The sequence below is a fragment of the Solanum dulcamara genome, chromosome 7 (assembly GCF_947179165.1).
Source record: "Solanum dulcamara chromosome 7, daSolDulc1.2, whole genome shotgun sequence".
NCBI classification, from domain to species: Eukaryota; Viridiplantae; Streptophyta; class Magnoliopsida; order Solanales; family Solanaceae; genus Solanum; species Solanum dulcamara.
In genome coordinates, this window is record NC_077243.1 from 16,380,691 (window position 1) to 16,438,141 (window position 57,451).

A 57,451-nucleotide genomic window follows, 5' to 3' on the forward strand; every position below is an offset into this window, starting at 1 on the left:
ACTTTATATTTTTTAGAGAATTAATTTGGAAATAATTAAATTGATAATAATGGATAGTAACATTTAATTTATGTTTTCAAATATTTTATTTAAGGGATATATCATACTTCAATAATTCACTTAATATTGGCTAAATGAAGTATTAAGTATAGTCTCATAAGTATGTACTATGTCCGTCCCAGAAAAGATTTATATATGCAAATTCTTAATTCTATTTTGTGGAATAAAAATATTTTCTGATAGTCCCTGCCTAAAAAATGTCATTTTTTCGAATAAATTTGAAAGGAAAAAAAACAGAAGCGAGAGATAAATTCTATAATTAAACTATTGAAGATTGTATGTGGATTTATGTACTACAAAATTTAAGATTGTATATTCTTTTAAGTAATTATAGTTAGTAACTTGGTGATTTATCTGACAAAGTATAGAAGTCTTTCTTATTTTATCTTAAAAATTAAAAAGAATCCACTAAATGCAGTTTGATAAAATTAATATTCTAAACAAATGCGCTACACGAGATCATGCAACTTTTCAATCACTTTACATTTCTTAGGCAAGATAAAAAGAAGAAAGAAAACGTGGCTTCACTGTGTCCTTGCCACTTGCCAGTCAGAATATTTAAATTTTATTTACGTACAATATAGAAACATTTCATAGCTTAAAATAATGAATTTCTTAAACTAATAGGTGCTGATGGTGTAGAATTATATTTTTATTTATTATAGCAAGTAATTTACATTAAATTTAAAATGATTTATAAAATTGAAGAGTTATCTGCAAATTAGGTGATAGGTATTTGGTAGTGTAATTTTTTAAAATACATTTTGTGTGTATAAATTAAACTCTAATGTAAGATTTCTTTTTCATCCTTATATAATGAGATTTACTTGAGCTTTCATTTGCTTTATGTCTATTTTTTTGGTTTCATCCTTATATAATGAGATTTACTTGAGCTTTCATTTGCTTTATGTCTATATTCTTTTACCAAAAAACTAAGGTGTTTGGTCAAGCTTTTAGGAATAATTAAATGTTTTTGAATAATAGCATAAGATAATTTTCCAGAAAATAAGTTGATATAACTATCAGGACAGAGATAATTAATCATGAAATTAATTTTATGATGAGTTTAACTCATATTTAATTGGAATAAATTTGCGTGATAACTTATTCCGAAATTAGTGTGTCATAGCACATTGAAGGTGAGATAATAATCATAAAAAAATAATCTTTTTAAAATAGTTAATTATGAGATAATTAATTTCGAGATAACTTATTCTCATCGAAATGATCTTATAATAGAATCAGAAAAGTATAAGTATCTCATTGTTGGTCAAATTTGAAAAGCATAACCCTTTAATAGATAATGAGATTTTGGTTATTCATAACCACAATTATCCCAATCAATGAACTTGAATAAGATTTCCTGTTTTGGTTAAACACGATGGAACTTTCTATCAAAATGTTTTGATAGAAAATGTCCACTAAATACTGTCTAATAACCTTTTACACGTCCCATCTTTTAATTATTTAATTTGTAATAGTGCAAATTCCTTCCTTTAATTTATCCTTGTTCTTTATCTCATATTCGAGATCCACACACTAGTCACTCTCTCAAAATCTTTTAAATACTTAATTGTCTGATCATCTCATCAAAAAAATTTAAATAGTTAAAGTAAATATATTTTTAATTATTTAAATATGTTGTATATCAATATGTGATCATACATGCGAACTTGGTACTTTTTTCATAAGTTAAATATGAGAACCTTTTATTTTTTAGCTTTTTGCATTTTGGGTGAGAGTGAAATTTGAATTAGTGGAATTGCTTAACGACTCAGAGATATTAATGTTCAATTATTGATGGTCTGATCTACAAAATCAAATAGTCAAAGAATATATAATTTAATTACTTAATTATATTATATATCAATAAATAATCGAAGGACATTCACAACAATCGGTGATCCGCAATAATATTATAATTTGGAGTCTTTGGATTGCTTATATTTTTCAGTTGATAAAGATTTCTCCTCTGATTTCCTGTTTGACCACTTTAAAATTACTTTCCGCATTATATTCTCACCATTAAGTGGAAATAATTACGTAAAATCCACGCTAGTTATTAGGTACTAATTCCCAAAGTAAATTTACAATAATATTCTTTAATCCAAAATTCACTATGTTTTATCCAACTGATCAAATTACCGTGAATCACGCCGTCAATTATTTGTAAAAAGTTTATTAACAATCCTGGGCCCCAAACACAAAGTTCATATATACACACACCAGTTATTTCATTAAATTATTTATTGAAAAAATTACTGGTAGAACATTTTTTAATAAATAATTACTGATTATAGAGATTTTTTTTATTTATTATCATCTATAGCAATACATAGCAATATTATGATATATATGTCATGTATTAAAAGTGGATTATACCTGCAATATAAATATATTATAAATGTTTTAAAATATATTATATTTGTTTGGTAAGAAATCGACATAATGTATTATAAGTGTATTAAAGTGTGTGATAAATATATTATCCATGAATAAAACTTGTATTATATGAGTTTTATAAATTATTCTCGCTAATATGTATTAAAGTTGTATTAACACTGTATTATAAGTGTCCAGTAAAAAAAATTTATTATTATAAATGATAAATAGTTTCTTAATATAGTATATTTATGTAAGTTTTCTTATTTATTTTCATGAAAATAAAACCTTGTATTTAAAATGATTTTTACGTTTTCTTCGCTTAAATTAAACAAGTAAAAAACATTTTATTCATTCGTATATTTCTATCTCTTGAAAAGATCTAGTAATATTGCAACGGAATAATGTTGAGATTTTTTTATCTTAATATCCACACTTTTTTTTAAACTATAACAAAAAATGAATCTTCATTTCAAAAGGTGGTCATCACAATTATTAATTAACAAAAAGAGTAGCTAGGTAGTTAAGATTGCATTAGGCGTCGGTCGGCAGTATAGATTAGCATTATTTTCTTGATTTTAGTAGAAATATGATAACTGCTGGAAAGTGAAAAGTAAGAGGCGTGCGGAAAATAATGTTATAATATATTTATGAATGATACTTTCTTCCATCAATCATCCCACCTCTTTCTCATAATTCTATTTTTAATGTAAGGTTAGATTTAATTATGTCAAGTTGATTTATAATAAAAATTGTATAAATTTTCACCATATATTTTTTTATTTTAATTTATTTGACGTAATTTTACTCGTGAAAATTGGAACAGGGGCTGCTCACATTCTCCACAAGGAATGGGACCTTTTATGTTATTTTCACTAAGATCAGAGTAAACTTGTAAATTGTAATATCTTCCAAAATTTTATGCTAAAATTCCAAAGTATTCATTGTATGTGTAGAGGCGAACTCGGAATTTAATTATAGAGGGAGCACCACAGTTTTTAATTATTTTTTTTAAAAAAAATCCTTGTATAAGCTCGAACTTGTAGTGAATAGTGATGCACTTAGATACACAGCTTCAACCAATGAACCCAAATGAGTTCTAATTATGAGAATTCACAATTAAATATGTCATTATTTTTTAGACTATCCAAACATATAAATTAAAAGTTATCGGGTGCACGTGCACCCTCACGCAATTAGGTGGGTCTGCTTCTGCGTAAGTGTATCAGCTTGGACCGGGAGATGTCTGACTTGCTCATGTGTGTCTACTCCCAAGTGTAGGAAATGTATCAGATGTAGTTCAGGATCATAAAGGACCTCTAGCACTAAGTCGACTTGATAATTTTCCTACCGCCTAAGTTTTCGCATGAGTTCATGTAAGGGTTAACTTCAAACGATCATATCTCTCAGAATATAAAGAGTTAGGTGGCCCATGACCTATCAAAATAAGGTCTATGAGTCTTCTTTCAAACACTACTAATCATTTTTTAATACAAGTAGGAGTAAAAAGTATGATTGTTTCATCAGAGACACTCCCAACAGAGATTTCATGATTTGAGTTTTACGGGTCCAATCTACATTCCGTGAATAAAACTACGGGTCGTAGTTTGAGCTCGTAAAATGAACTTCTACAGCTGTTTTTCAGCCTGCTTTTCATGGATTAAACCACGATCGTAAATTCGACTCGTATAATGAACTTCTGAGACTTAAAATTTCAGCCTAAATTCCACTAATGGGATCTACAGGCCATAGATCAAACCATGGTCCGTAGATGGACCCTTGGAATGTTCCAACAACTTTTCAGGTAAGATTGTTTTGATATTTTCCTACTTTTTTAACTCCTAAACCACGATGTTTTAGCCTATCCTAAGTGGGGTTAAGAAAAATTCAGTCGACTAAACATCCCCATTCACGCTTAACATTTAGAGACATCACAACAGTACGTTCTAAGTTCTCTCAAGCAAAAACTAAAGTTCCTCATTTTCAAGCTTCAAATTCAAGAATTTCATCAAGTATTTTCTTTTCAGATATGGGGGATTACATCAATGAGTATTATTTCACCCATTGAGTCTTAAAATAAACTTATTTCTTCATTTAATGACTTTTAAAGTTAGGGGTCTAATGATAGATATGATTTTCATCAAATTTTAGTTCTTTTTCATGGAGTCTTTGATTATACGTTATTATCAAACCTTCAGTATTTCTATATAATTATTTCAATGAACTCTTAGGATAAAGATATTTCATGTCTCAGAACAATATATGTTGTTTTAGATTGCTTGTCTCTTTCGGAATACAGAAATATTCATGTCTAACTTTAAACTCAATTTATTAGTTCCTTAGGTTTAAAGCTACTTTCAGATAAAGTATTTATCAGTTATCATCAAATTTTCAGTATTCATGATATTCAAAGTATCAGTATTATTATTATTATCATCAATTTTATCATTTTATTAGTATTATTTAGTTTATTACTATTCCCTTTGGGGTGTTACCTAGTACCGAAAGGACATAGGAATGAAGGCTCACCGTTAGCGTGGACTGAGATCTTTAGTAGCAATCCTTAAGTCCCAAAATTACGTGTCACCCATCAGTGTGGACTTGATTTCATAGTCTTTTTTGGACGATCAGCTTTGTGGATCCACACCATCAGTTAATCTTGACCTAGCTGGGTATATAACTCCCTCCCAACTGGGGTACAGGTTGGACTCCATTTAGCTCAACAGAGTATGCTCGTTATTAGTTGCTCCCACAGTTCACTCTCAGATATTGTATGACCTTGTATTTCAATTTACTCAATACAATGTTGATTAGTTACATGCTTATTTCTTTGTCATTATATTATTTCATGTTCAGTTCATCATCTCAGATTTATCTTATTTATTTTATTAAATTATGGCTCACATCTTTCATGCTGTATACATTTAAAGTACTGACTGCATACTCTTTGTGCTATATTATTTTTATAATATATATTTAGATGCTCATTATCCAGCCCGCGGTTAGCACAATTTTCGATCAGCTCAATAGCACTTTTAGTGAGTCCTCATCTTTCAATGACAACATTTATATTTATTTCAGGTATTAGTCTTCAGTTTCAGAGAGTTGGAGTTAGCTGGGGGCTTGTTCCAAAAACTTATCTTAGTAGTGAATTTCAGACAGTCAGATAGTAGCTTCAACTTTTGTTTTATTCACATGTTCCATTTAGTGTTTTGGATTTAATAAACTATTCAGATCCAGCTTCGGCATTAGTTACCTTCAATTGTTAATTATATAAATCTTAGTGTCATGCCAGACCATGGATTAGTTTGGTGGGTTACTTGTGACTCTAAGTATCGTGTTGCGACTAGAGGGTAATCTCATGTCGTGACAATACTTAAGGGTGTATTTGGTATGTACAAGAATATTTTCTATGAAAAATACAATTTTTTAGAAAACAAGTTGATTTCTTACTTTATTTTTAATGTTTGGTAAGTAATTAAAAAAATATAATAATCTCAAAAACTTTTATATGTAATTTAATAAAAATTGTAAGGGGTGGCTGGGGTGTGAGGCCTCGAAGGTGATATATAAACGTGCTATTTAACTTGATTTCAGCTGATATATTTGTCCTTTAACTTTGAGAGTAGGCACTTAAACTTGATTAAAGTTGAACAAGTAGATATACTCATCCTGCGTGACAATTCGTGTGAGATACACTCAAACTAATTTATAATATGCCATGTAAAACTCATATTATGTCGTGTAGAACACACATCCAAAGCTAAATCCATCGGTGACCCCCTAAAGTTGACACTAATTTTCATGTAGACACTTTAACTAAGTTTTATTCATTTTAGACACCTTATGTCATGCTCCGCTGTGTCATTTTGACACTTTTTGCTGAGTTGGCAGAGTGCATGTATTGCACTTATTTTGAGTGCGTGAAAAATATTTTTTTTGTGATTTTTTTTTCCTTTCTTCTACTTCCATCTTTCTCCTTTCTCCTTCCACCTTCCACCATTATTCATCAAATGACCACCACATTAATTTGAAAAAATCTTGTAAAAGCATAGCAATGCTCTAGTTTTGAACAAAATAATAATAAAAAATACTATACTGATTTTAAAATTTCTTACAAGAATATAAAAAAATAAAACACGAATAAACTTTACTGGAAAATTGTTATTGATAAGTACTACTCCAAATCAAATCTACAACTCGCCGGAAAAGATGGAAATCCACCATTGTTGTCACTCTCTTTATCTCTTCCTTTCTCTCTTCCACCAAAACACATTTTATCTAAAATTAAATTATTAACTCTAAAAATAAATATAAAAATTTATTGGAGAAAAATCAGATGTAATCTCATAATTTTATCCGGTGAAAGTTCATTTTTTTCGATAAGGAGGAATTCCTGTTGATTGAGATGAATTTTCTAGAAAATAATTTTTTTTATTACTGGAATATTTTTTAAAAATAAGTTTAAATAGTTTTTCTTTCTTCTTCCTGTAATTTTTTTTTGTGAACCAAACTGACGTGTCCTCCTTTTATTAGTCAGCATTTCATGTCACCTGCGAGTGGATTACACGTACTTTGTAATTTTAGCTGATTTGCAAAAATGTGTCAAAATAACACAACGGGCTATAACATGAGATGTCTAAAATGAACAAAATTTAGTTAAGATATCTACATAAAAATTGATGTCAACTTTAGGAGGCCACCGATTGATTTAACCCACGTCCAAATGAAAGGGCATAATCTATCGTGTCTAGTTTCTATTTTCTAGATAATATTGGGTTGTTGCCCCACATGGCGTTGAACTATGGTCCTAACGGGGAGTCTGTTTGGTATTAATATTTAAGGGATTTGCTATCAACATATAGAACACGCGAAAGTAAAAAATATAAAAATTCTTTAATTTGATAATTGATACAGCACAGGCCAAAAAAAACCGTATCATTTCTTTGATAATTTGACCTAAATCATATGTATTTATTTATTAAATATGTAACATTAAAATTTTGAACCCAATAATTTAAAGGTTTAATTTATTTGGACACTTAAACTATAATTTATTTCAATTAAGCATCTGAACACATGATAAAGTGTTTATATTGGATACTTCTGATTCAAATATTAAAAAACTTTTGTCCATAATCTCAAATGTCATTTGATAGATAGTCAATTACGTAAAATACGTTATCTCATTTAATTATACACAACATCCTCGATTGGAACATACATGAGATTTTATGATTTATTGAAACTAACTCGTATAATTAACAGATGTGACATATTTTAAGTGGTTAACTGATCTATGTAATGAACATTTGAGTGCACAAGCAAAACTATTTCCAAGAAGTTGAACCAAAAATATTTAATAAGAACACTATGTCATCGGCATGTGTTCATGTACTCGATTGGAACAAATCGTAATTGAAGTGTCTAAATCAAATTTACTGATAAATTTGAGAGATTTTCGATGTATTATGCCTAATTTAAATGACTACAAAATAGATTTAGTTGCATCCACAAACCCTTGACATTTAGATTCAATTTAAGTATTCAATTTGAGTGTTTGGCTGGCCAACTTAAATTTATTTTGTGCTTAAAATAAGTCCAAAAAAATAATTGAGTTTGTTTGACTTAGCTTATCTAAAACAGCTTATAAGCCAAAATAAATAAATTACCCCAACATTATTTTTTTGCTTATAAGTTATTTTCAGCTTATAAGCTGATTAAAATAAGTTAAGTGACACAATCGTTAACTCATTTTCAAAAGTTGAATCACAAAATATAATGTGGAAAAAAGGTTAGTATTTTTAATGCAAATAATTAATATATAATTCATCTGCAACAATGAATAACATGCGGAGGTCCATTTGAAAAGTTTGCTCTAAAATGACATGTTCTAAGGCTACCAACACATGCAATATCATTTTTCTTTATCCATTCCTTAGTTTCCTCATCAAAGAAAAAAGCAGCAACGGCTGGCCGCATCCGTATGGATCATAAGGGCCACAAAAATGTGGCAAAATCAGCGGCGCCAAGAAATATCATTTTTCTTGATTTTCATTCAATATTTATATTAAAATCTCGATCAATTTAAATTCGTATAGCCTCCCGCTGGAATATGTTCCATTGGGTGGAGGAATGGTGACCAAAAAGTGAAGGGAAATGTCACTATTCACTATAGCTAGCCCAACCTTCACATAAGACTACTATGTGACCAAAAAGTACACAATGTCATTGTTAAATACTTCAATTCTGTCCCTCTCTTCCCCAGCATCAATGCTGAAACGCAAGGATCAATAGTTATTGATTAGATACTTAATATCTTATGACCCTTTGCATTAGTGGTGTAATCCGAATTTTGAGGTGTCAAATTATAAAGAGGTAAATTGCATAGAAATCAAAAAGTGTTGAAATGTAATATATACTCATAAAAATGTATTTTTCCTAACTATACCGTGTAATATTCTGATGAAAGGGTGTCGATGGTCAACCCCCTCGAGTATATATATATGTGTGTGTGAACCGCCGCTGCTTTGCATCATTGTTTACCTACCAATTTGACTTCCTTTTTGAACAAAAAAAGAAAAGAAGGAACGTTACATGTATCTTCTAAGTGAATGTTTCATAATTGTCGTATTAGAAATATGTATCATTCTGAGTCTGGAGAAAAATGGCTTCTGTTGCCCAAAAATGACATTATGACATTTCTCTTTACACAGAATAGTAAATGATACATTAGTTTCCCTAAAGTATGAATTTAAACAATGATATAATCCGATCCTAGGTTGGTTTTCGGATCCATAAACTTATGCCAACGTATACAAATTTGGGAAAATTAAGTAACTACACAACTTAAAGATAATATAATATCTAAAAATTTCTATCATTTAAATTAATTACAAAAATCTCTATTTTCCTTCTCTCTTTCTTAACATCCGGATACATCACTTAATAGATCAAATTCATTAGGTCAGTCCATTTAATTGAGGAGCCCATTTATTAGCAATGGTTCATTAGATGGTAGCATTTTCTCCGTCACATTTTGTTTTGGTACTGTCATTTCATTTTTACACTTTTCCTTACGAGCTTTCATTTTTTTTTAAAATTTTTTGATAACTCAACCCACAATTCTAAAATAAAAAATGAAGTATACTTAGCAACTTCTCTCGTGTTAGACATAATTTCACATGATAATTACACTACAATTTGTTTGCAAATCAATTCTAGTGTTTATTTTCACCTAACCCAAGTTGGTTGGTGAGGCTGAGAGCTTAGATTCCCAAAACGACAAAATAAAAAGAGAAGCAAAGTGACAGGTCACTGACCAATTACTTAAAAAGTGGAAAGTAGTGTTAATAAAAGTAATTTCATTGTTTTGACGTTTGAAAATGCTATCACTTCAGGCAGTTAAACGTGGAAAACAAGGCCACTCTGTACTTCTCACTCTTTGCCTGATAATCATCTTCTCCTATATAAGGAGATATGCTTAACTGAAATAAGCCCTAATTTGTAAAACAATTCGTTCAATATTTATCAAATTATTTTGCTATTATACGAAAATTGTAAGAATAAAATAATAATAAAAGAGAACTTATAGTTAAGAGGTGTAATTTTTGATTTTTTAAATCTATTTTAATATCTAATGCAATCTATGTTAATTTTATCTATAATTATTTTATGTTTAATGCAGCTTTTGGTGTTGTAGTTTATTGAATTTGACGGGATCTTTGCTAAAGCATTTTGTTTTCTCAAGTGTTCCTATTTCCTTTTTAAAAAAAATAATTACTATAGGGTATCTGAAATACACTACTTGATTGATTAAAATTTGTATTATACATACTCCCGCTTTTCGAAATATTTGTCACACAAATTATTTTTGAGAGTCGAACTATATATGAGATTTGATCAATATTTTAAGATGTATTTGTTAATCATATTGATATGAGAAAAATGATAAATTGTAGCATTTTAGTATAATTTTTGAATATCTAAATTTAAATTATAAAATATCAAATTAATATAGTCTAATTTAATTTTAAAAATTAGTCAAATTGACTCTCGAGAATCAAAATGTAATTATTATTTTTGAACGGATGAAGTATTCATTTAAGAAGAATGCTCCACACCAGGGCTTTTTTCATAAATGGGTTTCAATTAGAGATATTTAATTAAATTAAAAGAGATTTCATCCATCTCACTATTTAATCAGTATTTCACTTTTATTTTATATCTAGTTTTGACAGATTTATTTTAATTTTTTTTCCTATTGAGCAGAATTCACTTTTATTTTCTGTCTATTTTTTTGGGGGCAGATTTCACCTGTTTTAGCATCATCATTTGAACCACATAATTTCACTAATTCCTTATTTGATAAATAAAACAAGCTAATCAATGTCTTCTGCGTCTTGATTAAGGTGTTTATTAGGACAGCAAACATGGACTTTTGATCCTGGTGAAGTTCTTCCAAAATGAGGAGTTTTGTCTATATAGAAGTATTTCTTGTAATATGAAACTAGCATATATATATATATATATATATATATATCCATGTGATAACGCCGAAAATATTAGAAGGAAAATTATAATTTTTTAAATCTTATTTTGCTTATTTCGTCTGTCTAAAATTTTCATAATTCTATGTGTGCACAATAAATTTTGAAGGTTTTTGATGACTTGTTATTATTTTTGAGAATTTCTTTGGGGATATTATTTGCTAAAAAGCCTTAAATAATTCTATATTGTATCATCTATCATTCTCTTTTTATTGAATAATTAATATATATCCTTCACTTAAAAAAATTACCCTTCCTTGTGAAGGCTTGAAATACAAATCATTTAAATCCTTTTTGTTCATAGTTTCCATTCCTTCATTTTCATGATTCAAATTTCTTTACGCATCATTAGCGGTGTCTAATTGACAAGTTGAATTAAATTTGAATATGTTAAAAGAAGCTGAGTTAAATGACCCGTTCAAAAGCTATTTGAGTTGAAATATATTAAGACTAAATGGACTAAAAACGGATCATAACCTAATTCAACCAATTTTTACTAAATTTTATTTTTCTTTATTTTCTTATATTTTTTTTTTGAGTTCCTTATGAAACTTTTTTTCTTATATTATGACTATATGTAATATCAAATAAAACAATATCCTTTTAAAATAAAGGATATTTAAACATATATAATATTTAAATACCATACAAGATGAATCACAAAATAAATTTATAATTAATGAATCGTCTATTACTTCCAGTATTTTCATGAACAGTCGTTATAAAGATATTCAATTTATTTGAATATAATAGCCTGTCTGACTAAGAACAAGGTTTTTGTGGATTTTTTTGAGTGTTTTTAAGTACTATTAAAAAAATAATAATCTCTCTGTTGTGATTAAATAGCTTTTCATTAGAAGCATAACCAATTTTTAAAATTTTATGATAAATTATTTTTTTATGAAAAATTTTTATATATATTTTTACCTAGTAATCCAGTCCTACGCATACAAAATGCATAAATAGAAGACAAATTGTTACCTTCAAAGTTCATACATACTACGTGCAGCCCACAATAAACAAACCACAGAATTAACATAATTCTTTCTTCTTCTTTTTTAAGTAAAAAAAATTTTATTTTAATTTTTTGCATAATATATTTAAAATAATAAAGTTAAAATATATTTTGATACATTTAACATATTATAAACAGTAAAAGGCACATCATCGTTTTCTTGACAAATTGTTTGCCGCATAAAACTACAGGCAATTCCTCTCTCGCGTAAACTATTGGCCGCATCTATTTTTATTTTTATTTTTGTACACTGAATTTATGTTTATTCATTTCGTCATTGAACTCGTCATCTTTTATAAATTATGTTAAGAAAAAAACTATATTCCATGTCACCATAATGTGACATATGAGTTGCGGATTAGGAGGGAAGTCAATGAGTATTTAATATTTTTCCGTTTATATTAGTTTTCAACTTTATAAAAAGTATATTTATTAATGTACAAAATTAAGATATAAATAATTAGATTCTTTTTCTTCATTTTATTCTTAAAATTAATTATTTTTGAAAGTAAATAATATTAATTACATTAGAAAGAGTTAATGTAAAAAATTAGTATGGAATGAGATTTAAACTTCACCCAATTAATAAAAAAGTATTTAAAATTATTTTAGCTTAAAACACTTAAAATAAATCAAACTAAACAAGATTTAAAGTTGTCCAAGCATAAAGTTGATTGACTATTAATTCCATGTTACAGAAACTCTAATTATTTAATCTTATATATATAAAAAAAAACATGTAAAGTAATCCTCTCCCTATTGCAGACATAAAAATTAAAAAAATAAAGAACACTTTCTTAATTTTGTGATTTCAAATTAAAAATATGTAAAATATATAATTTTTAAAAAACTTTTAATTACGGGATCTTAAACATGTATGTATAAAATTAAAATTAAAAATTTATCAAAAATTAAAATTAAAAATTAAAAAAAAATAAAATAAAAAAATGAAAATAAAAAAATAATTCAGATCACTACACTAGAGAACCCAAATTGGAGAAAATCACGTTGGACTGCCATCTTCAAACGATCTCTGAAATGTGCAATTCAAATTTAATTAAAATTTAAATGCGGATTTCGAACACTAAATAAGAAACAAAAAGGGACAATGTGTCGCTCCATATGAATAATGTTAGTTAAATATTATTAAACTAGATTTAATATTTTGGAAAGCATACAGCAAAACATGTGAACTTGCCAACATGAATTATGATGAAATGGTGAGACTGATTAATTATTAATAAAAAGTCTTAAATTCAAATTTTAAATATAATTTTTTTTTTGTTAAAAGCAACAGTCTCAATAGATTTCATAATACACAATTCAAATTTAATTAAAACTTGACGAATTCCGAATAATAAAAAACCTGCGAACTTGTTTTTGCTCCAAGTGTAACTTTTCTAATAAGTCGCGCACGTAGAAAGTTTTCAGTCATTTTCACCTGAGAAACAACAGTATGGTCCCACAGAGGAGGAAAAAAAAAAGCTGAAAACGTGTAAGAAATGTTTTTACCGTATCCGAGCCTTGAGACATGGAACCGAGCCTAGAGGCGGCTTTATCTATTTTAACACACCAGCGCAAACCTCTCCGGCCGACGGAGAGACCCCACCACGAGCGGTTGTCGCCTGCCGCATAGGAGTCTCATCTTCTACACGTGACAGAAACAAGTTTTAGTAGGCGTTTGGGCTGAAAATTAATATATTTTTTTAATAATATCTTTTTAAAAAAATCTGTAGTATTTTGTTTCTACACTTTTTCTCATTATTTAAAATATAAATTTGAAGTTAAAAGTCGGAATTAGGGTATTTGAAATAAATAAAACTGTAAAAACAAATACTATGATAAATAACGATTTTGTCTGACAAATTTCAGTTTTTGTTATAAATAGAAATAGTTTTATAATGAATTTCAAAAAGTCTACATATCTATACTTTAAATGAGTTTTAGATTGCACTTTTTTTATTAACAATATTAAAACTTAAAATTCTATATAAAATAAAATCAAACTTGCTTAATGCGATTATATTTTCTATCTAATTTAGACGAGCTGATTTATGGAATGTATATTTTATAGTGATTGTGAATTTTTCCGAACATAATACACAATATAATTTCATAAATAGGATAAAATTGTATAGATATGTACGTATTTTTTCCGCATAATATTAGTGGATAGAATTTTGTTTAAAACACAGATAAAAAAACACACTCAAGTAGGACCCACCTTCTCCTACGCATCTATAAACTTGTACTCTCTCTCTCATCTATAAAATGATAACACAAGCCACCTCGCCCTTGCCGAAATAACGAAGAAGAGTGCAGAGCCCTGCCACCTACTCTCCCCTCTCTCTGTGACGATTGTGGACTCTCTCTCTTTTCTCTGCTTTTCATTCTCCTCATTTTCATCTCCATTTATCTGAAAACAAAAGTACCCCTTTTTTCTGTTTTCTTGAAAAGATAAGGACAACGGACAACCCCCTTACCATCCTTCCGCCGCCTCTCCAACCCCCTTTTCGTTTATTCATCTTTTCACGTGATCTGCTGATAAATTGACCGATTTGGTCATCTCGAACAACGGATCTGAGATTTTCTTGACGCTTTTAAGAATCTTGGTTCCTCTATAACGCTAAAGATCTCAACTTTTTTATTTTTCGGTTATAATATAGTATTATATACACAAAAAAGTCTTGTCTTAAAAACTGGTAAAGATTTGAACTTGGGTGTTTTTGAATATGTCAATTGCTTCGAGTTCTCTACTTCAGACCAAGAACAATGGCGTGGTTATGCCATCGCCGGTTAGGAGTCTTGTGGGTCATCAATTGAATGCTATGCCTTTCGGCCGGGTAGGTGTTGGTTTGGGCAGAACAACTAGGGCTTCGAGAAGCTCGGTAGTGAAGAGGACTACCGGTTTGGAGAAGAAGTTTTATGGAACCAAACTTCGGGCTTCCGGGTCGGAAAGGTTGCACCTTTGGCAATCAGATGGGCCGGGTCGGTCTCCGAGGCTAAGGGTCGTGGTGCGTTCTGCATTGTCTCAGGTGCCGGAGAAGCCCCTTGGCCTCTACGATCCATCGTTTGATAAGGACTCTTGTGGTGTTGGGTTCGTTGCTGAACTTTCTGGTGAAAGCAGCCGGAAAACGGTAAATCAGAAAACTTTAAAAGAGTGTATTTGATGTTTTTAGGTCTAGGGGGAACGTTTCTGATATGTTTGTGTTTTTTTGTGTGATAATAGGTTACTGATGCTGTTGAGATGTTAGTGCGGATGTCTCATAGAGGCGCGTGTGGTTGTGAGACTAATACCGGAGATGGAGCCGGTATTCTTGTGGCTTTGCCTCATGATTTCTACAAGGAGGTGATTTAATTTAACTCCTCAGAATTACTGATTTTTTTCAGCTCGTGAATTATTTTCCTTTATGGCTTATCCAATTGATGATTTTGATGGGTGTTTTTTTTGATTTTGTACTATTTATGTTTGATCGTGTGTGGGTGGATTACCAGAGAATGTTAAGATAATTGTCATGGTAGTCTGCTAATCATAGAGAGATTTTATTTTAAAATTCAGTATAAGTTGAAATTAATACTACAAAGACAACAACAAGGATTTTTATTTGACAATCAGAAATGGACTATAAATGCAGAATTTTGTACTGTAGTCACCTCTCATTAGAAATACCAAATTGTGAGGCTTGAAATCTGAACTAACATTTTGTTGTGGTGTATATCTTCTGTACTTTCATCAGGTAGCTAGTGAGGCGGGTTTTGAGCTACCACCACCTGGGCAATATGCAGTTGGTATGTTCTTCCTGCCTACCTCCGACAGTAGAAGGGAGCAAAGCAAGATTGTATTTACTAAGGTGAAACTCTTACTTTATCTGATGCTTTACTAAAGGACAGATTTATTCAGGTCAATTATGTTATCATGTGTTCTGATCATCTTTTTTGATTCTTTCTTCTTCGGCAGGTGGCCGAGTCACTTGGGCATACAGTTCTTGGATGGCGTCCAGTCCCTACAGATAATTCAGGACTGGGAAAGTCTGCATTGCAGACGGAGCCTATCATTGAACAAGTGTTTCTAACACAAACTCCTCGGTCAAAAGTCGATTTTGAGCGTCAGGTAGTTGTCTGTTACTCAAGTACTTGGTATATTCATTGGGTACTTACTACTTGCTGTATCAACTACCATCCACTCATCCATTCTGAATCCGTTCCTCCCTGCAGATGTATATTTTGAGGAGGGTGGCAATGGTAGCTATACGAGCTGCTTTAAACCTCCAACATGGTGGCGTGAAAGATTTCTATATATGCTCCCTTTCTTCAAGGTTTGTTCCGGAGACTCAGAATACATTGCTCTTCGCTCCATTGTTGTGGCCTAATTTTTTGAAATTTATATGCTCAATGCAGGACTGTTGTTTACAAAGGTCAGTTGAAGCCTAATCAGTTGAAGGAATACTACTATGCAGATTTGGGCAATGAAAGGTTTACGAGCTACATGGCCCTGGTAAATATTTAATCCATTCTCTTTTAATTTGTACACTGACTCCATACTTCAACAACGAACAGCAATGGATCAACCAGTAAACTGAAGAGATGCAAGGTTGAGGAATGACTTCTGAGGCATTGAAGTATATGAATGATCTCTTAAGTACTTCCACTCCCTTGATCACAATTTGAATTTGGATGCCCGTTTGGACTCTTTGGTGAGTTGGTAAGGAAACTCATTATGACGTAAATAATGTTTACAGAAACTTGGTGCCCTGCACTCTGCCATCTGTTCTTAACAATAAAACCTCCACTTAAATCATGTGGAGGAATTTGTGTGTGCTCAAGGTTAGACTAGGGTTCAAGGTGATGTGTCCCTGTCACTGCCACAATCTTCAAAGTGCCTGAACTCAATTATAGCTTTGTTCAGAAGACCTATTTTAGCATCTCTTTTTTTTTCTTGAAGAAAATTGGATTTTCCAAATATAATTTTTTTGAGTGTTTCTGGTGTAGGTGCATTCTAGGTTCTCTACAAATACCTTCCCTAGTTGGGATCGTGCTCAGCCTATGCGTGTCTTGGGTCATAATGGTGAAATAAACACACTTCGAGGCAATGTGAACTGGTAAGTTCCCTGCAGAATTACATTTTGTAGTATAGTATATGCAGAGCTTATTGTAACTCATTTAAGATTGATCTCCTGAATGCAGAGGTAGTTTAGATAATCTGATTTCCATGTGGGAATTGAGAAGGAACTTCATTGACACATTGTAAAATACAAATTGTGAGGATAAGGAGTTGACAGTAGTTGTTGCTGATCAGTAAATTTTTTTCCATGTTACACGAGTGGGACTGAAGGATGCACAGGACTTCCTTTTGCATCAAATATCTTCTCTTGTTCCCTTTTGTGTTCTGGAGTAACATATTGACTGTAATTGGCTAGCATGCCTTCTCAGGAGCTGAGGAAGAATCTCACATAAAATTCCGTTATTTTACTGTGTCGAATTAAATTCTGTTGTTTCTTGTTAATTTGTCATCTGCATTGATTTTACACATTGTTCTGGGCTTTGACAGTTTTGTTTGACTCATTACTTTTGACTATTCAGGATGAGGGCTCGTGAGGGTCTTCTCAAATGTAAAGAGCTTGGCCTTTCAAAGACGGAAATGAAAAAACTCTTGCCCATTGTTGATGCCAGTTCATCAGACTCAGGTTCTTATACTACGTCTCTGCACCTTGAAACAGTCAACATCTGAACCTGCTATCGTTAATTTTCCTACTAGCTGTTATTTGTCTTGATTGTCCCATATTTGATTTTGATCTCCATTTATCAGGAGCTTTTGACGGCGTACTTGAGCTACTTCTTAGAGCTGGTAGAAGCCTCCCAGAAGCTGTAATGATGATGATTCCTGAAGCCTGGCAAAATGACAAGAACATGGATCCTAGTCGGAAGGCATTGTATGAATATTTTTCAGCCCTCATGGAGCCATGGGATGGACCTGCTCTTATATCATGTAATATACTTCAAGGAATTAGCTGATATCTTTGATGAGGTTTTCCAGTATGGTGTTTGCTTAATGGGGATATCTGCTTTGCAGTTACTGATGGGCGCTATCTCGGAGCTACTTTAGATCGGAATGGTCTGCGTCCAGGTCGCTTTTATGTTACATACAGTGGCAGGGTTATTATGGCAAGTGAAGTTGGAGTAGTTGATATTCCACCTGAAGATGTATGCCGAAAAGGTAGACTAAACCCTGGAATGATGCTTCTGGTGGACTTTGAGAACCATGTTGTTGTAGATGATGATGCTTTGAAGCAGCAGTACTCTCTTGCAAGACCTTATGGGCAGTGGCTGAAAAAGCAAAAGATAGAGCTGAAAGATGTTGTTGAGTCAGTAAATTATTCTTACAGGGTTCCTCCACCCATTGCAGGAGTTTTGCCTGTGAGTACTGTGTCTCATACTAATTCAGTTCCTCTGGATCTCTTGTTATTAGCCCTTTTTGTACTGTTAATTGTGCTTGTTGTTATTAGTTGTTCTTTATGTGCCTTTTTGATTATCTATCTGTTCTTCTAAAATTTTAGGCGGGAAGTGATGATGACAGTATGGAAAATATGGGGCTTCATGGTTTATTGGCTCCATTAAAGGCCTTTGGGTATGTATCTTTTGCCAAAGACGGAAACTTCCTTAGAATGTTTTGACAACATGAAGAAAGTAGTTTAATCACTGACCTATTATGCAGTTACACTATAGAGGCCTTAGAAATGCTGCTACTCCCAATGGCAAAAGATGGTGTTGAGGCTCTTGGTTCAATGGGGAATGATGCTCCATTAGCAGTGATGTCTAATAGAGAGAAACTTACATTTGAGTATTTCAAGCAGATGTTTGCTCAAGTCACAAACCCTCCTATTGACCCTATCAGGGAAAAAATTGTTACCTCTATGCAATGTATGGTTGGTCCTGAAGGAGATCTTACGGAGACCACTGAAGAACAGTGTCACCGCCTCTCACTCAAGGGACCTCTTTTGTCCATTGAAGAAATGGAAGCTGTGAAGAAGATGAACTACAGAGGGTGGCGCTGTAAGGTTCTTGATATTACCTACTCCAGAGACAGTGGTACGAAAGGTCTAGAGGAGACCTTAGACAGGATCTGCTCTGAAGCGCACGATGCAATTCAGGAGGGCTATACTGCTATTGTACTTTCTGACAGAGGTATCAATCTTTTCAGAAAGCTACTCCTACTCTTGTTTTTTTAAATCTGTCATTCTTCTGGACATAGGTTCTTGTCTCTTTTATCGACATAGCATTAATATTTACTTCTTAACCTTCTTAGCCTTCTCGCCGAAGCGTGTTGCTGTGAGCTCTTTATTGACTGTTGGTGCTGTCCATCATCATTTAGTTAAAAAGCTTGAGCGAACTCGAGTTGCATTGATTGTTGAATCTGCTGAGCCACGAGAAGTACACCATTTCTGTACATTGGTAGGATTTGGTGCTGATGCTATCTGCCCTTATTTAGCTGTAGAAGCTATATGGAGACTACAGGTTGATGGCAAAATCCCACCCAAGTCAACCGGTGAGTTTCATTCCAAGGATGAGCTTGTCAAGAAATACTACAAAGCAAGTCATTATGGCATGATGAAGGTTCTTGCAAAAATGGGCATATCAACGTTGGCATCGTACAAGGGCGCTCAGATTTTTGAGGCAGTTGGCCTTTCGTCAGAAGTTATGGAGCGATGTTTCAATGGAACTCCTAGCAGAGTGGAGGGAGCAACTTTTGACGCACTTGCCAAAGATGCACTCAATCTACATGGACTTGCATTTCCATCACGAGCTTTGGCTCCAGGAAGTGCAGAAGCTGTGGCACTCCCTAATCCTGGTGATTATCATTGGAGAAAGGGTGGTGAGGTTCACCTTAATGATCCATTTGCCATTGCAAAATTGCAGGAAGCTGCACGATCTAATAGTGTAGCTGCCTACAAAGAATATTCTAAGCGTGTACAGGAATTAAATAGACAATGCAATTTGAGGGGACTTTTGAAATTCAAAGAGGGAGAGGTGAAAGTTCCTCTAGAAGAAGTTGAACCGGCAAGTGAGATTGTAAAACGCTTTTGTACTGGAGCCATGAGTTATGGATCAATCTCCTTGGAGGCACACTCTACTCTTGCTATGGCAATGAACAAGATTGGAGGCAAATCTAACACAGGTATGTTTTTCTTAAATGGAATGTTGACAGTGGTCTTTCTTTTGTGAGGCTACCATTTCTTACCCTTGTGTAGTGGAATTTCTTTACTGTAACATGAAAGCTGTACCTTCTTTTTAACAGGCGAGGGTGGTGAGCAGCCTTCTCGGATGGAGCCTCTTCCTAATGGTTCAAAGAACCCAAAAAGAAGTGCAATTAAGCAGGTTGCAAGTGGTAGATTTGGAGTCTCAAGTTATTACCTTACAAATGCTGACGAGCTACAGATAAAAATGGCTCAGGTACACTTTTACATGCATGCACACTACAATATATTTCATTTACTGTTATTTTCCTTCATCGTCATGTTTGTATTAAGTGTTGGTCCATTCCTATCAGATCCTGTATTCCAGTTGGAATAGAGGTTTCTCTTGTTTATGAATTTATGTTCATGGACAGATGATGCTGCATCTGCAAAGCACCTATAGGTGTCTTTGCCTCTTTAACTGAAACCTGCATTTGGCATTTGGTGAGATAAATGTTAAAAGTGAAGTTTTCCGTGCATGTGTCAAACACACCTATTCACTTCTCATTGTATTTTGCAGGGAGCGAAGCCTGGAGAAGGGGGTGAACTTCCTGGACACAAGGTCATTGGTGACATAGCTGTCACTAGGAACTCCACAGCTGGAGTTGGACTAATTAGTCCTCCTCCTCATCATGATATCTACTCGATTGAGGATCTTGCACAGTTGATTCATGATCTTAAGGTATTAAAATCTCTTGTATTTGTATTATGAATAGTTCCTACTATTTTGTTCATTGATCCTGAGGTATTGCCCTATTGTGCCTATAGAATGCAAACCCGGGGGCACGTGTTAGTGTCAAGTTGGTTTCTGAAGCTGGTGTTGGGGTCATTGCCAGCGGCGTTGTCAAGGGACATGCCGATCATGTCTTGATCTCCGGTCATGATGGAGGGACTGGTGCCTCAAGATGGACTGGTATCAAGAGTGCTGGGCTTCCATGGGAACTTGGTCTTGCAGAGACACATCAAACTTTAGTGGCTAATGACCTCCGTGGCCGAACAGTGCTGCAAACGGATGGCCAATTGAAAACTGGAAGAGATGTAGCTATTGCTGCTCTTCTTGGTGCAGAGGAGTTTGGTTTCAGCACTGCTCCCCTCATAACACTCGGCTGCATAATGATGAGAAAATGCCACAAAAACACTTGCCCTGTGGGGATTGCCACTCAAGATCCAATTCTTCGAGAGAAGTTTGCTGGAGAACCAGAACATGTCATAAATTTCTTCTTCATGCTGGCAGAGGAAGTGAGAGAAATCATGTCTCAACTTGGTTTTAGAACACTTATTGAAATGGTTGGCCGTTCAGACATGCTTGAAATGGATAATGATTTAGTCAAGAACAATGACAAATTGAAGAATATTGATCTGTCCCTACTGCTTCGACCTGCTGCTGATATCCGGCCTGAAGCTGCCCAATATTGTATACAGAAACAGGATCATGGTTTGGACATGGCTTTAGATAACAATTTGATAGCCCTTTCCAAAGCTGCTTTAGAGAAAAGTCTTCCTGTATATATTGAAACTCCAATCTGCAATGTAAACCGGGCTGTTGGAACTATGCTAAGCCATGAAGTGACCAAGCGTTATCACCTCGCAGGACTTCCTGCAGACACAATTCATATCAAGCTTAGTGGAAGTGCAGGACAGAGTCTGGGAGCTTTTCTTTGCCCTGGCATCACATTAGAGCTTGAAGGAGACAGCAATGATTATGTTGGTAAAGGTTTATCGGGTGGCAAAATCATTGTTTATCCCCCAAAAGGAAGCAAGTTTGACCCCAAGGAAAATATTGTGATTGGAAATGTAGCTCTTTATGGGGCAACAAGTGGGGAGGCATATTTTAATGGGATGGCAGCAGAAAGATTTTGTGTCCGTAACTCGGGGGCCAAAGCTGTTGTAGAAGGTGTTGGTGATCATGGCTGTGAGTACATGACTGGTGGTACGGTTGTTGTGCTTGGAAAAACTGGAAGAAACTTTGCTGCTGGTATGAGTGGTGGTGTTGCCTATGTTCTTGACTTGCATTCCAAGTTCCACTCTCATTGCAATTCAGAGCTGGTTGATCTCGATAAAGTTGAAGAAGAAGAAGATATCATGACTTTGAAGATGATGATACAGCAACACCAGCGTAACACAAACAGCCAACTGGCAAAAGAAGTTCTTGCTGACTTTGATAGTCTTTTGCCTAGATTTATTAAGGTCTTCCCTAGAGATTATAAACGGGTTCTTGCAAGCATGAAAAAGGAGGAAGCTTCTGAAGCAGCAAAAGAACGTGCCATCAAGGAAGCGGAGGAGCAAGACGAGGAAGAGTTGAAGGAGAAAGATGCCTTTGAAGAGCTGAAGAAGTTGGCAGCTGCATCTAAGGATGAATCCAGTCAGGTTAGTTCATCTGTAGAGTTTCTAATTGAGCTGCCTTGGAATTCCTTTTGTATTATTTCATCATATTCCAGAAAGATCCTATATTTTCTATAGATAGCTAGGAATGCAGATATGTATTATATGTATGAAGATCATTAAAGCATCTTTGCACTTTTGATTTTGGGAATGAAGATTTGTCTAATTCAGAGTGCCTGCATTTCTGTGTATTAGAACCTGACTTGTCCATTAATTTACTTTATTAGTCTTTGGAGTCGCATGTGGGTATTTAGATGCTGTGAGATGCTTTACAATATTGCAACTTTATATATATAGTTTTGGTCTTTGCAGGTTGAAGAGGAGAAGACATTGAAGAGGCCCACCAAAGTTGCTGATGCAGTCAAGCATCGAGGTTTTGTCGCTTATGAGCGGGAGGGCGTGTCCTACAGGGATCCAAATGTTCGGATGAGGGACTGGAAAGAGGTTATGGAAGAGTCAAAACCCGGTCCACTCCTTACGACACAATCTGCGCGCTGCATGGACTGTGGAACTCCTTTTTGTCATCAGGTAATTTTAATGCTGAAATAGTATGTGGTAATTGATACACATAATGAAATACAAATGGCCAAAATCTGAGTCGACTATGTTATATAAAAACTGTTTTGTAGGAGAACTCTGGATGTCCTCTTGGAAATAAAATACCAGAATTCAATGAGTTAGTGTATCAGAATAGATGGCGAGAAGCACTGGATAGGCTTCTTGAGACTAACAACTTCCCTGAGTTCACTGGCCGAGTGTGCCCTGCACCTTGTGAAGGGTCTTGTGTGCTTGGTATCATTGAGAATCCTGTTTCTATCAAAAGCATTGAATGTGCCATTATTGACAAAGCTTTTGAGGAAGGGTGGATGGTGCCACGACCTCCTTCTGAGAGAACCGGGTATGAACTCATCACTTGCTTGTACTGTACTGTTCCCAACCCCCCCTCCTCTCTCACACACCACATCCAACCTTATGCCTGATTTCGTTTTTCTTTGAAGGTGCTCCTCTTTCCCATTTATTATCTTTCAATGTGTTTGCTGCCAGCACCATAGTTTGTACTGATTGATCCTTGTAGTAGTTAGCTTTGATGGTTAGACATTTAGCCTCTACCATACGTAACTTTGATTGATCACATTTTTCCTCTTAACAGGAGAAGAGTCGCAATTGTTGGGAGTGGACCCTCAGGCCTGGCTGCTGCTGATCAGTTAAACAGATTGGGTCATACTGTCACCGTGTTTGAACGTGCTGATAGGATTGGTGGTCTGATGATGTATGGAGTGCCCAACATGAAGACCGACAAAATTGATGTCGTTCAGAGGCGGGTTGACCTTATGGAGAAGGAAGGAGTGAAATTTGTGGTCGATGCAAATATCGGAAATGATCCTGCGTACTCCTTGGATCATCTTCGTGAAGATCATGATGCAATTATTTTGGCTGTTGGAGCCACAAAGCCAAGGTGAGTACAATGGATTGGGTCATTTCACTTTTGGTTCAGCCATCAGTGTCTTCTCTAAATTAGCAATTGCTCACTGTACTTGTTGACTTATTGGTAGGGACCTTCCTGTTCCTGGACGAGACTTATCCGGAGTCCATTTCGCCATGGAGTTCCTTCACGCAAACACAAAAAGTTTGCTTGATAGCAATCTGCAGGATGAAAAATACATTTCAGCTAAAGGCAAGAAGGTGGTCGTTATTGGTGGAGGTGACACTGGGACAGATTGCATAGGAACATCTATTCGCCATGGCTGCAGCAGTGTAGTTAATCTAGAGCTTCTCCCTCAGCCACCAAACACTAGGGCTCCTGGAAATCCTTGGCCACAGGTTTGATCATGTTTTAGTTAATCTAGAGCTTTTTACTCAATTAGACGCTTGCTTTATGTTTATCATCTGCATAATGATTTCAGTGGTAACACGGATGTTTTTGACTGTTTAAATCCTGAGGGAACCACTTTTTTATACTTCCTGAGGAAGTTACTAGAATTGGCTGTCATAAAGTGATCAATGGAACTTCCATTGACAAGTTTTTCATCAAAACCCTGAATGCCATTGTGACCCGTCCTTTGGTTTTTCTTTGTTGGCAGTGGCCTCGTATCTTCCGTGTAGATTATGGGCATCAGGAAGCCGCTGCAAAGTTTGGTAAGGATCCGAGATCCTACGAGGTTTTGACCAAGCGGTTCATTGGAGATGAAAACGGAAATGTGAAAGGATTGGAGGTGATACGTGTACAGTGGGAGAAAGATGCCAGTGGAAGATTCCAATTCAAGGAAGTAGAAGGCTCTGAAGAAATTATCGGGGCCGATCTGGTTCTGCTAGCCATGGGTTTCCTTGGCCCTGAATCGGTTAGTATTTAATGACTTCCATTTTAATTTCCTCGTTTTTCCAGGTGCTCTGATGAAATTCAATTAATATTGACTTGGTTGTCTTTGTGTTTGATTTTTGTTCAGACAATAGCAGACAAACTAGGATTAGAAAAGGACAACAGGTCTAACTTCAAGGCTGATTATGGACGCTTCTCAACAAGTGTGGAGGGGGTGTTTGCAGCAGGAGATTGTCGTAGGGGACAGTCTTTGGTGGTTTGGGCCATCTCTGAAGGACGGCAAGCAGCTGCTCAAGTTGACAAGTTTCTTATGAAGGATGACGAGGACTTGTCTGCTGATGCAGGTAGCCAACAAGAATTTGTCAAGAAGCAGCCAACAGTTGTGACATAAGACACATGCTTTTGGCGGAGGCTGGTTTTTGGTTTTCCCTTCAAACTATTTCCAAGAAAAGAAACACATAGTAAATCAAAAGCAGCTCAGCTGGAACATACAATAGGGGGACTAGTTGAGAATTTCTGGTTCTTTTTTTTTTTTGGGGGGGGGGGGGGAGGGGCGAGTTTGGGGTTAGGGGATAGTATTTTGTTTTTTGCTGCATCTGGGTGTTGATAACTATATTATGTCGCGCTGTTTGTTTGGAGGGTAGTTCCAACACAGGCTAGATTTAAAAAAATGATATGTACAGTTCGTTTGCCCAAAATTTCCTTCAAAATTAATACATGGGGATTTTCTAGTTTTATTCAGTTATGCACTTTGCAGGTTATACATTATTTATGATGACTTTTGAGCATTTGACATCTATAAGAACTGTCTAGCTTCATTCAACTATGTTATTTTTGAGGGTATCTTTATATTTATTTGACTTGGGACAAAAACCAAGAGAATTTGCCAATAAAAACAGCAACACACTTGATCTGAACTAGAATCGATTTACCGGATGTGCAAAACTTACTTTCAGAAGTGAAGTATTGTCCTTGATGCTCATCTTCACTATTGCAATTTCCCCAAGTTGTAGGTGTAGATGCTGAAAATCAACAAGTATACTGATGTCTATGATTCAGCTTCTTCATTTACAAGTTCTATTTACAAAAAAAAATGTAAATAGTTCATCACTTTTAACATGTCACCAGTATCTCCAAATATGGTCCATTTAAGTTCCACCACCAACAAACAACATAGTCAGTAGGGGGTATGAAAGTCCATTTAAGTTCCATCATATTGTAAAAATACAAGAATGCAAAAAGAAGTGATTGGCATCGTTCTACTGGCTTCCACAAAGGTAACAACACTTTGAACACAAATTAGATCATAATATCACTTCTAAAAGTGCGGCTAAAAAAACATCCCTACTTTCCAACATAATCTAACGGTTCGTTTGGTTTGAATACAAGTTACGATGAGATTAGTTATGTTGGAATAAGTTATGCTGAAATTAGTTCGTTTGGTTTGAATACAAGTTACGATGAGATTAGTTATGTTGGAATAAGTTATGCTGAAATTAGTTTTTATTGCTTGTTTGATTTGTCATATTCAAAAGGAAGAAGCCATCGGTGACCCCCTAAAATTGATATTAAATTTCACTTAGACACCTCAACTGACCTTTGCTAATTTTAGATACCTATTGTCGGGTTCTGTTGTATAATTTTGGCACTTTTTGTTGATTTGGCACATTGTGTGTATTGCACTCACTTTGAGCGCGTGGAAAAAGTAAATTTTACTATTTTTCTTATTTTTTTTTATTTAACTAAAAGAAAATGAAAATATTTAAAAATACTCCCATTTTCTTCATCTTTCCAAATAAAAATCGGTGAGATCCACCACCACCACACCGCCCCAAAAATTTTTCGCTATCATTTTTTACCACAAAATTCGACAACTTCTCCATTATCAACAAACCAAAACAAAAGAAACACACAAAAAACTTTTCATCTACTTAAGAAACACAAAATTTCATTACCCAAACAACCCGCCTCAACGAGAAAAATTTATTTCATAAAGAGTATAAATCTTTAACATAAAAAATTGACAAAATTATTAGAATAAAAAATTTGATTTTTATCTAATAAAATGGAGCCTTTGACATTATCAAAGAATGAATTCACCTTCTTTCTTGTTCTTTACATCTTTTTCTCATTCCTACTTTAAATTTGTATTTTTTTCTTTCGATTTATTTTCTTGTAATCGTTTCAAATCTGTCCATTTCCTCATTTCTTCTCTTCACAATTTCAAACTCTATCCAACCACCTTCAACAACCTTTTTCTCCATATATATGCCAATATTAATTTGAAAAAAAAATAGGAAAGAGTTGTGTGTGTGGAGAAGAAAAAAGGTACGGAGGAGAGAGGTGAAGGCAGTTTAACAAAGACGAAGATGGATATGTGAGGGGGCGGGGGGGTATTGCAGTGGAGAATGACGGTGACTCCATTAATGGTGGTTAGAGAGAAGGAGACGGTGAGAAGGTCAGAAGAAATAGGAAGTGACTGCTGCAATTTTTTTAAAAAAAATTATTGAGATGTAATGTTTTTTGAACTAATTAATTAAATAGTTTTAAAATAGATTTTTATAGCTCACAATATTTTTTAAATAATTATTTTGATATATGCCACATGTATTTATTTTATTCGTCACTTTGACACGGTACTACACTTTCTTTAATTTTTTTGTTGATTGTCAAAGTGCCAAAATGACACAGTGAAATCCGACAATAGGTGTTTAAAATGAACAAAGACCAGTTGACATGTTTAAGTGAAATTTAGTGCCAACTTTAATGTGCCACCGATGCTTCTACCATTTGAATATGACAAATCAAACAAGCAATAAAAACTAATTTCAGCATAACTTATTATTCCAATATAACTTTCGAAATCTGATTATTATCCTATTTTATGTGATTTATTTTTAGTCTGTAAAAAAAAAAGATTATCTTATTATAATTAAAAATATTCTAACTTTAAAATTTTTCTTCTATCCAATCATTTATAATTTACACACACAAGTATATAAAAATATTTTAGATCACAATATGCCACATAAAATGGAAGAATACTACTACGCAGTCGGTGTGGTTAAACCCAACAGCGAATGTATATGACCCAAATCTGCGCATCTTTTTTGAGGAAAGAACTGAAAAAAAAAGAAGAGGCGACTAATCGAGGGAGACGAAAGATTGAAGGGCTCGGCATATTCAAAGTTGAATCAATCGCCCAATTGGTATATATTGACGCTTTATACAGAGATTTCCCCCCAAACCCCTAATTTTTAATTCGTCCAGTCTTACAATTAAAGCTTGATTCTTATATTGTTTCTTATGGGTGGCAAATTGGTTGCAAAACATGGAGATTGCTCATTGTCCATTGTTTTTATTTCCGGGTTTTCCCTAATTATTGTTTGTATGGTAGTTTCAAAATCAGCAACCATTTGATTCTCTGTGATTTTGGGTAATATAAACATAGATGATTACACTCTGCTCTCGACCCCACTTGTGAGATTACCCCGGGCATGTTGTTGTTTCTATCTTTATGATCTTCTTCTTGTTTGTGTCTTTATGATCTTGTTGTTTATACAACAACACATCCCTTGTAGGTAATTCACATTTCATCATCGAAGAGTATCTTGATTAGGAGATTCTTTCATCAAATGGTGGTCTAAATAGTAAGACTAATTGCAATATGTACTGATTAGTATTTTAGAAGTAGAGAACTGAATTTCCAATATTTTAGAGGAGGAACTTTCCAGTATTGTTAATTGTAAAATGCATAAGGTCCTGATGTGTAATGCAAGTCTTGTTACTTAAACCGCTAGCAAACTTTGTCTGGAACAAGTAACTCCATAAAGAAGGAGATTCATTGTGCCCAGTAGTTGCGAGTCTTTGACTTTTAATCTTGGTTTTATCAGCACCTTCGCATTTTTCATCAATTTTAGAGAGTTGCTTTAGATGGACAAAGTACAATCGAAACAATGAATCAATAATTCATGAAATTGGATCTATCTAATGAAACTATCTTCAAATGCTACAACAAGAAGTAGAAAAAATGGGTTGTACTTTCTTCAAGCCTACTTGTTTATCATTTATTTATGACTACCCTTTGTGATTTTGGTAAAATTAAATATTTATCAATGCTAGGATAGATGTTTCATAAAGTGTTGATCTTGTGTTGCATTCGTGCTTAGGAAAAGCATATTTGCTATTCCAATGCCAAATTATATTGCATGAGTTGGCATAACTAAGTCACATGCATGAGATCGTGTTGGCCTGCAGAAATAAGAAGATACTGGGTATGGATCAGAATATTAGGTCTACCTATGAATTTTTGGTCTCAGGAGATGTTTAAGGAGATCGGTAACCAGTGTGGAGGATTTATTAAGACGGTCAATAATGTTCATTCATGCAATATTGTTTGGCATTGGAATAGCAACATTATTGACAACTACTTCGACTATCCACAGTTGCATGAATATGATTCTACTGAGAGTGGTGAAACAAATAAACGTCTTTGTGGGGAGAATATTATCTAACCAAGGATGAAAAAAACAAAAGAACCTAGGTTCAACTTTATTTCCTTATAATCTATAATTTTCTTTTAGAATAATAATAAGATTCTCATGGCCATCTTGTGACTTTTGAAGACGTAATTTTTTAAGGGAAAAAAATAGTTGTGTTGGGATGACATGCAGACTCTCGATGATGGAGTCAAGGTTCTAGTTGTAGCACCTAAGGTCCAGGGTCCGTGAGAATACATTCTTTTTGGTAGCACCTCTGTGAATCCATGTACTTCTGATTGTGCTTAGCCACTTAGGTGCCAACTGATGGTGCCTAGCCGACAATCTCTCTTAAGTTTTTATTTCAGATTCATCTGTTAGTGCCCATGCACTGTTATTTAGAACGTAGACGCTATACATTTAGGATGTACTATTCTAAAGACTTATAACAACAACTTCGTCTTAGTCCTAAAAGAAATCAGGGTGGCTATGTGAATCCTTACCAACCATGTTCCCGATGTAAACTCGGGCCAACATTTACAAAATAAAAATAATCCCATCTTCGCTCTGAATTGTTTGCACATAGACATCATAATCCCATCCAATCTCACCTCAACTTCACTCTTCTTATGATGACAAAACCTTCAACTTCACTTTTCTTATGATGACTAAACCTTTAGTGCGTACATTTTGTCTTATGTCTACTTATCCTACCCCAACTATCTAGAGTGTTGCTGCTGTAGCCCATCTGTTGCAAGTATGTCTGCACAAGTAAAAGAACAAGAGGAAAAGTACCTCCAAGACTTCTACACAGCAGAAACTGTGCTGTAGTTCTGAAGGTCCATTGTGGACTTGTAGTTTCTCCTTGTGTGCTGCATGTTGCTGGAGTTGTTGAGTGTTGTGGCTTGTAAACATGTCCCCAACTTTTACGTGCTTTAATGTATCTCCAGCCACCTGCAAATGCATAGAAACAAGCCAACAAGACCAAAAACAACTAGACACAAACCTTAAGTCGGCTAACTTTTTCAAGGTCGCTCGACTAACGTCTCCAATTATCCGTTTGAGCTGAAACTTCTTGGGCTTTGCAATTACTATATTTTCTGTAGTCCTACAACATTTGGAGGCCTGGAAACTCCAAATTGCAAATTGCTCCCTCATTAGGCTTAAGTCGGCTAACTTTTTCAAGGTCGCTCGACTAACGTCTCCAATTATCCGTTTTTGTTGAAACTTATTGGACTCTTCAAATACAATATTTGCTGTAATCCTGCAACTTTTGGAGGCCTTTTTCACAATCTGGAAGCTCCAATTTGTGAAATGCTCCATCTTGAGACTTAAGTCGGCTAACTTTTTCAAGGTCGCTCGACTAACGTCTCCAATTATCCTTTTGAGCTGAAACTTCTTGGGCTCTGCAGGAGTTATATTTGCTGCAATCTTGCACAATTTGGAGTCATTTTGGTGTAGCATGGTGTATTTGTTGAAGGTTGCTGGTTGCTTCTGGTCTCTATTGCTGTTGCTGATTGGCTGCTGCTGTTGATCAGTTGCAGTCACTGTTGCTGCTGTATTGTGGTATATGCAAGTGATGTTGTTGAGATGCTGGTGCAGGAACTCCAAACTCAGCTGCTGCAACTCCAATCCAAGGCTCAAAGTATTATGATACCTGCACAAAGAGGCACCCAACAGGAAACAAAATTGGAACTTAAGCTTCATTTTTGATGGCTGTTGAGTGTGGATCCATGTGTTGGATGTTGGGTTGCTGGTCTGGATTGGTGTTGCTGTATGCTCCTGTGTGTTGTGGTAGTTGGAAGTTCTTGTTCTTTGAGGGTGCAGCTGTGTAAAGTACCTGCACCAGGTAAACAAACAAGAAGACACCACTACTCTAGCTCTTACTTCTAGATGTATGTTAGTAGTGCTACTGAAGCAGTAAACAAGGGAGACTCTCCCCTTACAATAGGTGATAACTAGGTGGAATAAAGAGTAAAACAAATTACAAATAGATAGTCTATTACACATTTGAGAAATAGTTCAGTCAAGAAGATAGTTTGATCTTTTTTAGAGTTTTTCTTCTGAAACTTGCCACTCCTAGCTTGTCCATCTTGATGTAGCCCTTTGTTTCCTATGGTAGCTGCTGGAGGTTGTAGAAGTGTTGTGTATCATTGAACCTGTGGTTGCATTTTGATAAGGTATCTGCAGGATGGTTTGCTTCTCTGAAGATATGTTTGCACTGAAAGAGTTCCAATTGTTGGACCAAAGATTGTAGCTTTGTAACATATCTGTGAATGCTCCAGGGTGGTTTGAGGTCTTGTTTCAGCCACTTAGTCAATAGTTCTGAGTCAACTTCCAATATCACTCTATTATATCCATGTTGGAGACACCAATTGAGGCCAATAGCTGCTGCCTGCACCTCTGCCTGGTTATTAGTACCCATTCCCAATGGAGTAGCAAAGGCATAAATTAAGTTACCATTATGATCTCTTAATATTCCCCCTGCTCCAATTTTCCCAGGGTTGTCTAATGCACTCCCATCAGTATTCAGTTTCACAATGGAAGATGGAGGTCTGATCCACATAACTTTGGTCACTCTCATGTCTTGTTGGCACTGTTCTATCATAGGAACCAGTTCCTCCCAGCTCTGAGGCCACTTAATGTAAGGGTAAGCAGTGTTTATCAGCATGTATAGGTCCTTGACTATGGAGAATTTAACTCTAGTAGTACTAGATTTCTTTCCTCCATATTTACTTGCACATCTATTCTTCCATATATGCCAACAAACAAAGATAGGAGTGGCCTGCAACATGATCTTATGAACCTCATTATTGGACTTGGCAGTCCACCACTTCATCAGGATGCTTCTCAAGGGGCAGGTCCCTTGCATTATCCCCCATGAGCTAGAGAAGTGTTGCCAAATATGCTTGGCAAAATTTCCTGAAGCAAATATGTGATCTACATTGTCCAATCCTGGTCTGTAACAACAAGAACATGCTGCTGGTACTACTCCAAATTGGACAAGTTTATCATTAGTAGGGAGTTTCTGTCTCAGAGCTCTCCATAGTAGAAAAGACACTTTGAAGGGAATGTTAGTGTGCCAAGTGCACCCATCAGTCAGGGTCTTGGCTCTTTTCTTCCTAACTAGTTCCCAGGATGATTTAGGAGTGAAGTTGCCATGTGAAGTCAACTTCCACCAGGCTTGATCAGCTGTGTTAGGGTGATAGTCTATCTCAGTGTCTAGTATCTGCTGCACCAGCTGAGGAGGGGCATATTTTCTGATTTTCTGCACATTCCACTCCCCATTCTCAATATATCAGATACTCTAGTATTGTTGAGTCTAGGTAGATGGTTGTTATGATAAGCTAGGGGGCCACTACCCAGCCAATCATCCCACCAGAAACTGCTTGTACCTGAGTTGATGTATCTGTATATGTGGCTCAATATCAATTTTATTAGCCATCATGTGCTTTCACATAATAGACTGACCTGTGTCCCATTTTTTTATCACAGGATGAGCCCTCTGGCAGTACTTAGCCTTCAGAAATTCTCCCCATAAAGTCTTCTTAGACCTGAAGGTCCACCATTGTTTGTATTGCAAAGCTAAGCACACATCTTGTATTTTCTTCATACCAATACCCCCTTACTCCACAGGATAGCTGAGGGTCTCCCATGATGCCCAGTGATATCTCTTCTTCTCCTTGTCCCACCCCCAGAAAAAGTCAGCTATGAGGCCTCTGATCTGATTCATAGTGGTAGCAGTAGGTCTGATTGCAGACAACAAGTGGATTGGTAGTGATTGCAGCACTGATTTCACCAATGTTGCTCTGCCTCCATAGCTCAACACTTTAGTCTGCCATCCTCTGATTTTGCTTAGAACTTTGGACACCATACTTGTATAGTAAATGATTCTCTGCCTTCCAATGTAGAGTGGACAACCCAGGTAAGTAATGGGACCATGTGTACACTTAAAGCCTGTGATACTACCTATCCTTTCAATAACATCTGGATTGATATTAAGAGAAAGCATGAACTGGCTCTTGTCCTTGTTGATTAGCTGTCCTGAAGTAGTTTCATAAGCCTTCAAAGTCTTGGTAATAAGATTCATGGAAAAGTTGTTGGTAGCTGTGAAGATGATCACATCATCTGCAAAGCTCAAGTGGTTCACTTGGGGCCCTTTTCTTTCCATATGGAATCCAGTATATAGGTAATGTTGGTGAAGATTATTCAGCATCCTGGATAAAACTTCAGCTCCTATAATGAATAATGCAGGTGACAAGGGGTCTCCTTGCTTGAGACCTCTTGTGGAATGAAAAAAGCCATGCCTTACCCCATTGATGATGACTGAGTACCAGTTGTTGGACATGACCCTCCACACCATATCAATAAAGATTTCTCCAAATCCCATCCTTCTCAATTCTGGCACTATTGTCATTAAGACGAATATGGGGTGGACCCACCTCCGGACCTCGAAAAATTTCGTTCAAAAGATGGGAACGAATATAACGACGACACGAACACAACGCAAGTTGTAGCACCGGAAAATTCCACTCGTAGCTCCCCCAAAGTGCAAAATCAGTCGGCAATCACTGTAGCACTGTCAGAGGAGCAAATCGCCTGGGTTCATCACATAAACGATTTGGAGAAAGCTGGATTGATTCGAATCGAACAAAAAATTGGGGATGTTTCTACACTACAAGGGCTACATGATATCCAAAAATTAGCTGTTTTGAATCAGCCAATTGTGAAAAATCAAAGGGCGAATGCTGGAGGAGATGCGACTGAGTCGCCTGAAGCTCGATCGCCGATTCGAAGCTCCTCCGGCGACTGTAGAGTGGCGCTCATCTCAGGGGTTTACTCCCCACATCAAAGCGTCCCTCTCCTCCAAATTTCAGATCAAATAGCCGTCGGAATAGTCAGAGACCAACTCGACGGAGCTCCGGCAACAATTTCAGGTGAAAAACAATGCCATCCTGGGCGCTTCAATGTCACAAATGAACTCCACTAGGTGAGAGGCTTCGAATCTTCCTCCAACAATTCGAATGTGGAAAAACATGCCACTGGTTCGAAATCTGATGAATATCAGAATGAACAAATCCAAGCTTCGAATTGTGATAATTCAATAAGCTTTGGACTATTTCATATCGAAAATGTGATTCCTAATCCCCCAAACACTGGAGAAGCAATTCAATCTTCTCCAAATAGCACAAATATGCATAGGCAGCAGAGTTACTGTTCAAGTGAACTCGCCGGAGCTCCGGCGACCCAATCAATGCAAAACCAACGCCAAAATCTTCCCAAAAGTGTTGTGGAGACATCCAGTAAAGGCACATACTTCGAATCGTCACCTACAAGTCCAAATTCAAAAAGTCGTCAAGACGCTCCTCAAGGTGTTGTGCCCAGTTCTGCTGATCTTCAAGCTGAAAAAACACCTTGGCTCCTAATCAATGTATGCAACCTGAAGATGATATGTACATAATTGATAATGCAAATTTGATGAACCAATGGTCCAAAAATGATAGAGCTCCTTCAGGAACTCCAAACCAATGTAACATGATGGACCCTGCAGCACTACAAGGTAAGTTCTCTGAAACTTTCAACCAATCTTCATTACCTCACACTAATTATACTAACCTTAATGAACAAATACATACTAAGCCCACTGAATCACCTCTTGTTAATCCTACTGGCAAAAATGTTCAATCTGGTAATGTCCATGTTATGTTGAAATCCACTGGAACTCATTTGCAACCCAATGCAAATGAGAACCATGGTGCTGTGATCAAATCTTCTATGCAGGGTACTGATACTATGGCTAAAAACAATCCTGAAAAAACTACCAAGGTTCATATCAATAATAATCCTCAGCAAAACAGTCTCCCACAAGTTAACAGACCTACCACCTATCAAAATAACTTCCCTAAGATTTCTAATAATTTTGATAGGCATACTCCTAACAATCAAGGTTCCAAAATTCTCAATAATCAAACTCATCATAATGACAATACCAACCAAAATGCTCAGAAGACTCAGTTCCCTAGCAGAAAAGAACAGGTCCCTCAGCCAGCCCCTTATACTGTAACTCAAACCTTTGCTGCTAAATTGAGAATCAATCAAGCAAGAACTGAGACCCCTGTAGAATTATCTACACCTATATACACCACTAGACAAGGTCTTCCTGCAGTGCTATATGACAACAATGATTTCATGGTCAAATTAGCTGAAAAATGTAAATTTACTCTAGTGGGTAAATTCACCAATACCATGCCCAAAATAGAGCTTATCAAGAGAAGCTTCATCCTCCAAACTCAACTTGTAGGAGGAGTTAAGATTGCTCATTTTAATGCAAGGCATGTGTACATTGACCTGGATAATGAAATGGACTACACCACAGTGTGGACCAAACAGAGAATGATAATTGAGGGACAAAGTATGAGAATACAGACCTGGACACCAACATTCAGGCCTGAGGAAGAGACTCCTATTGTGCCAATTTGGGTGGCCCTTCCTGAGCTCCCCTGGCATTGTTACACTAAGGAGTTTGTGACTACTTTGCTTGCTCCTGTTGGCAAAGTATTATTCATGGATGCAGCATCCATTCAGAAGACTAGAGGGAGCACTGCCAAGGTGAGAGTTCAGGTTGATCTCACTAAGGAGAGACCTCCTCATGTGTGGCTTGGCCATGATAAAAAGGATCCCAACATAGGAAGATGGCAAACCCTCCAATATGAGAATGTCCCAGAATACTGTATACTATATGTACTGTAAACACCAGGGACATATGCATCATGCTTGTAATATTAAGAGAAGGGATGATGAACAAAAGAGAAGAAAGGATGAAGAAGCTGCTAAAAAGAGCAAGACCAGGGAGAACAGAAATGGAAATGACCAAGAGGACCCTCAAACTACTGTTGTACAGAAAAGGAACCACACCTTACCAACTGAAGTTCCAAACCAAACACAGACCATGAATGATACTACAAATGAGAATGTGTGGCAAATTCAGAAGAAGAAACAACACAAGGGACAAAGCCATCCTCAACAAGACAATGTGAATTGGCCTACTCCACCACAGAACTACAGCAACAAAGATCAATTACAGCAGAAAAACACAAGTACAGGTAAGTCTTCTAATCCTATTTCCAATTTTTATGTTGATCTTGTTACACAAGATCACACCACTAACCAAGATGCAGGGGAACCAATAAACACAAGGAACTCTAAGAAAAGGAGTTCATCAACATGGCAAGAAAAAACCAAAGAACAAAGACATGAGATTATCTTAGTGCCCCCACAGACCCCAATTCCTAATGTAGACTGCACAGGTAATGCCTCACCAGGTGATAATTATGTGAACACACAAGCAAGGAGTTCAGGTATTGACTTAATACTCCCAATACCCCAGAATCCCCCACAATATAATACTAGTACTGCTGACTCAATAGTTGCTGGAGGAGTACAGGAGAACCTCACTAACTTGCAGGAAGGGGCAACCAAAGGGGGTGGGAGATTGTCTCATGTTTTGCATGAGAACCCAAGCACTGACCCTAGGTGTGACTATAGAGCTCCTGCTACCCCAGTACAACAATCTCAGCACAGCAACCCTACTCTTACAAATACACAAACAGATGATCAGAATGCTAAAAAGGACCACATTGGTACTGATGCAATCCAACTGCCAACAATCAAAGGCTCTATGGCCAAAGATATGGGGGCAATAGCAAGTACAAGTATCACAGGTTCTGATGGAAAAAAAAATAACATGAGCAAGAAGAGAAGGGATGCAATTAAAAAAAAGAATTGTTGAAAAAGACTCTTCTGTCAATGAACACACATGTCAGCAATTTGTCTTGGATGATGATCAAGTGGGCATGGATATCACTCCCCTCCAGGCCCATTGTATCCTCACCACTCCCCTCATTCAGTAAGTCTTATTCCTGAGACAACTACTGAACATCTTCAGCCCAACTGTACTCTCAACACTGAGGTTGATGAATATGCAGTGTGTGTATCTGAGAATGAAGAGGATAATGATTATCAACCAATGACTGACCATGAGGATGAGGATGTTGTGAGTGAACAATTGATTAAGGCTTTCAGCCCATCCAGGGACAAGGTGTATGAGGATGAGGTCCAACTGGTTGCTAAGTCACAGGGAGTCTCTGATGAATATAGGGTCACTCATTCTGAAGATGAGAAAGACCATGACCAGTGGGAAGAGGCACAACAAGAAGATCAACTGGAGACATTCAGATCCACAATGACAGCTATATTGCAGAAGAAAACTCAGCAAGAAAAGGTGAAGAATGATCCACCCTCCAAAAGTAAGCAAAAAAGGAAGAGGAGTAAACAAAGCTTAATCAGCAGCCCAGATAATGTTGCAGTCAAAAGCAACATCAACACAAGGTCTAAATCCCACAGGTTATTATGATCAGTACACTCTGTTGGAATGCAAGGAGTATTGATACTCAAGGAGCCTTAGACACACTACAAAGGTTGAAAGACTACCACAAGCTCTCTATGATTGCAGTGCTGGAACCTTTCTCCAACAAATCTCAACTCCACTTCTACAGAATTCAGTTAGGTATGGATAATGCCATGTCCAATCCCAACAACAAAATATGGCTATTTTGGAACAAAGACTGTGTGTGCAATCTTGTGGATCAGGATGAACAGCAACTTACCTGTAAGATCAGATTGGCCTAAACAATATCTCATTACCTTTGTATATGCCAAATGCAAAGACTACATGAGAAGAGAACTATGGGACAAGATGCTTCAATTCTCTGATAGGGAAGAACCTTGGTGCACCATTGGAGACTTCAATGTAATTACTCATGTTGAAGAGGAGATGGGGGGTCAACCTTACAACATGAACAAGAGTTCATGAACAAGAGTTTTGAGAAAGTTCTCTGCCCCGATTTTTATCACGTTTCTTGGCAGGCTCCTTACGAACTTCTACCTCTCTGTCTTGGACAGTTTCTTCGCCGTGTTGTGACTTTGTCATTGTATGAGCCTGTGCTCTGATACCACTTGTCACGGGGCTATTTTCAACGCCGCGTGGGACAACCAAAAACTGCTTTGACAAGGCAAGTTAAGGCTAAGTCCTGAGAACAATCTTACAAACTGAAGGCAAGATTGACAATGACAAACAAAAGTCCACAAACAAAGAACAAGAGAAAGAGATATGTTTTGGGAGGCAAATGCCAATTTTCTGATTGTGATATATATTTTCTGAATGAATATACAAAGAAGTCCAAGGGACTTATATACTACAAAAAGAGGGGACAGGAGGCCCACGAAATTAATAAAGAAATGGCGCTACAAAGAAAAGTATGTATAAAGAAAAGGCACTAGGCTGCTGGCTGCTGTCCATCATCCTTTGTCTGGTGCCAATCTACTTGTCAAGCACTGACCAGTGAGTGATTTGCCTGCTGGCAGAGGGCCTGCTGGCAGTGTAGGGTCACAGGCTGGTCCCGATGGGCCAGAATGGTGCCACTTTGATTGCGGATCTGTTCGATCGCTTGGGCCAAGCGAAAGTGTTCACAACAGGAGCAAAACTGTTCCTCCCAAAACAGACCAAAACAGGGACAAAGGCCAGTCCGGCCCGCAGCGTGGCCACGATAACAAGAGCAATAATCGCAACTACTTCCGCAGAAATTATGAGGACCGCAAGAGAGAGGCTCCTCAGCGCGAGAATTGCTATTTGTGTGGGCGAAACAATCACGCTGCCCGCGACTGCCCCACGTTAGGAAAGTTGGGTGCCATGGTTGCTGCACATAGACAGCAGGAACAGGCTACAGCACCTGCCGGCGGACAACCCGGCGAACGTGGAATTCACCCCAAGGAACCGGAGCAGGGAAAGAACAAAGCTCTTGGTCTGTTCGGTCATATGACCTTGGCTGCTCTTGCTGCGCAGCTCCCGACGATTAAGCCACGTGAATCGCTGTTCATAGAGGCACAGTTGAACGACAGGAAAGTCCGCATCATGGTGGACACAGGCGCAACACATAATTTCATCACCGAGGCACGAGCCAAAGAATTAGGGCTCACATACACACCCAGCGACACCCTTCTGAAGACCGTCAATGCTATCCCAACCACTGTGAACGGGATTGCCCCAAGTGTGCAGATCACTTTAGGGGAATGGACGGGTCTGACAGACTTCACAGTGGCGCACATGGATGTGTTCGATATTGTGCTGGGCTTGGATTTCTGGTATGAGGTAAATGCATTCATCTCACCACGTCTCAACCAGCTCCACATCAAGGACCTCGGAGGATCATGCGTGGTGCCCCTTATTCGGGTACCACAAAATGGGATGCACCTGTCTGCCATGCAACTGATAAAAGGATTCAAGAAAGGTGAGCCAACCTTTCTAGCCACACTGGCTGGAGTCACTGAAGACTCCCTTGAGGCAGTACCCCTGTCTCCTTGCATTGAACGGGTCCTTGAGGATAATAAGGACGTGATGCCTGAGGAACTTCCCCAGCAGTTGCCACCGCGAAGGGAGGTTGACCATCAGATCGAATTAATTCCAGGGGCGAAGCCGCCTGCCATGTCCCCCTATCGCATGGCGCCCCCGGAATTGGCTGAGTTAAGGAAGCAGCTTAAGGAGCTGCTGGATGCCGGTCACATACGACCATCAAAGGCACCCTTTGGTGCACCTGTCCTATTCCAGAAGAAGAAGGAAGGGACGCTGCGGTTATGTATTGACTACCGCGCCTTGAACAAAGTTACTATAAAGAACAAGTATCCGATCCCTTTGATTGCGGATCTGTTCGATCGCTTGGGCCAAGCGAAAGTGTTCACAAAAATGGACCTGAGGAAAGGCTACTATCAGGTTCGCATAGCTGAAGGGGACGAGCCCAAAACAACGTGCGCAACTCGTTATGGGGCGTTCGAGTGGAGAGTCATGCCATTTGGCTTGACAAATGCACCTGCCACATTCTGCACCTTGATGAATAAACTGTTCCACCCATTTTTGGATCAGTTTGTGGTCATCTACCTGGATGACATTGTCATTTACAGCAATAGCTTGGAAGAGCACGTAGAACACTTGCGCAAGGTATTCCAAATATTGCGAGACAATAAGTTGTGCGTCAAGAGAGAGAAATGCAGCTTCGCACAACCCACCATTCACTTTCTTGGGCATACTATTTGCCATGGAGAAATAAAAATGGATGGCGACAAAGTAAAGGCAATCCAGGATTGGGAGGCCCCAACGAAAGTACTCGAGCTCCGGTCCTTTCTTGGCCTTGCCAACTACTATAGGCGATTTATTTTTGCCTATTCAGCAATTGCAGCTCCGCTCACTGACCTGCTGAGAAAGGGTCGAGAGTGGGGGTGGGATGACCAGTGCAGCAAGGCATTTGAGGAGCTCAAGGCAGCCATCTCCAAAGAGCCAGTCTTGGCGCTACCTGATTTTACTAAGGCATTCGAAATCCACACGGATGCTTCTGATTTTGCCATTGGTGGCGTCCTAATGCAAGAGGGCCACCCAATAGCTTTTGAGAGCAGGAAGTTGACGGATACCGAGCTGCGTTACTCGGCTCATGAGAAGGAAATGACGGCCGTTGTCCACTGCCTAAGGACATGGCGTCACTACATATTGGGTTCTCATTTTGTCGTCAAGACGGACAACGTCGCGACGAGCTACTTCCAGACCCAGAAGAGCCTAACTGCCAAACAGGCTCGCTGGCAAGATTTCCTGGCGGAGTTTGACTACACCTTTGAGCATAAACCAGGAAAGGCCACCTTTGGTTTATGCCCAAAGGTGTAGTCAAACTCCGCCAGGAAATCTTGCCAGCGAGCCTGTTTGGCAGTTAGGCTCTTCTGGGTCTGGAAGTAGCTCGTCGCGACGTTGTCCGTCTTGACGACAAAATGAGAACCCAATATGTAGTGACGCCATGTCCTTAGGCAGTGGACAACGGCCGTCATTTCCTTCTCATGAGCCGAGTAACGCCGCTCGGTATCCGTCAACTTCCTGCTCTCAAAAGCTATTGGGTGGCCCTCTTGCATTAGGACGCCACCAATGGCAAAATCAGAAGCATCCGTGTGGATTTCGAATGCCTTAGTAAAATCAGGTAGCGCCAAGACTGGCTCTTTGGAGATGGCTGCCTTGAGCTCCTCAAATGCCTTGCTGCACTGGTCATCCCACCCCCACTCTCGACCCTTTCTCAGCAGGTCAGTGAGCGGAGCTGCAATTGCTGAATAGGCAAAAATAAATCGCCTATAGTAGTTGGCAAGGCCAAGAAAGGACCGGAGCTCGAGTACTTTCGTTGGGGCCTCCCAATCCTGGATTGCCTTTACTTTGTCGCCATCCATTTTTATTTCTCCATGGCAAATAGTATGCCCAAGAAAGTGAATGGTGGGCTGTGCGAAGCTGCATTTCTCTCTCTTGACGCACAACTTATTGTCTCGCAATATTTGGAATACCTTGCGCAAGTGTTCTACGTGCTCTTCCAAGCTATTGCTGTAAATGACAATGTCATCCAGGTAGATGACCACAAACTGATCCAAAAATGGGTGGAACAGTTTATTCATCAAGGTGCAGAATGTGGCAGGTGCATTTGTCAAGCCAAATGGCATGACTCTCCACTCGAACGCCCCATAACGAGTTACGCACGTTGTTTTGGGCTCGTCCCCTTCAGCTATGCGAACCTGATAGTAGCCTTTCCTCAGGTCCATTTTTGTGAACACTTTCGCTTGGCCCAAGCGATCGAACAGATCCGCAATTAAAGGGATCGGATACTTGTTCTTTATAGTAACTTTGTTCAAGGCGCGGTAGTCAATACATAACCGCAGCGTCCCTTCCTTCTTCTTCTGGAATAGGACAGGTGCACCAAAGGGTGCCTTTGATGGTCGTATGTGACCGGCATCCAGCAGCTCCTTAAGCTGCTTCCTTAACTCAGCCAATTCCGGGGGCGCCATGCGATAGGGGGACATGGCAGGCGGCTTCGCCCCTGGAATTAATTCGATCTGATGGTCAACCTCCCTTCGCGGTGGCAACTGCTGGGGAAGTTCCTCAGGCATCACGTCCTTATTATCCTCAAGGACCCGTTCAATGCAAGGAGACAGGGGTACTGCCTCAAGGGAGTCTTCAGTGACTCCAGCCAGTGTGGCTAGAAAGGTTGGCTCACCTTTCTTGAATCCTTTTATCAGTTGCATGGCAGACAGGTGCATCCCATTTTGTGGTACCCGAATAAGGGGCACCACGCATGATCCTCCGAGGTCCTTGATGTGGAGCTGGTTGAGACGTGGTGAGATGAATGCATTTACCTCATACCAGAAATCCAAGCCCAGCACAATATCAAACACATCCATGTGCGCCACTGTGAAGTCTGTCAGACCCGTCCATTCCCCTAAAGTGATCTGCACACTTGGGGCAATCCCGTTCACAGTGGTTGGGATAGCATTGACGGTCTTCAGAAGGGTGTCGCTGGGTGTGTATGTGAGCCCTAATTCTTTGGCTCGTGCCTCGGTGATGAAATTATGTGTTGCGCCTGTGTCCACCATGATGCGGACTTTCCTGTCGTTCAACTGTGCCTCTATGAACAGCGATTCACGTGGCTTAATCGTCGGGAGCTGCGCAGCAAGAGCAGCCAAGGTCATATGACCGAACAGACCAAGAGCTTTGTTCTTTCCCTGCTCCGGTTCCTTGGGGTGAATTCCACGTTCGCCGGGTTGTCCGCCGGCAGGTGCTGTAGCCTGTTCCTGCTGTCTATGTGCAGCAACCATGGCACCCAACTTTCCTAACGTGGGGCAGTCGCGGGCAGCGTGATTGTTTCGCCCACACAAATAGCAATTCTCGCGCTGAGGAGCCTCTCTCTTGCGGTCCTCATAATTTCTGCGGAAGTAGTTGCGATTATTGCTCTTGTTATCGTGGCCACGCTGCGGGCCGGACTGGCCTTTGTCCCTGTTTTGGTCTGTTTTGGGAGGAACAGTTTTGCTCCTGTTGTGAACACTTTCGCTTGGCCCAAGCGATCGAACAGATCCGCAATCAAAGTGGCACCATTCTGGCCCATCGGGACCAGCCTGTGACCCTACACTGCCAGCAGGCCCTCTGCCAGCAGGCAAATCACTCACTGGTCAGTGCTTGACAAGTAGATTGGCACCAGACAAAGGATGATGGACAGCAGCCAGCAGCCTAGTGCCTTTTCTTTATACATACTTTTCTTTGTAGCGCCATTTCTTTATTAATTTCGTGGGCCTCCTGTCCCCTCTTTTTGTAGTATATAAGTCCCTTGGACTTCTTTGTATATTCATTCAGAAAATATATATCACAATCAGAAAATTGGCATTTGCCTCCCAAAACATATCTCTTTCTCTTGTTCTTTGTTTGTGGACTTTTGTTTGTCATTGTCAATCTTGCCTTCAGTTTGTAAGATTGTTCTCAGGACTTAGCCTTAACTTGCCTTGTCAAAGCAGTTTTTGGTTGTCCCACGCGGCGTTGAAAATAGCCCCGTGACAAGTGGTATCAGAGCACAGGCTCATACAATGACAAAGTCACAACACGGCGAAGAAACTGTCCAAGACAGAGAGGTAGAAGTTCGTAAGGAGCCTGCCAAGAAACGTGATAAAAATCGGGGCAGAGAACTTTCTCAAAACTCTTGTTCATGAACTCTTGTTCATGTTGTAAGGTTGACCCCCCATCTCCTCTTCAACATGAGTAATTACATTGAAGTCTCCAATGGTGCACCAAGGTTCTTCCCTATCAGAGAATTGAAGCATCTTGTCCCATAGTTCTCTTCTCATGTAGTCTTTGCATTTGGCATATACAAAGGTAATGAGATATTGTTTAGGCCAATCTGATCTTACAGGTAAGTTGCTGTTCATCCTGATCCACAAGATTGCACACACAGTCTTTGTTCCAAAATAGCCATATTTTGTTGTTGGGATTGGACATGGCATTATCCATACCTAACTGAATTCTGTAGAAGTGGAGTTGAGATTTGTTGGAGAAAGGTTCCAGCACTGCAATCATAGAGAGCTTGTGGTAGTCTTTCAACCTTTGTAGTGTGTCTAAGGCTCCTTGAGTATCAATACTCCTTGCATTCCAACAGAGTGTACTGATCATAATAACCTGTGGGATTTAGACCTTGTGTTGATGTTGCTTTTGACTGCAACATTATCTGGGCTGCTGATTAAGCTTTGTTTACTCCTCTTCCTTTTTTGCTTACTTTTGGAGGGTGGATCATTCTTCACCTTTTCTTGCTGAGTTTTCTTCTGCAATATAGCTGTCATTGTGGATCTGAATGTCTCCAGTTGATCTTCTTGTTGTGCCTCTTCCCACTGGTCATGGTCTTTCTCATCTTCAGAATGAGTGACCCTATATTCATCAGAGACTCCCTGTGACTTAGCAACCAGTTGGACCTCATCCTCATACACCTTGTCCCTGGATGGGCTGAAAGCCTTAATCAATTGTTCACTCACAACATCCTCATCCTCATGGTCAGTCATTGGTTGATAATCATTATCCTCTTCATTCTCAGATACACACACTGCATATTCATCAACCTCAGTGTTGAGAGTACAGTTGGGCTGAAGATGTTCAGTAGTTGTCTCAGGAATAAGACTTACTGAATGAGGGGAGTGGTGAGGATACAATGGGCCTGGAGGGGAGTGATATCCATGCCCACTTGATCATCATCCAAGACAAATTGCTGACATGTGTGTTCATTGACAGAAGAGTCTTTTTCAACAATTCTTTTTTTTAATTGCATCCCTTCTCTTCTTGCTCATGTTATTTTTTTTTCCATCAGAACCTGTGATACTTGTACTTGCTATTGCCCCCATATCTTTGGCCATAGAGCCTTTGATTGTTGGCAGTTGGATTGCATCAGTACCAATGTGGTCCTTTTTAGCATTCTGATCATCTGTTTGTGTATTTGTAAGAGTAGGGTTGCTGTGCTGAGATTGTTGTACTGGGGTAGCAGGAGCTCTATAGTCACACCTAGGGTCAGTGCTTGGGTTCTCATGCAAAACATGAGACAATCTCCCACCCCCTTTGGTTGCCCCTTCCTGCAAGTTAGTGAGGTTCTCCTGTACTCCTCCAGCAACTATTGAGTCAGCAGTACTAGTATTATATTGTGGGGGATTCTGGGGTATTGGGAGTATTAAGTCAATACCTGAACTCCTTGCTTGTGTGTTCACATAATTATCACCTGGTGAGGCATTACCTGTGCAGTCTACATTAGGAATTGGGGTCTGTGGGGGCACTAAGATAATCTCATGTCTTTGTTCTTTGGTTTTTTCTTGCCATGTTGATGAACTCCTTTTCTTAGAGTTCCTTGTGTTTATTGGTTCCCTTGCATCTTGGTTAGTGGTGTGATCTTGTGTAACAAGATCAACATAAAAATTGGAAATAGGATTAGAAGACTTACCTGTACTTGTGTTTTTCTGCTGTAATTGATCTTTGTTGCTGTAGTTCTGTGGTGGAGTAGGCCAATTCACATTGTCTTGTTGAGGATGGCTTTGTCCCTTGTGTTGTTTCTTCTTCTGAATTTGCCACACATTCTCATTTGTAGTATCATTCATGGTCTGTGTTTGGTTTGGAACTTCAGTTGGTAAGGTGTGGTTCCTTTTCTGTACAACAGTAGTTTGAGGGTCCTCTTGGTCATTTCCATTTCTGTTCTCCCTGGTCTTGCTCTTTTTAGCAGCTTCTTCATCCTTTCTTCTCTTTTGTTCATCATCCCTTCTCTTAATATTACAAGCATGATGCATATGTCCCTGGTGTTTACAGTACATATAGTATACAGTATTCTGGGACATTCTCATATTGGAGGGTTTGCCATCTTCCTATGTTGGGATCCTTTTTATCATGGCCAAGCCACACATGAGGAGGTCTCTCCTTAGTGAGATCAACCTGAACTCTCACCTTGGCAGTGCTCCCTCTAGTCTTCTGAATGGATGCTGCATCCATGAATAATACTTTGCCAACAGGAGCAAGCAAAGTAGTCACAAACTCCTTAGTGTAACAATGCCAGGGGAGCTCAGGAAGGGCCACCCAAATTGGCACAATAGGAGTCTCTTCCTCAGGCCTGAATGTTGGTGTCCAGGTCTGTATTCTCATACTTTGTCCCTCAATTATCATTCTCTGTTTGGTCCACACTGTGGTGTAGTCCATTTCATTATCCAGGTCAATGTACACATGCCTTGCATTAAAATGAGCAATCTTAACTCCTCCTACAAGTTGAGTTTGGAGGATGAAGCTTCTCTTGATAAGCTCTATTTTGGGCATGGTATTGGTGAATTTACCCACTAGAGTAAATTTACATTTTTCAGCTAATTTGACCATGAAATCATTGTTGTCATATAGCACTGCAGGAAGACCTTGTCTAGTGGTGTATATAGGTGTAGATAATTCTACAGGGGTCTCAGTTCTTGCTTGATTGATTCTCAATTTAGCAGCAAAGGTTTGAGTTACAGTATAAGGGGCTGGCTGAGGGACCTGTTCTTTTCTGCTAGGGAACTGAGTCTTCTGAGCATTTTGGTTGGTATTGTCATTATGATGAGTTTGATTATTGAGAATTTTGGAACCTTGATTGTTAGGAGTATGCCTATCAAAATTATTAGAAATCTTAGGGAAGTTATTTTGATAGGTGGTAGGTCTGTTAACTTGTGGGAGACTGTTTTGCTGAGGATTATTATTGATATGAACCTTGGTAGTTTTTTCAGGATTGTTTTTAGCCATAGTATCAGTACCCTGCATAGAAGATTTGATCACAGCACCATGGTTCTCATTTGCATTGGGTTGCAAATGAGTTCCAGTGGATTTCAACATAACATGGACATTACCAGATTGAACATTTTTGCCAGTAGGATTAACAAGAGGTGATTCAGTGGGCTTAGTATGTATTTGTTCATTAAGGTTAGTATAATTAGTGTGAGGTAATGAAGATTGGTTGAAAGTTTCAGAGAACTTACCTTGTAGTGCTGCAGGGTCCATCATGTTACATTGGTTTGGAGTTCCTGAAGGAGCTCTATCATTTTTGGACCATTGGTTCATCAAATTTGCATTATCAATTATGTACATATCATCTTCAGGTTGCATACATTGATTAGGAGCCAAGGTGTTTTTTCAGCTTGAAGATCAGCAGAACTGGGCACAACACCTTGAGGAGCGTCTTGACGACTTTTTGAATTTGGACTTGTAGGTGACGATTCGAAGTATGTGCCTTTACTGGATGTCTCCACAACACTTTTGGGAAGATTTTGGCGTTGGTTTTGCATTGATTGGGTCGCCGGAGCTCCGGCGAGTTCACTTGAACAGTAACTCTGCTGCCTATGCATATTTGTGCTATTTGGAGAAGATTGAATTGCTTCTCCAGTGTTTGGGGGATTAGGAATCACATTTTCGATATGAAATAGTCCAAAGCTTATTGAATTATCACAATTCGAAGCTTGGATTTGTTCATTCTGATATTCATCAGATTTCGAACCAGTGGCATGTTTTTCCACATTCGAATTGTTGGAGGAAGATTCGAAGCCTCTCACCTAGTGGAGTTCATTTGTGACATTGAAGCGCCCAGGATGGCATTGTTTTTCACCTGAAATTGTTGTCGGAGCTCCGTCGAGTTGGTCTCTGACTATTCCGACGGCCATTTGATCTGAAATTTGGAGGAGAGGGACGCTTTGATGTGGGGAGTAAACCCCTGAGATGAGCGCCACTCTACAGTCGCCGGAGGAGCTTCGAATCGGCGATCGAGCTTCAGGCGACTCAGTCGCATCTCCTCCAGCATTCGCCCTTTGATTTTTCACAATTGGCTGATTCAAAACAGCTAATTTTTGGATATCATGTAGCCCTTGTAGTGTAGAAACATCCCCAATTTTTTGTTCGATTCGAATCAATCCAGCTTTCTCCAAATCGTTTATGTGATGAACCCAGGCGATTTGCTCCTCTGACAGTGCTACAGTGATTGCCGACTGATTTTGCACTTTGGGGGAGCTACGGGTGGAATTTTCCGGTGCTACAACTTGCGTTGTGTTCGTGTCGTCGTTATCTTCGTTCCCATCTTTTGAACGAAATTTTTCGAGGTCCGGAGGTGGGTCCCACCCCATATTCGTCTTAATGACAATGAAGTGGGTTTAGAACCATGAAGTCTCAGGTTCAAATCCCTAGGTGATTTTATCTCATTAGTTCTAGCATTGGTGGACAAAGTTATTTGGTTCATGTTGCTGGTAGGAGGGGGCATGTGTTCGTGGAATTAGTCAAGGTGCATGAAAGCTGGCTAGGACACAACGGTCATCAAAAAAATGATCTTTTTGTTCTTATAAATTGAAATTAGGGTACTCCTATATTCGCCATGCATCCCACCACCTTAAATATAACATTAAATAGCTTGGTAAACTCTCCTTCTTCGAAGACACTCCCAAATCTTTATGGATTTACCATTTGGACTGCATACTTTTCTAATCTTCATATTTTTTATATAGGCAGCCACTAATGCTTGCATTAGGTTAGGCTATCTACATAACACCTCTTGGGGTCCGGGGAAGTGGTCCGGCTCTTCCTCGGACCTTGCTAACGCGGCAGGATGCTTTGTGCACCAGACTGTTTTTTTTTAATATTTTTTATTTTGACCTAATTCTACCAGTATAGCTAAAGTTTCTATCGTGCAGAGATGTATTTAGATCCAAATTGTATATTCTCGTGGCTCGAGTTGAACAATTGACCAAAATAGCCTCTCTATGTCTCTTTGATCTGGTTATCTCCACATAATCAACATTATGCCAAGCAGTTGGCCATTATGGCCATGTGAACGGATATTGCTTTTTATGATTTAGGGGATGATGGAAGAGTCTGAGATGTGGTTTTGAATTGCACCTTCTCTGTGTGAATATTAGATACAGTAATGTGTTCCCTTCAATGAACTTCTCTTTTCACTTTGTTTTAATAAAAGAAAATGAAATCTTTGCCACTAGTATATACAGTTTTTAACTCTTTGCTAATTTTGTGCTATTTGTCCTCTATTAACTTTCTAGTTTTTTCAAAAATTTTCTCCAATCGCAAATCTGCTCCAGATTAAATTTTCTCCAATCACAAATCTGCTCCAGATTAACAATCTTTATAGCACACTTGAGAGAGAGAGAGAGAGAGAGAGAGAGAGAGAACTTTTCAAGCCTCTGTATGTAGTTTCGGTATTACTTTCCATTGTGCTCTCCCTGTCTATTTCCAATTCTCTTCTTTGCTTCTGTTTCTCTTAGTTGTTCCATGAAACTACTGTCTTGTTAGGGTTCCTGTATTTGCTGTCGTTATTTCTTTTTGTGCTTTCCCAACAAAGTTTACCTTTTTAAAAATTACTTGAACTGTTTTATTTAGGTGGCAGATGAGGTCTAATGGCAGAGTTTTTATATGCTTTCTTTCTTTCTACAAGTTTCATCATGATTGCCCTTTTCCCCCTGTTGCTATTTATCTCATCATTTTCACTTCCTTCCTTGGAGCTGAGAAAATTATGGAAGCAAGAACAGTGATTGCTTGTTGATTGTTGTTCTCATGAAGAACTTATACTTGAAAGTCTTTTTCACTATAAACTCTCTCAAAATTTCAAATGTGAGGATAGAAATTTATCATCTTATGATATTTGTCTTATAATTAATGGTATCAATGATCCTGGAGCATCTTCTCTGCATGATATAAGTCTTAAAAAACAATTTCCTTTCAGAGTGTATTCATTTGCTTCTTTTTTTTCCCATTGTGGTATGAATCTCTATAGAATTGTGACATTGAATGTCAAAGCGCATATGCTTGTGACATTTTAAGCTGGCAACAATTTTCAAAATGCTTTTTGGTGATAGTCAAGGAGAAAAAATGGAATTGCACTTGTAAGGAGCCAGTTTGCATGTTAACTGCAATCTGATCAGGCACTATTTTCTACCGTTTCTGAAGGTTTTCTGTCTCGCTATCGAGTCTGGTCAAGACTGGGGAAAGCAAATAGGAAATGGCAAGAAATATGGGTCGTCTCTTGAAATCGTTGATTGAGCTTCCAGTATCCAAAGTTGGTTTTCCAAAAAACTCAGCTAGTCGACTCATTTGCTCTTCAACTCAAGGAGGGCAAATCAAACAGGATCATCCTGGAGAGCATGATGCTCGTACTTTGGATGAGAATGAGAAGGTTGATAACAAAAATGAAGGGAATATTGAAGCTGAGGGCGACAATGACGAAGGGGACACTTCTAATTTTAACAAAAAGACTGGTGAGATTGGAGGCCCTAAAGGTCCTGAGCCCACCCGCTATGGCGACTGGGAGCGTGGTGGCCGCTGCTCTGATTTCTAATCTTCGTTTTAGCTTTTGATTAAACTGTCATCTTACAGGTAATTTGTTGCCTAACGGATATGTAGGAGACTAATAAGTAATAATATAGGTTCTAGTCAAATAATGATATTATTTTCGAAGTTCTTTTTTTCCTGATGTTTGAATAGTGCTATGAATATTGAATAAGAGCAGCTGTTGCACGAATTTACAATGCGAAGTTTCTGATAACACCGGTAATAGTCTTGTTAATTATGAATTATTGTCTCTGTATCATTGTATCAGTTAATGATAGCAGCTTTTAGATGATTTGAATTTTTCTGGTATTTAGGAAATATTTAAGATGATTTATTCGTCTTTGATGGTGACTTGAATCATTCTGTGTATTCAACCGATTTACTAAGGCATTGACCTACTCTATGTCTACACAGTCAAGAGTTAATACAATATTATCTATTTCTAACTTGGACTTGGTTAAATGGTTATCATTTTCTTGACATCAATAATCCCTCTGTCCCCCCGCCCCCCCCCCCCCCCCACAATTTCACAATCCTAGAAAGAATAATTGGATTTTTTAAGTTTGCTTTGGGATTCATTGGTTTGGACATTTGGAATTTTCAGTTTGGACTTTTAAGCCTTTCAAATGGGTAATAATAATTAACTGTTTCAATTTACCTAATAGTTTGCTTCTTAAAAAATATAACACAGGGATTGAAGTCACTCAGCAGCCGTATATGTAGTGTAATTTCATATTGAACTTAATACTATAATGGGTAGGGCCGTAGGGCAGTAATCTATTGGACTTTTGAAAATTCAATCTATTAAAGAAAAACTTACATAAATATATTATATTAAGAAAATATTTATCATTTATGACAATAATTTTATTTTTTACTAGACACTTATAATACATTTATAATACAATTTTAATACATATTAGCGAGAATAATTTATACAACTCATATAATATAAGTTTTACTCATGGATAATATATTTATCATACACTTTAATACACTTATAATACATTGTGTTTATTTCTTACCAAACAAGTATAATATATTTTAAAACACTTATAATATATTTATATTGTATGCATAATTCACTTTTAATACATGGAAGATATATCATACTATTGTTATGTATTGCTATAAATAGTAATAAATAAAAAAGTATCGCTAAAATCAATAATTATTGATTAAAAAGTATTCTCCCTAATAATTTATCCTTTATTATTAAAACTGGACACATGATACGGGTTGGGATGAATATAAGGCATAACGTTTTCATCAGAAAAATTCGAATTTCGGGTTTGCTCAAACTATGTCCGCCCCCTAACATGAAGTATTAGTTGTAAGATTACAAATAATTTAAACCTGATTAATTACCAAATGGAATAAGTAAACGTTAGTTGTGCTATGGCCTTTGAACCGTAAATTGTTTATTATTGTGGGACATAAAACAAAATTATTGCTCCCCTTGTCCCATTTTTATGCAATATGTATGTTTTAGTTTGTTAAGAAAAGAAATAATATACTTTTATTTTTTGAAGCTATTTATATTTGTAAACTTTACCTAAATCTCATAGTGAAAAAGGCCCAATTACAATGTATCCCTCATTTTTTTAAATTACCCGATTTCTCTTTTTTTAAAAAAAAAAAAATTCTGATACATTACTTACTATGCTGATACATCAGATTTTGGGTGTAAAATAATTAATGTTATTGGGTTGTTTATGGGTAGTAATGTAAATCAAGTTATAATTGATTGTTTCAATCAATTACCGTTCTAATTAACGCAAAGAATTCTTTTAAAAAAAGAAACAGTTCTGACTATGAAGAAAAACTCAAAAACAGAGCATAAGTTCTAACAAAAAATTTAATCCAAATTTTGAGTTTCATCAAGCGAATCAAGATGAATATCGCGATACTACTAAGACATTCTGGAGTTTGGCAATCCGAGGTGAATTATGAACTATACAAAAGTTCTGACTATGAAGGAAAACTCAAAAACAGAGCATAAGTTCTGGGAAAACAATTCAAAAACTTGCTTTCAAAATGTATCAGATACATAACAGTCTCTGTGTATTTGATACAAGTTAATATTTTTTTTTATTTTACATGTCATGATACATCATAACATTATGTATATAAGTCAGTTCAATACTTTTTCCAAATATACTGTTGATTTTGTAGAGTTAATTTTCGTTGGTTAATATTCATGATACATACTGATACATACTACGTATTATGTATCAAGTAAAACAATTCAAAAACTTGCTTTCAGAATGTATCAGATACATAACAATTTCTGTGAATCTGATACAGGTTAATATTTTTTTATTTTACCTGTCATGATACATCATAATATTATGTATATAAGTCAGTTCAATACTTTTCCCAGATATACTGTTGATTTTATAGAGTTGATTTTCGTTGGTTAATATTCATGATACATACTGATACATAGTAAGTATATCTGATACATGTTAACTTTATTTAAGAAATGAACGATGCTATACCTAAATTTGTGTGTGTGTGTTTTGATCCATCATCACTAAGACAAGCTAATATTTCCAGAAGTGTGTTAGCATATTCACATATATAGTTTGAGATAGCTATCGACCGTAAAAAAGTGAAAACATTGTTCTCCAAACGAGAGCTGCCTATAATTGATTTTTTGGAGAAAACGAGAATATTATTTGGTGCTTGGAACTGCAAAAATATGAAAATAACAGCTTATACAAAACATATTTTGGGTAGGAAATTCAAAGATATCCTAGTATCAAACACAATGAAGTGTTCGAAAATGAAGGTACACACAAATTATTATTTTTTAAGTAGATATCTACTTGATACATAATTGCTTGAGACATAGCTATATGATACATTAGTTCTGTATTTCCTGTGATCATTATTTCCTGATACATCAGTTCTTATTTGATACATCAGTTCTGATACATATTCGTGATAATTATTTACTACAGGTTGTTGCTTCATCAGAATATCTTTATTCTATTTATGAGTCATGTATAAGATACATTGCGTGTCTTGAAAGAAAAATATGTAATTTGGCAAGTTTCAGCTAGACGAGATACCATATCCACACGCAATTGCAGTATTGAAGAGCAAGAACATTACAGACATGCACCCATACTGTTTTGATTACTACAAGCCAGAGGAGTTGGCAAATACTTATCAATTGTCAATGGTTCCAATGCCAGATAAAAAAGATTGGTCTGTTCTGAAAGAAATTTTGGAAGAATTCGTCTTGCCACCAAGATACAAAAGGATGCTAGGAAGACCAAAGAAAGGAAGAAAAAAGTACTCTAGTGAGAAGATAATAATGAGCACAAATTATTGTAGTTGTTGTGGCCATGAAGGCCACAACATAAAGACTTGTAATTTCATTCCCAAAGAGAAATGATGTTGTGTTATGCCAGGATACATTCTATTTGGATCATGTAATTACATCTACATAGTTTTTTTTACAGTGTGGGTTGTATTTGATACATATATCAATTAACCAGAATAGTAATTGAATATCAATAATTGATACATGGATGGTTGGTAATTATTTTTATTGTAAATTACTTGTTATTCATGGGCCGATCTACGTTGAGTCCAGGGGGTTCATCCGAACCCCCTTCGTTAAAAAATTATACTGTATATATAAAATATTTTTCTTAATTTATGTGTATATATTTAATGTTGAACACCCTGAGCATAAGCCAAAGGACTAGCTCAGTGGCAAAAAGGGTTCAATATTTCGCTTGCATGCCCCTTGCGTCGCGGGTTCGAATCCAAAAATAGCCACACTTTTTTTCTTCTGTTTTTAGGTGCGTTTTTAGATTTATTTTTTTGGCATTTTTTAAATTAAAAAATGACTTCTTAACATTTTAATTTTTTTTAATTTTAAATCTTTAATTGAAAACTTAACAAATAAAAAAGTCCTCTTCTTCTAATTTCTAGGGATTTCTAGGGATAAAAAAAACCCCTTTTTCTCCTCAACTCTTCTCTTCTCCTAGCTGCTCTTTGGTCTTTGCTGCTACTGTCCATTCGCCACTGCCAGTTGCTGCCAGTTGCTGCCCGTTGCCGCTGCCCGCTACGCCTGCTCATTGCTCGTTGCTGACCTGTTGTAAGTTCTTAGCTCTTCTTCCTTTTTTGTGTGTTCTAAAATTTTTCAGAATTATATATGCCTTTGGCTTTGGTATAATGGTATTTATTGTCTTATTTATGTGCTCTTTACTGTTTAGTCTCAACTATCAAGCTTCAATGAAGAAGTATTTTACCAAAGTTTCGAAATCAAATTTAGCCTCTCATAGTCATAGTCAATCTAACCAAGAAGAAAATGCTAATCATTCGGAAGTATCATTACACTCTTCTCAAGAATTTGATTTGGATTCTTTAAAGTTTGATCCTGGTGAAAGAATCTCAATATTGAACTATCATCCAAATCATCGTGATGTTATTAGAAAAACATACCTTTTGAATGGTCCTTGCCAACCTTGTCTAGCGGTGCATGAGTATCCTCAAACAAATATTTCTGGGTGAACTTACAACCGGTAGGGGCTTGAATCAACAACTTGGTCTTTCAAGAGCTTGTGACACTCATTGGGGATCTCATTATAAATCCTTTAATAATTTTATTATTATGTTTGACTCTATTCTTGATGTTCTTGAATCACTTGCTCTTGATGCACGAAATATGGATGAAAGAGCTAAGGCAATGGAACATCTCGAAGCTTGCCGAACATATGAGGTTGCGTTCATGTTACATTTGATGCGAGATGTCTTAGCAATTACAAATGAGCTTAATAAATGCTTACAAAAAAAGGAGCAAGATATTGCAAATGCCATGCTACTTGTTGAAGTAGCAAAGAGAAGGTTGCATGTTTTAAGGGATGATGAATGAGACTCTCTTATTGCTAAGGCATCTACATTTTGTATCAAACATGATGTTTTGATACCTAACTTTGAGGAGCCATATGTTAGCTCTTTAAGATCACGATGAAATCTTGCTAACTATACAATCTTACATCATTATCATGTTGAAGTTTTTTGCAATATTATTGATTGACAACTTCAAGAACTTAATGGTCGTTTTGATGAGGTGACTACCGATTTGCTCCATGGAATTGCTTGCTTTAATCCAATTAACTCATTTTCAAGTTTTGACATTAAAAAAGTAATGAGAATGACGAAATTATATCCGGATGACTTTAATGAATCTAATATGAGTGCTCTTGAGAATCAACTTGCAAGTTATGTTGTAGATGTTCGTGATGTTGATGAAAGGTTCTCCGATCTAAATGAGCTTTGTGATCTTTCCAAAATATTAATTCAGACAAAGAAACATTCTACTTATCCTTTGGTATTCCGCTTAGTGAAACTTGCTCTACTTTTACCAGTTGCCACTGCCTCTGTTGAAAGAGCTTTTTCGGCAATGAAATATATCAAGAATGACTTGCGGAGCAAAATGAGTGATGATTTTTTTAGTGGTTGTTTGGTGCCTTATTTAGAAAAAGATGTATTTGATAGTATTTCTAATGATGCTATTATTAAGACATTTCAAGATATGAAACCTCGTAGAGTACAATTATAGATTTGTAGTAGTGTATGTAGTTGAATTTCAATTGTAAAATAATGTTTTGATAGGCTTATTATTACATGCTTTCTAATTCGATAGAAAATGCCTATAACTCTATTGTTCAGGATGTTTTTGTATTGTTTTGAAGCTATTTTATGTCAAATTATTTTTTCGGAGGAAGAGTGCTTTTACTTTGAGTTGGTGTTTATTTTAAATCTTTTTAAATGTAAAAGTTTATGTTTTCTCTCCATTTGCACTTTCAGGAGCTAAAGAGAATTCAAAAGAAACTGAACAACTTATAGAAAGACCCCATACTTCTTGCAAAACAGGTATATTTGACCCGACCCATTTTTTTATGAATATAATTAGCGTGTTTAATTTTTTTGAACCCCCTTCATAAAATTCCTGAATCTGCCACTGTTGGTATTGATAGTAATTTCGAATCTGATACATGAGAATAGCAGATACATAAACATTCGACGTATTAAGGATTGATACTTTAAAGGTTGTTGTATTAGTTTTCAACTGAATTGTGGTTGATACATAACATGTTGTATTAATATAGGTTGTAGATGTATCAAGAGCTGTAAAGCTTGAAACATGATAATTTGGTACATAAATGTGGATGTATCAGAAGCATTATAGCTTGATACATAAGAATCTGATACATAAAGTAGATGTATCAAGAGTTGTAAAGCTTGATACAGATAAACTGGTACATAAATGTAGATGTATCAGAATCATTATATCTTGATACATAAAAATCTGAAACATAATCTAGATGTATCAGAAGCTCTAAAGCTTGATACATGAGATGATGATACATAAATGTAGATGTATCAGAATCTGTAAAGCTTGATACATTGCAATCTGATGCATAAACAATGTATCAGAAGCTGTAAAGATTGATACATGATATTCTGATACATAAATGTAGATGTATCAGAATCATTAAATTTTGATACATTACAATCTGATACATAAAGTAGATGTATCAGAAGTTGTAAAGATTGATATATGATATTCTGATATATAAATGTAGATGTATCAGAATCATTAAATTTTAATACATTACAATCTGATACATAAATTATATGTATCAGAAGTTGTAAAGATTGATACATGATATTCTGATATATAAATATAGATGTATTAGAATCATTAAATCTTGATACATTACAATCTGATATATAAAGTATATGTATCAGAAGTTGT

General features: G+C 37.0%; 2 protein-coding genes across 5 annotated transcripts; both read left to right on the plus strand.

Moving 5' to 3' along the window:
• Positions 1 to 14,292: 14,292 nt before the first annotated feature.
• On the plus strand, positions 14,293 to 25,677 carry LOC129894061 (glutamate synthase 1 [NADH], chloroplastic). Of its 3 annotated transcripts, XM_055969565.1 has the most exons (22): positions 14,293 to 15,143; positions 15,236 to 15,355; positions 15,744 to 15,857; positions 15,965 to 16,117; positions 16,222 to 16,322; positions 16,405 to 16,501; positions 16,996 to 17,105; positions 17,587 to 17,690; positions 17,813 to 17,992; positions 18,077 to 18,420; positions 18,561 to 18,631; positions 18,719 to 19,188; positions 19,310 to 20,179; positions 20,300 to 20,454; positions 20,758 to 20,919; positions 21,006 to 22,604; positions 22,932 to 23,147; positions 23,249 to 23,517; positions 23,770 to 24,075; positions 24,173 to 24,440; positions 24,701 to 24,958; positions 25,064 to 25,677. In XM_055969565.1, exons 1-22 carry the CDS (start codon positions 14,739 to 14,741, stop codon positions 25,325 to 25,327), a joined length of 6,636 nt encoding a protein of 2,211 aa, XP_055825540.1. In that variant the 5' UTR covers positions 14,293 to 14,738; the 3' UTR covers positions 25,328 to 25,677. The 3 variants fall into 3 exon arrangements, with proteins under 3 accessions (XP_055825540.1, XP_055825542.1, XP_055825541.1); XM_055969567.1 differs by lacking the exons at positions 14,293 to 15,143; positions 15,236 to 15,355; positions 15,744 to 15,857; ... (1 more) ...; positions 16,222 to 16,322; positions 16,405 to 16,501 and adding an exon at positions 16,574 to 16,700; XM_055969566.1 differs by lacking the exons at positions 14,293 to 15,143; positions 15,236 to 15,355; positions 15,744 to 15,857; ... (1 more) ...; positions 16,222 to 16,322; positions 16,405 to 16,501 and adding an exon at positions 16,591 to 16,708.
• Positions 25,678 to 27,951: 2,274 nt separating this feature from the next.
• On the plus strand, positions 27,952 to 50,881 carry LOC129894445 (uncharacterized). Of its 2 annotated transcripts, XM_055970149.1 has the most exons (3): positions 27,952 to 28,145; positions 31,017 to 31,263; positions 50,287 to 50,881. In XM_055970149.1, the coding sequence occupies exon 3, from the start codon at positions 50,339 to 50,341 to the stop codon at positions 50,672 to 50,674; it is 336 nt and encodes a 111-aa protein (XP_055826124.1). In that variant the 5' UTR covers positions 27,952 to 28,145; positions 31,017 to 31,263; positions 50,287 to 50,338; the 3' UTR covers positions 50,675 to 50,881. The 2 variants fall into 2 exon arrangements, with proteins under 2 accessions (XP_055826124.1, XP_055826123.1); XM_055970148.1 differs by lacking the exon at positions 31,017 to 31,263 and having other exon boundaries at positions 27,953 to 28,145.
• Positions 50,882 to 57,451: the final 6,570 nt, after the last annotated feature.

What these genes read in the sequence shown, in the direction of transcription:
- LOC129894061 (XM_055969565.1), top strand. Translation starts at nt 14,739, where the DNA reads ATGTCAATTGCTTCGAGTTCTCTACTTCAGACCAAGAACAATGGCGTG. An exon ending in AAGTCGATTTTGAGCGTCAG is followed by an intron (nt 16,118 to 16,221) that starts GTAGTTGTCTGT and finishes TCCTCCCTGCAG; the next exon opens with ATGTATATTTTGAGGAGGGT. An exon ending in CCATTGCAGGAGTTTTGCCT is followed by an intron (nt 18,421 to 18,560) that starts GTGAGTACTGTG and finishes CTAAAATTTTAG; the next exon opens with GCGGGAAGTGATGATGACAG.
- LOC129894445 (XM_055970149.1), top strand. Translation starts at nt 50,339, where the DNA reads ATGGCAAGAAATATGGGTCGTCTCTTGAAATCGTTGATTGAGCTTCCA.